This window comes from Phoenix dactylifera, chromosome 4 (genome assembly GCF_009389715.1).
Source record: "Phoenix dactylifera cultivar Barhee BC4 chromosome 4, palm_55x_up_171113_PBpolish2nd_filt_p, whole genome shotgun sequence".
NCBI classification, from domain to species: Eukaryota; Viridiplantae; Streptophyta; class Magnoliopsida; order Arecales; family Arecaceae; genus Phoenix; species Phoenix dactylifera.
The window spans coordinates 17,296,003-17,360,883 of NC_052395.1; the positions used below are offsets into that span (position 1 = coordinate 17,296,003).

The 64,881-nt window shown below is 38.5% G+C and overlaps 2 protein-coding genes across 6 annotated transcripts; both read left to right on the forward strand.

The window, feature by feature from the left end:
- The first annotated feature begins 7,855 nt into the window (after positions 1-7,855).
- LOC103708176 (callose synthase 7-like) lies at positions 7,856-49,446 on the forward strand. 4 transcript variants are annotated; one of them, XM_039125725.1, is made up of 43 exons: positions 7,863-8,186; positions 9,115-9,215; positions 10,814-10,926; positions 11,025-11,112; positions 11,224-11,334; positions 11,448-11,588; positions 11,778-11,867; positions 11,972-12,063; positions 12,160-12,283; positions 13,783-13,917; positions 14,082-14,158; positions 14,234-14,321; positions 14,643-14,765; positions 14,844-14,961; positions 15,146-15,477; positions 15,557-15,609; positions 15,693-15,753; positions 19,079-19,160; positions 19,244-19,293; positions 19,365-19,451; positions 19,621-19,719; positions 19,912-20,006; positions 20,097-20,178; positions 20,285-20,448; positions 20,609-20,732; positions 20,826-20,929; positions 21,008-21,113; positions 21,205-21,356; positions 31,999-32,108; positions 32,206-32,331; positions 32,424-32,492; positions 32,624-32,807; positions 32,881-32,992; positions 34,773-34,895; positions 34,967-35,154; positions 35,319-35,402; positions 45,669-45,781; positions 45,855-46,084; positions 47,350-48,147; positions 48,236-48,286; positions 48,623-48,808; positions 48,913-49,156; positions 49,286-49,446. In XM_039125725.1, the coding sequence occupies exons 1-42, from the start codon at positions 7,982-7,984 to the stop codon at positions 49,153-49,155; spliced, it is 5,814 nt and encodes a 1,937-aa protein (XP_038981653.1). In that variant the 5' UTR covers positions 7,863-7,981; the 3' UTR covers position 49,156; positions 49,286-49,446. The 4 variants fall into 4 exon arrangements, 3 of the variants coding, with proteins under 3 accessions (XP_038981653.1, XP_038981652.1, XP_008791210.1); XR_005511569.1 differs by lacking the exon at positions 49,286-49,446 and having other exon boundaries at positions 7,856-8,186; positions 47,903-48,147; positions 48,913-49,035; XM_039125724.1 differs by having other exon boundaries at positions 48,913-49,446.
- Positions 49,447-49,511: 65 nt separating this feature from the next.
- Positions 49,512-59,351, forward strand: LOC103708175 (E3 ubiquitin-protein ligase APD2-like). Of its 2 annotated transcripts, none has more exons than XM_008792984.3 (10): positions 49,512-50,002; positions 50,098-50,207; positions 50,316-50,441; positions 50,580-50,676; positions 51,622-51,696; positions 51,780-51,862; positions 55,690-55,836; positions 58,399-58,471; positions 58,552-58,888; positions 59,008-59,351. In XM_008792984.3, the coding sequence occupies exons 1-10, from the start codon at positions 49,810-49,812 to the stop codon at positions 59,081-59,083; spliced, it is 1,317 nt and encodes a 438-aa protein (XP_008791206.2). In that variant the 5' UTR covers positions 49,512-49,809; the 3' UTR covers positions 59,084-59,351. The 2 variants fall into 2 exon arrangements, with proteins under 2 accessions (XP_008791206.2, XP_008791207.2); XM_008792985.3 differs by having other exon boundaries at positions 50,101-50,207.
- The last annotated feature ends 5,530 nt before the right edge of the window (positions 59,352-64,881 follow it).

Sequence of the window (64,881 nt, forward strand, 5' to 3'; positions counted from 1 at the left end):
TATTAAGAACCACCAACCATAACTTCGTGTTGCATATTTTCTGAATTTATGTGAATCGATGGCCCACATTGCTGTTGGTTATTACCATCCTAATTCTTCTAAATGAGGGCATAAACCCTAGTCAAAATACCACAAATAGCAGATAATTTTTAAGCTCTTTCCACCTACAGAACTAACTTTTTTTAAAGCATAAAATCCATAGATTTTTGGAGTTTGTGTGCTAATTTTAAGGTAGTTGAGCTCATGTAACTACTTGCATTCATGCTGGATGTCCTTTATATTCTTGATTTGCAAAACCTTTTAAACCAAAGAATGACTAGGTTGGTGTATGATTATACATAAGTGCTCTTGTTTATTGAGATGGATATGCATGGATTGCTTACCCTCTATTGCATCTACTCATATTTCTTTTTTTATGGATATTTGTGACCGTTGTATAATGTGCAACTGGATATAAATGCGGTAGAAGATGTGATTTTTGAGAATCATGATTATATAGATGCACACTTGGCGGTGTGTATTCTATCATAGTATCTTTGTGGGAATCTAATGTATTTGGAGGGTGACCTCCAAAACATGGTTTTTATTGTAGCTCTATCTTTCATCACTTCCATCTATTCTGTCCTTTATCAGTGTTGTTATTTGGGGCAAAACAGTTGTTGGCTGATTTTTGTAGCATGCTGCTTAATACAATCTTTTGATTATATGATTATAAACTCCTGGATGAAAATATGTTAAGAACAATGGTATTCATGAGTTGGTCTCCATGGTATTATTCTTTTGCAATAACAAAATGACAGTATGCGTTTTCCAACTTCTTCAATGGTTGGCAACTTGAATACTTTGTATTTGCGTCCTTCCGTTAGAAGGATTGCTTGCGGGTTGAAGGTGTAAAACGCTTCACTAATTCTAGGGAAGCTTAACTAAAATTTCTAATCCATAACTTTGGGCTAGAAGAAATATACTGCCAATCATATGGATTTTTTCTAGAGAGCAAGCCATGGTGTGCTTCTCTTATAAGCCGATGTTGTAACCGGCAGAGCATGCCTTTGTTTGCTTAAAATCTAGAGTTTCATTTCAACAGAAAGATGCCTACAAGGCAGGTGATACGTGGTTTGTTTCCCTTACACACTAACTGATTACTTGAAAGGATTAATAGCTCGTGGCACAGCTGACTCATGATTTTAGATATGGTCTAATTGTAAAACATGTCGGTGAATGGCTATATTTTCTATCATCTATACTCTTTATATAATGCTGAAGGATTAGAGCATGAAGTGAGCACCTTGATGCTCTTTCAACTTCAACGACATTGGCAGAAGAGTGTTTATCTTTCAGATTTTCTCTGACTTGCGGAATGATGTTTCCGTTTCCAGTGTTTCTGTTTGGTGTATTGCCTGAATTCTGTCTCCGTATGGTTATCAGCTTTGAGAGCATGTTGGTGGGGTCAGCACGGGCCTCATCCTCCTCACCCTCTGCGTCCGCTTCTAGTGGTAGGAAATTGTGCAATTCAAAAACTTTTTCTGGTGCGATGTTGTCTATACCTTTGAAAAGAATAATTAAATTGATATACTCATAAATGTTGGATTTTATATATAATAACAAATTTTAGTCTGATCTATAGCTCAGAAATATCTAGATAAATCAACATTTAGTTTGCATGTTTTAGAATATTTAGAACAACATCAGAGGTATGGAATTGCAAATTAAATAGTTTATGATATGCTTTTACTCATTACATATGCTAACTTTAATTTTTTATTGGTTAAATATGTAAATAAAGGTTTAGGATACAATAAATTTTAATTTCTAGGCATTTTATACATCTTAGAAAATGGCTGGCCATATTGAGTTTTATTTTGAGAGGCCTTTTATTGATTTTTACTACAAAGCATTTCGAACCTAATGTTTTCAGACACATTCTTGCCTCTCCCGCTTTATATATAAAAATAGGAATTTTTAGCAAAGGCTCCCTCTTAAAGGAGTTAAGTGGTATATGTGTGTATACATTAGGTGTAAAATGAACGATTCTACAATATTATGTTTTATCATGATTTAATCATCAAAATTTGGTGAATTTAAATCTGTCCTTATTTTGAAATATATAGATCATGATTCATAAAGTAAATTTTCAATTCATACTTATATCAGGTATTTTTTTATAGTAATGTAATTGATACCTCCATTTTAATACCTGCTTGATGATTGTCATATACATGCCTTATTTTGTGGTGGAGATGATGTTGAATGGTTTGAATCTTGGATTTGCATAACTCATCATCGATTTTAGAGATACTGATTTCTAGGTAAATTCGATCTTCTCTCCTCACACACCCCATGGATATCCAAACCACCTCGTCACCTCTCTGTCAAGTTCGGGCACATTCGGGCTTCAAGCCTATCGAAACTCCTATCAGGTCAACGGGTACTAGAGTTGGACCACACCAATTGGCTCATGAGTCCCCTGTCGCTAAACTTGATAACTTGGGTGCTGGACAACTTGAGATAGTTGAAAGCAGTGGTGTTGGAACCTAAACCCATCGATCTTTTTAAGGATGGTCTCTGGCTTTCAGATTTCCTCATTGACTTTGCAGCACTGATACTTGAAACTAGCCTTTCTAGCTCACCTGAAGGTGCTTTCTGCTCCTTGGTGAATCTCTTGCAGATGTATTCAGCAACAACTCATTTAGTTTATACCTATATAAATCTGATGCAAGAAAAATATAAAGCGGGAGGGATGTCCTAGAATTCCACCTTGTTCTACAATTTTTTCTCCCATGCACAACTGATATATAGTATCAGCATTCCTGGCAGTGCTCAGACGATGGGCAACAACAATGGTGGTCTTCTCTAGCATGATCCTATTCAGTGCTGCTTGAACTTTCCTCGTAATCCATCTGTGCTCTAGTTTCTTCAGGTTGATCCCATCTATAAGCACTTCACCAGCCTGAGGATCATAGAATATTTGATCCCAACAAATATTCTCTGTTGGTTGTTTCATGAACTCAACTTATGAGATGGGTTTGTTCAAGCATGTGAAATTGTATTAGATATTGTGCTTGCTCAAATGAATTACAGGCCACAAAAGAGGACAGGACAAGTGTTTTTTTCTTTTTTCTTTCAAAAAAAAAAATGATACTCCAGATTAGAAGAGGATTGAAAGACGACAGGCTTCTGTCGATTAAGATAGGAACTATATAAAGAGCCTAGATCCTCTCCAGTCCAGAGGTGGGTTTGATAAATCTAGTCATCCAATCGCGGCCTTCCATGATTTGTGTGATGACCATGATTGTAAAACCGGACCTCTTCGGGCCATGCCCGGTTCGGAAAAGAAGATCCTGACTATGCTTGAAACTTTATAATTTTAATAAAAAAAATATGGAGATTTCCTTAGAATTTTTCTCCTAGACTGTTTATTGGAACAATTTTTTTCTTGGTGTAGTTTTGAATAGTTATAATGTACTAGTAAATATTTCAAATATAGGATAAATTTAAAGAAAGGTGTTACGCACTAATATGCCTTACTCATGAATCTCTTTTGAGGACGTGATGTTTTTAATTTGGATAAGTTTTCCTGGATGAAGACTCACTTTGGATTTTGGAGGCAAAGAGACTTATTATTATGTGCAAAATCATGCAGATCTAAGGTTATGAAGACTTTTCTACTTGGATAACTCTTTCTTGGAGTTCAACAATTTTAACATCCTCTTTTATATATAAAAAAAATTGATAGAGAAATCCAATTAGGGTAATCACATGAATCGAAAAAAGTTGAGAAATGTAGCCATGTGTCAGGATTAGAACTAAACTGCAAGAAAATAACTATTATTCATTTCAAGACCTAAAGGATGCTTATATGTGTTAGAGTGTAAATTTATCAATACTACAATATTAAAATTCTGAGATAAATAAAAACAATGCAAAAATAATTTGTATAAAACCACTTACAATGTTTCGAATGTCAATTGAACTTGATAACCGAGTCTTGTGTTTAACACAATTTTCTTAAGACAAATTCGTCTCCCTCTCGGTGCTTAAGGTTTATATAGACGTTTGTCTCCTAAGATAAAACGGTATGAAATCTCTTGAAAATGAAGCACTCCAATCTTTAAACCTTGTTTGAAACTCAATGCTTAGTACTCAAATTATGGGAATGGGCTGGAAGGAATAAAGAAACAAGTGGAGAGAGAGAGAGCGCAAATCTGAAAATCTGTTTGCAACTGTAGAAAAAGATCCTACAAATTTCTAAAGACCTACAGATTGCTGAAGTGAAGGATTATTTTATATTACAACTAAATAGCAGTTATAGGAAGTTAATAGAATGCCTTGAACAGACACAACTGTTGACAAATGACAGTTTTAAAAATTGTTCTGTCACACCCTTTAGACCAACTTTGTGGTATGCAAACTATTCATTAAAATATGTTCTCCTAATGTGGAATTCATATTTTTCCATCAATAATCTATTACCAATTTGATACTTTGAAACCAATTATCTAATTCACTACCTAACGAATTTGAGCCTGTGAATATATGACGTTATTCTACTCAAAGAGTAGAATACATTTCCACTTAGACCCGTTCAATTGAATATGTGGGTCTCACATTTAATTTGGCTTAAACACTTAACTCCTATAATGCTCAATATTCTAACAATATGATCTCACAATTTTGAACTCAAATGGAACGTTTTAATTGACAATTCTGTTCACAAGCATTAAGCTAAAATAGTACAAGGAATCAAATTCTCCCCACCATTAGTCTGGTATTAATGCTTTTATTTGGATGACTCTTTTTAAGAATTTATCGTAGCAATGTTTTAGTCCTCTATCTCTATGGGGTGTGCCCATCGGGGCTTTGCGCGAGTAGTTTATTACACATAATAGCAGTTTATCATACCCAAGATTTCTATTCATACTATGTCTTTTTCCTTATTAACGCTTTGGTGATTTAATTTCTCGAGAAGAATGGAACAACTCACAAATGCTCTCTGTTTATCTAAGTTAATGTTAAATTAGAGACACCCATCACGATTCTCTCGGTAAGCGAATTCGTTTTTGGCCAAACCTCATATTCTAAAAAAACATCATCTCAGCCTCGTCCCCTTTTCGTGAAACAGATCTCTTTCAAGTATTTAATCGAACATATGCTGTGCTCTGCCACTGAATAGGGATCATTGAATTATATCCTATCATCGTGCTCGTCAAAACTAATACCGGAAGACTAGTTAGCACCGCCAAAGATGATCATGGGCCGGGGCTCAGGCCTAAACTTCGGGTCGGGCCTACATAAATTTTGATATTTTCGGTATCCAAGCCCAGCCCATATAAACTTTAATCACCACCAATACTTTTTTGCTCTGTGTCTTTCCTTCTCCAAAGACAAAGGTGAGGGCGGAGGAGGTTGCTGAAGATCTGGTGCTAAGGATAGGACTCAGGTTTCAATAATAACATTATGTCATTGTAAGATGAACGGTTGTTGTTTGCCCATCCATGATTTCATGTTATTTAGTATAGAATAACATGTATTGTAGCCTTTTTTAAAGAACTTTGGTATTAAAATCTGGATGCATGGATGATAAGATATAAATATTATAATGAGATAATAGTCAAACAATGACCGTTATTCAAATATGCACCATGTAATTATTTAATAGATTCCCCCAGAATTGTTAAATAATGGCCTGGCCTAAAGCACAATAACGCCTTGAACTCGGCGTGGTAAGATCTCGGTCGGAGCCCAGCCTACTTTGTAGTATGCAGCTATCCAAGCCCAGAAGATAAGGGCCGATTGATGCGCGCGCGCAGAGAGAGAGAGAGAGAGAGAGAGATATAGAGAGAGAGGAGGTGGTGGGAATGATGATGCTGGAGTTGGGGGGATAGGGGCGGCAATTACTCTGCTCATTGGATACCCGACCGATCCAACCCTAATAGGGCAAGTTTTACCTGACTTGTGGCGGATTTGAGGTGGATATAGGTAATGGTAAAACCTACCAAGAACCTAAGCTAGATATATATAATCCTTTATAAATTTTCTCTCCCAAACAAAAATTATAGCTTTACTTGTTTGATTCGTCTAACTCTATATGCTTTATCATATCATGTTACAAGACTTTACTCGTCCCACCTTGCCTCAGGCTAGTATAGTGCTAGTACAAGTAATAGCCGAACGGGTGAAGAAGACTATATAGGAATTTAAAATAGTAAAAATATTTAAAAAATAAAAACTTTATATTATTAAATATAAATAATAATATAATTATTATTTATGTACTCTATTTTGGATCGAGCTAGATTATATTTTAGCTAGACCGAGGCGGGGATGAAATTTACTCGGATCCGGAGGAGCCCGACACTCTAGCGTGATCGATTTAGTGAAAATATCCGCATACACCTTTGTATCTTGATTTAATTACATGGAGAAACTTTATGTGTATCTCCGCATCTTGGTGTATTATTGGACGGAAACCATATACATACATCTGCATATAAATTTCATGCGCATGTCCGTACATGAGAAAGCAAATCCCAGAGCATACGTCCGCATATAATTTTTTATGTAGACTTATTTCCACATAAGAATTTTATGCAGGTCTCCGCACATGTCGATTATGAAGATTTTTTTGGTAAAAAAGTTCTAGGAAATCTTGCGGAGCCATGTCTCTTCTGAAGTTTCGCGCACCACACGTGCAACCGCATGTGTCCCCTGCCGCCTTCCCTCTCCATCTCTAGCTAGCGCCAGCGAGAGAGAGAGAGAGAGAGAGAGAGAGAGCGAAGTTGGCGGCCACATCGGATCGCCGGGGGGAATCGACACGACAGTCTCCACCCTCTCGTCCGATGGCCAATCCCTATACCCTAAGAGCGCGCGCGCGTGCGAGAGAGAGATAGAGAACAAAGATGGCGTCCACGTCGGATCGCCGAGGGAATCGCTACGGCGGTCTCCACCCTCTCGTCCGACAACCAATCCCTCATCGCAGTATAAGTTATACCCTAAGCCCTAGAATCCAATCTGTAACCCTAAACCTTAAACCTTTTACCAAACCCTAGAATCTACCGGCCAATCTCTAAACCCTAAACCACTCTCAGGCCTAATCCTTCTCTTCTCTAGTGCCAGGAGACCTCAGAAAAGCTCTAGGCATGATCAAGGGCATCCCCGCGGACCTCGAAAAGGAGCAGCAATCCGACAAGGTATCGATTAGTTTCGCTACAAGGCAGTAGATCGTCCTCCCCATCTCGATCCTTCACTTCTTGTTGCTGCATCAGACGAAGGAATTGGAAGCCACGGTCTCGACGCTTCTGAGGAAGTCCGTTGACCGCACCCCCGTCTCAAAGGCGACACGATCGTTAGGGAACTCATATTTATTGGTATTTGATGTACACGGAACATAACTGGATCCGGTTAGGCATGGTTTATCCGTGAGACCAGAATCCAGGTAGAGGAGAATAAGGATCCAACAAAAAACCGAACCCAACAGCGGAAGAAAGGCGGGAGGCCCATAGCGACTGAATAGCGAGTCAAAAAGGGCACCCGCCATCACCTTTATTCTTGTCCCTGAGACGCTGCAAAGAGAGTAGCGATTCCTAGCTTCGGAGTAGAGAAAGAAAAAGAGTACGAAAGAATTGCGCTTCTCTCCTCTTCTTTCTTTGTCTCATTCCTTACTTGCCGGCTGGGGATACCGGAAGCTAATCGCATCGAATTCCAACCCGAAAAGAAGTAAAAAAAAAAGAGAGCAAAAGCAGAGGTCCATCTCTTCACCGAGACAGAAGCAAGTAAAGCAGAGCCAGGCCTCTCTCTTTCTCTTTCTCTCTCTCTTACTTTCTCCTTTCTTCTCTCTTCTTTCTTCTTCTATGCTACATAATGCCCCTTCCCCCCTCCCCAACCCCTTTCACGCACTCATTCTCCTCTTCCCCCCGCGCACGACGACCCCCAACCCGCCGTCTCCTTTGGGGAGGAAGAACAACGAGAAGAGGAGGGGAAATTGATGGCGAGCGGCAGTGGAAGCAAGGTCCTCGACAAGTCGTTGTCGAGGAAGATGACGAGGCAGCCGTCAATGGCGGACTTGCCTGAGGAGGAGGGCCCGCCGCCCCAGGACAGCGAGCTCGTTCCCTCCTCCCTGGCCTCCATCGTCCCCATTCTCCGTGTCGCGAACGAGATCGAACGCGACAACCCTCGCGTCGCCTACCTCTGTAATCAATCCCTTTCTTCCTTTATAACCTCCTCCTGTTACTTCTCGAAGTGTTTCTTTGGCCATTAGCTGCTCTTTTATAGCAATGACAATTTTTAACGTGGAAAAAGTTGGAATTTTATTGCTTATAAAGCTACGAATATTTGATACTTCGACAAAAAGGAAGCCACAGAATGAGTGCTTCAATGACATTTCTAGCCTTAGGTTTTTAAGCTAACAATTTTGATCAGAAGTTGAGCTGGTTGAAGAAAAATCCGGCATGGTAGATAATGCGAAAATTTCACCACAAGGGGCATATATAGATGACATAAATCAGAACACTGGCTTGAGATTTGTCGAAGAAAAACACGTCAATGCAGTAGTCTCAGATCAATGTTAGGCAGGGAAGATTGTGAGATTCTTTATAACACCATTATCATTTTTAGATCTTCAAGTACTGCACCATGCAGTCATTGGACATATTTGATTTAGCTTTTTTGGATAAACATGTTTTCTAAAGCCTGTGGAATATGAAGGAGAGATACATTCATTTTACCTTCATGGTGGTCTTTTGTGAGTTACCATATCTTACTTGCTATCCTCACAAATGGTACTAAGCACTTCTCTTGTTTTAATGCCTGCGATTTTCACTTCTATTCTCCCAAAGAAGGTTTGGTGTCCCTACTGCTAGGCAAGTTCTTCCTGGTGAATAAAATAGTTTATTATTCTTACATGCTATAAACTTATTGATACTGTTATTTAAAAGTATCTCTTATATCATCTACTGACTTTATCATTTGATCTTCCCTGGAAGTCTTAAATTAGAAACTATGCTAAGCTTCACAGTATTCTACTGATTTACAAAACAACTGTTTTGTTTACGTTGACTTTTTATTTCCTCTAAAAAATCTATGCTGAAAACCTTTCATTTCTTATATGTCTTTAATTAGGCCGCTTTCATGCATTTGAGAACGCCCACAATTTGGATCCTACATCAAGCGGTCGTGGTGTCCGCCAATTTAAAACATATCTCTTACATAGGCTTGAAAAGGTATATGTTTCTGTCATTTTGATATTGTTATGAAGAATCATTTTTTGCATCTTTCTATAAGGCTCAAATCTGAATTTTATTTGATTTTTCACTAATCTGTTTTGGTTCATTGCGTTATTTTTAAACTCTATTACATATTTGATCTATATCTATTTAGTAACATCATCTGTATCCCATTGTGGCAACTCAGGCTTAAATATCTATGATCACAGGAAGGACATATTGAGGATTAATAGCCAGCATCCAGAGCTTTTGTTTCTTATGATATGCGGATGTAAATATAGATGTTTCTAAATGCTGCAGTGTATTGGTAGTTGATGTTCTTTTTAGATGCTGTGACTTGATACCTGTTTTGTCAAGAGGGTTACACCCAGCAAACTTGACCAATGTAATTATCTGGGCTGGAACCAAAAAGAAAGAAAGAAAGAAACAAACAAAAAGAAGTTGGTAAATTACAGCTATAAAAAGGTGAGATATTCGATTGGCGCTGGTCTCTGTAGATAACAACTGCAGACATGATTAACTAAATGCTATGTCCTTTGTGAGTCATAAACATTATACTGTAGGATATTAGATTGACATGTCAAGTTCATGGTCATTTTTGGAGCACTCCATGGAAAAAAGATGTTTACCGAATTGCAATACTAGTGCCTTCATCCCCAAATTGATGGCCAGACTGAAGTTACTAGCAGGGGTCTGGAGAACTGGTTGTGATGCATTGTAGGACTAGGAGGTATGTGAATTCATGGGATTTGGCCTTGCCATATGCTGAGTTTGCTTACAACGAATATATCAATTGTAGCAACATGTGTTGGGTCTAGTTCCCTTACTAGCTGATGTTAGGTCAAGTAAGGACATAGAAGCTGATGCTGATTAAGTTTGACAGTCTGCAAGAGGTTTGAAATGCAATCATACCTATTCAAGAGAAATACAAATTTGTCGAAAATGCACTTCAAAGAGCTAAAGAACTTCAGGAAGTTGGTTTGGTGATGGTGCATCTCAGAAAGGAATCTTACCCTCATGGGATTTGTCACAAATTGAAGCCTGAAACAGCTTTGCCCTTTTGCAAGATCCTAAAGAGGTTACATTCTAGTGCTTATCTAGTTGCCTCTTCAGAATAACTCCAACTTTCCCCATCTTCAATATGGCTGATATCTATGATTTTTATGTGCTCGATAATGTTCAAGATTCCAAGTGATTCTTTCAAAAAACAAAGCCAACTTCCCAAGGTATCACCTAATGTGGTTGAGGATATCCTTGAAATGAAGGAGGCAACTATTTTAGCAGTGACAGTCTGTACCATCAATTTTTATGAAGAGGTATTTAGATCCAGAAATGTTTGATTAGTAATTCAAGTTTTCTTGTCAGAGCCAATATTTCTCCCATCAATATTTCTACGAGATGGTCCAAGTGGTCCACAATAGGTCTGATGATCCTCTTGGAACACACATGCATGTACATATAGAGGTACATGCATGCACATTCATCATGCATACATGTGAAAGTACATGGCTGAGGCTGACCATTGTCCAGTGTTAGCCTGGTCCATTGGCATTTCTTATTATTGAAGGCATAGTAACTTTTGTTCATTCTGGCAGGATGAAATGGAGACAAAGCGACAGCTCGCTGGAAACGATCCAGGGGAAATTCAAAAGTTCTATCTGCAGTACTATGAAAATTTTGTTAAGGAAGGACCTGTCAAAAGAAAACCGTAAGACATGACATTAGCTTTTTTTTACCCTTTTTGATACTTTGACAAGCCCTGCCATCTGGGAAAATTTTAAATTATTTTATTGCTTGTCCGCTTAGGGAGGAGATGGTTAAGCACTATCAGACAGCATCGGTATTATATGACGTGCTGCAAACTGTGGTACCCACAGGAAAAGTTGATGCTGAGGTTCATATTGGATAGTGCTACAGTGTGCATATAACATGCTTTCAGCATTTCACCTTTATATTTTATTCTAAATAACATTACATAATATAAGCTAGATACATGTGCTTGCAGATCGATAGGTATGCTAAAGAAGTTGAGAAAAAGAAAGTTCATTTTGTACCCTATAACATTCTTCCTCTTCATGTTTCTGGGCCTGCTCCGGCAGTTATGGAACTTCCAGAGGTCTGCAATGTGTTAATATTTCTTCTTGCCAGCTCTTTCTGCCACACAATTCTTTTATCTTTCTTCAGTAACATATCCTGCCATTGTCCTCTATTATCTTATGGATATTGCAGATTAAAGCAGCAATCAATGAACTAAGCAACATACAAAATCTTCCAATGCCCAGAGTACAGTCAACGTCTTTGATGCCTGGAGATGGGGATAGATCCATTCATGATTTGCTTGACTGGCTTGGTCTAGTTTTCGGCTTTCAGGTGCGGAAGAGTTTCTTTCTTCATGCTAATTTTTTCTTCAAGAGTTATATTTCTGTTATTGTTGTTTCATTCTGCCTAATGCTTTTAAGTTTGCATATTTGTTTATTCTTCTGGTAATCAAACAAATGTGTGGTTGAATAACTCAAGCAATTTGAAATTTCATCACCTCTTTAACTTGTTGGTCTGAAGAAAGGGAATGTGGAGAATCAAAGGGAGCACTTGATTTTGTTACTGGCGAACATTGACATAAGAAAAAGGGAAGAGGAAGAATACACACTGGTAATACAATTTGTTTGCATGTGTGCTTTTACTTCACTATTCTAAAGATGATTCCAATTTCTTTTAGTTGAACAACTATTCTGCAATTCACATGCCATTCGCAGCTAAAAAGTGATACAGTGACTGACTTACTGAATAAAGTTTTCAAGAACTATCATTCATGGTGTGCCTATTTGCATCGTAAGTCAAACATCAAGTAAGTAATGCAATTGTTTGGTTGGAATCCTTTTTATTAAATACAGGGGGTGAAATCTCAAAATGAGCATTCATGAATATTCTGTCTTCTCTGCAGATTTCCAAATAATGCCGAGACAAAACAGTTAGATCTACTTTACATTGGCTTATATTTTCTTATATGGGGAGAAGCTTCAAATGTTCGGTTCATGCCTGAGTGTCTTTGCTATATCTTCCACCGTGTAAGCTACCTACCTCTATGTAGGTTCTCTTTCGGCTTGTGAAGCATCATTGATTGATTGGATTGATTTGCTTCATAGCAAGGTATGCCATACCTTGCCAAACTAGATGGTATGGGCCATACCGTACCATACCGATTAGGTATTGACATGCAGCACAGGGACATATCGATACTCAGTACGACGAACCGGCCTCCGTACTGGGCGTATCAGCATAGCAACAAAGTGCACCGATATGGGGCTTGGTACTGAGACATCGTACCTTATTTCAGAGTATCTACCAATTCCAACCTTGTCTCTTACAATGGCTTTGAAATTTCTGGTGATATCACATCTTGTGATAAAAGGGAAAATATCACTTCAAACATCTGCTGGAGATGTTATACATTTAAGATCCTCCAAATTTTAAGGAAATGTACTGTTACCTAGAAATCTAGTTTTAGTTGCATACATGAATCGTTCTAGCTTTATGGTCGTTGTATTATGTTGTATTGTATTGTACTGTATTGGTTATATAATATCGATACATAATATAACATAGCATAGTGTAATATTATATTATGTTTTGTTAGGTTTTGTTATATATAGTATAATCTCTTCATGCTTTTCTAAAATGAGCAATATTCGGCACATTAACTTGGTACTGTTAAGTATGCAAAAGTCCATTGATATTTGTACAGCAACCGTTTTTACTTAATTCAGTACAGGATTGATATTCTTGGATTTTTCAGGCTCGATCTGCCAAATATTGAGATGTATTGAGGCCCTATGAGACCCGTTATACCAAGATTTTTTTTGTACAAGTGTAGCAAGTATTTTATATCTTGATCGTATAGTTAAATGTGTACATGAAGATTTGTCGTACCGATCTTACCGTATTGATAATGTATCACTACAGTACTGATGTTTGGCTTGGTATATGAGTCGAACCAGTCTATACTGATCTGACCCAAGTGAAATCACATGGTACTACCCAAAATCAGGATGTGTACTGTATTGTACCCACCCATACTATTCGGCAAGGTTTGTCATCTCGGTACTAGACCTGTACCGGTGCCATACTAGCATAGTGTTGGTATAGTACGGTACGAAATTTTTTTAGCGTACCGAGTGTTGGTAAGCCAACCGTACCGGTAAAATATGGTACGCCCCGTACTATCTGGTTTGGGCCGGTACGGCGTACTATGCTGCCCTATTTTGGGCAATATGGTGATAAAAAGTAAAAAGAAAGAGATCGGGAGTTGTCTCAGTACGATGTGAGTACCGTATCATACCGTATCGAATCGGTAACATGTCGATAAAGTACCTGGTACTGAGATTTTGGATCTTGGTATACATAGTATTAAATGTGCTCAAAAGTTTTGCACCCCTATGTACATGGTACTTAGGCTTTAACATGAAGAGATTTCCTCCGTTATGTAATGCTACTTTCAAAATTTTCATATGCTTCTGTACCTGCAAAGGCAACCAAAGTAATATTCTTCTTTGTGTACATATTTAAGATGGCGGAAGAGCTAGATAGAATTATATCAGGTCAAGGACATGTGGTTAGTGGAGGATATTTTGACACAGCATACCACGGCGAGGAATCATTTTTGCAAAAAGTTGTGACTCCTATCTATCAGGTTATGCACAAGGTATATGTTAGTACTGTGGTTAGAATTAACTAATACTTCACAAAGCACAAAAAGTATTGATGTTAATTGTGTTCATATGACTTTTAAATGAATAATTTATTTCCTTACCGGAATTTCTCTCTCTCTCTCTCTCTATATATATATATATATACTTGATGCAAAAGGAAGTTCAGAGAAGCAAAGCTGGTACTGTTAGCCATTCAAGATGGAGAAACTACGATGATTTAAATGAATATTTTTGGTAATTGTTCTTATCCTTCCTAAAACTTGTATTTCTCATGGTATTTGTCTGTGAGAAATATCTTCTCTTTTTCAGGTCAAATAAATGCTTTAAATTAGATTGGCCGATGAAGCTTGATGCAGACTTTTTGGCCTCTTCAGAGGATATACATCCTAAAACTGAGGTTAATTTTGATGCCTATCAATGCATCAGAAAATATTTTTGTTCAGCATGCAGAAAAGTTTTACCTGATTAATTGTTAATTTCTTTCACATCAAACATTTTTATCAATAACTGAGTATGCTTGAAATTGATTTCCATGCCAGAGATTTAGATTAGTCACCTAAATATATGTTAAAGTGCATGGTGTGGAATGGCAATATTAAAGTCAAGTATAAAGTGATGAAATTATGTAATTCACTATGTCATATTCAGCAATATCTGGGGAATAAAGTGGGATATTTGATAATTTTTTGCTATTTAGTAAAACAGTAATTTTTTACAGCACCGTGACCAAGTTGTTCGTGGACGGAGGAAGCCTAAAACAAATTTTGTTGAAGTCCGTACATTTTGGCAACTATTTAGAAGTTTTGATCGTATGTGGATATTCTTCATATTGGCTTTCCAGGTGCCCTCTCTTTTGACCTTCTAGTAGTTGATACCAGATTTCGAAATTGTAATCATAATGTTTTTATTTTTCTTTCAGGCCATGTTGATAATTGCATGGAGTCCATCAGGATCCCTTGCTGCATTCTTTGACCCAGATGTTTTTAGAAGTGTTTTGAGTATCTTCATAACTGCTGCATTACTTAATTTCCTGCAAGGTATAATAATTAGATTAGATTTCTGATCTTATGAGCTTCGTTATAGCAATCAATTCTGGCATCAGTTGGATTTCGAGCACAACCTTTTTGAAATTAAGAATATAACTGTTTTAGCACTGTGATTTTGAAAATTAGTATTTGGTGCTGGTATTTTTCCCTTATAACAACATCTTGAACTTTGCAGCTGCTTTGGATATAATTCTTAGCTGGAAGGCATGGGGAAACATGGAATACACTCAAATAATTCGGTACCTATTAAAATTTGCAGTAGCAACTGCATGGATAATAATTCTCCCAATAGGCTACTCTAGCTCCGTGCAGAATCCTACTGGACTTACTAAATTCTTTAGCAATTGGATTGGCAATTGGCGCAATCAATCACTGTACAGTGTTGCTGTTGTCATATATATGATACCCAATATTTTGGCTGCATTATTATTCATGCTTCCACCAGTTCAGAGAGCCATGGAGCGCTCCAATTCGCATATAGTCATTTTTCTTATGTGGTGGGCACAGGCAAGAATTTTGAGCTTCTAACTAACTAATGTACTTTTGCTTTTACAATTGACTACTTATATATTATTCTGCATCTCAGCCTAAACTATATGTGGGAAGAGGTATGCATGAGGACATGTTCACACTTCTCAAGTAAGATTATATGATATGCTTGATTTTCAATTTGTAATCTATTATTTCTTGATGACAATGCTCTTATGCTGTTGACTGAACAGGTACACTCTTTTCTGGATTTTGTTGCTCATTAGCAAGCTTGCATTTAGTTACTATGTTGAGGTAATATACTTCTTACTATACTTTTGTTTTGTAGCTTGCTTGAAAGAGCTTATTACTTTTGCTAGATTGAAAGTGTATGACATTTAATTGCATCATTGACAAAGCTAGTTTTCAAGTTGAGCAAAGATAAGGCAAAGTTTTATATAAACCATGTTTTTTCTTAGAGAGGTTCGTACCGTAAGATGAAACAAAGCATTTTTTTTTTCTTTTATATAAAACCTAAAGCAGGTCATTTTCTCTAATGTTGTGGGTGACTTCCTCTGCACCCTTGTACCATTTTAGTTATAGCACTGCCATTCCTCCTTGAAAGAATCCTATCCCATGGCTCTTTCCCTGCATCTCCTGCTCATAGCTAACTATGCTGTGGTCTCTCATTATCCCTCGAGTGTTCTCATTTGTCTTCGCAACTTGTAGAAAAAATGATTTCATATTATTTGATTTTATTGCAGATTATCTCAATGTCCATAGATGTATGTTAATGTTGCTTCTAAATAGTTGTGCTTTTATTTATGTTTGCTATCTATATTGTGCAATGACATCTTAGTGATGGTAAGCAAAGTATTTGAATGGACACGATTGCATAGCTGCTATAAAAAGAAGAAAAATGATTACAATAAAAATCTACTATCCAAACTTTTTGAAGGTGCATGCTTCACTATCCAATTAATGCCACTAACCCTGCATCAGCACATGCCATTTGCTGAACTTGAGTCAAAGCTGGATTCTCTGAAAGTAGTACCTGGTGTATGTACCATACCGGTACCTAACCGATACCCCATATGTACCGAGTCTTAGTATGCTGAACTGACCCCTGTACTGGGCATACCAACGACGTGCCGGCATGGTACTGATATAGGGTCTAGTACCGAGACAGTGAACTTTGGTAGCTCCTCCACCGTTTAATTATTTTGACAACAGGAATAGTTCGACACGTAAAACACGTGAGCTTGCAAATTAGACATCGTCAAGTTAGGAGTCAACTGGCTATCTATTGTTGTCCTAGCCCTATTGATGGCAGGTTTTCACCATCAGGACTTTAGAACACTTTAAATACCCATGTACTTCCTAGTTTTCATCACAAGGCAATATTTTTTTTTTGGTCGAGTTCTTCTAGCTTCTCTTGTGCGGTGACTAGTGAGACACTGCACGAGATCTTGTGGTGGGGTGTGATGGTTTGGGAGGATTTTCTGGTGCGGATACCATGATTCTTCAGCAAAGTCTTTGTAAGATCTTAGGTATGATACTAATGGTTCAACAGGAAGAGAGGTGTGATGCCTTCAATCATCTTTTGGTTATTTTTAGAACTCTCTAATATCTTTTTATTTTGTTATCACTTTCACATCTATCAATAAATTTGCTTTTTTGTTTAATTTTTGCTCTACTTCTGACGCATGCATGTGGGACAAAAGATTATAGCATACTTGCATCAGAACATTAGAGAGGGAAGTTTCCCTAGAATCAATAGTTGTGCCTTCTTGACACTTGTTGCAAATGTTCTGAAGCACAACAAACACTGACTTGCTTTGGTTGCTAGGTCTTGGGTTGATGGTTCAAACAGTTGACCTGTTTACCTATTTCAGACCCTAACATACCCCTTCTGATATATTCTCATATACCATGTGCAAGTTATGAAGGCAAGGGATTGGGGATGCAGATGGAGGCGTGGGTGATGTTGGTGGCTAATGATGGAGGGCACAGAGCTCTCACCTGGCTTGTCTACTTCACCAATGGTGGCTAGGGTTGCAACATTAGCTGTAGATTCAGATGATGGCCCATCTTTCCTAATTCGGGCCGTCAGAATCGTCTCTTGATAGGGCAATCAACAAGCTTCAATCTTCTTGATTACGATGACAGCAAGTTTCTTTTCATGGTTTGATGAAATAGAGAAAAGGAGAGGTGGAGAGCAAGAGATCTTCCTCGTGATGATATCTTCCTTCCCCTGAGCAGAGGCATCTTCCTTAACCCAAGTGATTGTGAAGAGAAAGCACAGAAAAGAACACAAAGAAAGAAAAGAAGAAAGAACAACATTAGTGACTGAGAAAGGAGAGTAGGATGAGGTTTCTTTTTTCGAAAAAATGCTTTCTTACCAATTTAAGGATGCCAAATAAATATTTGACTTGGGCAGTTTTTAAATGGTTGAGCACTTGGTTTAGCAGTTCAATGGAGGTTCAAGATTGCATAATGATGCATCATAGAGTCGTGGGATTGGAATTGCTCTATTGTTATATCTTAGTTGTCAATTTTCTTTATTTTCTTATATGTCTAATTATCTCTAGTAGGTTATCTTAAATCAAGGACTGAGACTAAGAGATATATCTGATTTGACAAGTTGGTAGACTTGATTTCTATAGATGGTATTGTTCATAGAATTGTTTATGCAGTGCCATCCATGCTATAGTGACCATGATCAGTAACCACACCTTACGGGCAAAGAATGCTGAATCGGCCCGTACCGAACCGATTCGATCTCTGACCAGTCCGGTTTGGCGTTAAAAAATGGTATCGGCCCGTACCGGCTAGGCCAACTTTTTTTGGGCTTTTGGATGCATGAACCAGGCCGAACCGGTCCGAACCGGTCCGGTGGCTGATTGTTACGCCTACCGGTACCGGTTTGGCGATCCTTGCTTACGAGGTTAGTTTTGGGATTATAGAAAATTGTTGGGGTTTCTTTTGTGAGAAATAGGGGCTGTCGGGTTTTACATAATAAGGTTGGATGATTAATTAGTGAACAATGATGATTTTCATGATGCCTTCTTCTCAACCTCTAGGGCTTATTCGTGGATCTTGGAACGAGTTCAATATTATCTTTTCTCTTCCTATCTTCTTCCTCCCTATACTACTCTCTTTATTTGTCTTTTTCACCCCCCTCCCCTCCTAATTATCCTCTGCAGCCAACTACGCCTAATCAAATCTGATTAGATCTAGTGAACTATTAGATTTTCAATATAAAACTCACTAGTTTCTCAAAGCAGAGAAAAGGAAAAAGAAAAAGAGTATAAACTCACTCATTATGTGTGGTTATTATGGATTCAATACCTTGCATGGTAGATCATAGGAAGTTTAATGTTATGAGTGTGGTATCTACTTCTCTTATTCTTAAAGTTTGTTTGTGTATAATGCAGCAGAGGTCTTGAGCATGAATTACTTTTACAGCAGGTTAATGATAATGTTTTAACTTTTAATAGTAAAGCATGCTTTTTTTTTTGTTAAATTTCTTTACCTTATTATCATTTCTTACTGTCTGCTAAAACAAACCATGTGCATATTTGTATTAAATGTTCTTAGTTCTCATTTTTTATGTTTTTTTTTTCTTTTATGTTTATAGATATACCCATTAGTGGAACCGACCAAGATAATCATGAATTTGCGAGTTGGGAACTACGAATGGCATGAATTTTTTCCTAATTGTAAGATTCTAGTTACATTTGGAATCTGTGGTTGCTGTGTCATAATTTAAGCTGCCTCTATTAAGTCACTTGTCAACTTGCAGTACAACATAATATTGGGGTCATCATAACCATATGGGCACCGATTGTCCTGGTATGGAGGAATCCTTCTCATACTGTTTATTTTATAATCTTAAAGTGATTGTTTTAAGTTTTCATGTGTAGGTATATTTCATGGATGCACAAATATGGTACGCCATTTTCTCCACTATATTTGGAGGTATTCATGGAGCATTCAGCCACCTGGGTGAGGTAAGTGTTTTGTAATAGTGCATTCACAAAATTTTCATTACAAACCTTTTAGTGGCAATTTCTAGTGCATATTTTCCTAAAACTAAGAAAAACCTGTTTTTGAAAGGCTTCCCAAAACGGATATAAATCTTGTATTATGTGTTCTCTTAAACGTTTTGGCTTTCCATAGATACGGACACTGGGGATGCTAAGGTCCAGATTTGAGTCGGTGCCAGCATATTTTAGTGAACGCCTTGTTCCAGTTTCTGAGGAATCAATAAGAAGTGAGGTTGTATGCTAAGCCAGTTTGCAAAGTAGTTTATCATCCTGCATATTATATATTTCAAGTTTCTATGCACACTGCAACTTCAAGTACTATGTTATATATTGAAAACAAGTTACATGGATATTATGATTTAAGAAATAGCTATAGGCTATAGCCATTTCCTCTTTTCTACTGATTTTATGAGCCTCAAGTTAGCAGGACGAGAAGGATAGGAGGAACATAGCAAAATTCTCTCACGTTTGGAATGCATTCATCTCCTCTTTACGGGAAGAGGACTTGCTTAACAATTGGTTGAGACTATTACTACTATCATCATTGAAATTAGTATGATGACAATATGTCATGCCATGAAGTTTCTTAATTTTCTTTTCATTGTTCAGGGAGTTGTCTCTGTTGCTTGTGCCATATTCTTCAGATGACATATCTGTTGTGCAATGGCCTCCTTTTCTTCTTGCTAGCAGGGTACATATATGGAATATCCCTTATGTTGCTCATCTAATTTGGAAATGCCCATGCTCAGTTATCATTTCCTTTCAAACTATTAATTATCTTTTGCTGACATTAATAGATACCAATTGCACTTGACATGGCCAAGGATTTCAAAGGGAAGGATGATGCAGAACTAATAAAGAAGATCGAGAATGATACCTACATGTATGCGGCAGTCATAGAATGTTACGAGTCATTAAAAGATTTACTTTATAACTTTTTGATTGATGAGGGGGATCAACGGTATGTATAGTATATTCTGTTAATATGATGTCCTGTTAATTCTTGAACTAGAAAAATTTATTAATAGTTGAATGTTAGTTTCACTGGCAAAACACTGGTATTCTCTTATTTTAACGGTATTCATTTCCCCATTGATCTAACATTTTATCCTTACTTGCAGAGTTGTTGACAAGATATGTCATAGTGTGGAGACCAGCATACGGGGACATAATTTTTTAAATAATTTCCGGATGAGTGAGCTGCCCCAGCTAAGCAATAAATTAGAGAAACTGCTAAACCTTTTGGTATCTCTTCATTGCTCTAATTTTACGTTTTGTGTTTCAAGTTCCAGACCTCATTTGTGTTGATCATCCCTGAGTAATCTTTTATTTCTGCAGAAAATTGTTCATGAAGACATCGAAGCCAATAGGACTCAGATCGTCAATGTACTGCAGGATATAATGGAGATCATTACACAGGACGTGATGATTAAGAAACAAGAGTAAGATATGGCTGAATTGTTCTTCTTATTACATGAACAACTGATTCACATGGAGTCTTCATCACCTTGTTTTTACAGAGAAAAACTTCCAGGGGAAATTAGTGAAAATGAGACTGATAAAACAAAGCCAAAGTTTGCACATATAAAACTAGAACTAATGGACGACGACTTGTGGAGGCAAAAGGTGCTCCAATCTTCATAATATTCTTTTAATTAACTTATCTGAACAAGTATGTGTTAGTTTCTCTAATTTGTTTCAACTATTTATTTGTCAGGTTCTTAGGCTTCATTTGCTATTAACTGTCAAGGAATCTGCAATAAATGTGCCAATGAATTTGGATGCTCGACGTCGCATTACTTTCTTTGCAAATTCCTTATTCATGAACATGCCATATGCTCCAAAAATTCGTAAAATGCTCTCTTTCAGGTAAACTATATTGCCATTTTTTATTTATCGACAGCGATACATGAATTCTTCTTTAGTTAGGTTTATGATGATAGGGTAAACAATTTTAAATTTTGAACATTCTCAAAATTAACATTATCATCGACTAGCATACATCAGTATGGAGCTTGACATGGCCTCTGAATCTTGCTGGTAAGTTATGGATGTCATTTACTGGTTTGAACTCTTATTCTCTATATGCTGCAAGTTGCCAAGAATTAGCTGTCTTTAATTTCCCATTCAAGCCTTAGCTTTAAACTTTTAGATGTGTCGTATGCTGCATTCATTTCTTCAAAGTAGTTGTATGGTATGAACGTATGAATTGGCCTTCAGAAAGTGCTGTATAGTTAACTTCATCGTGCAAGAGAATAAAAACTAAGGGACAGCCCATAAAAAAGTATTAATATTAGAAAATAATGAAAATCTAATTTTGAACTAAGACCACTACACTGAATTTGCTATTTGTTTTTGCTCTTTTTAATTTACCAAGGAATTATTCTCGAGTCATCGCTACCTTTTTCAGATTGATTCATCACACTAAGGTTGGAATTGGTTTCCATGTACATAGCGATGCATGACACTCTATGGAAGAGGATCATTTAGGGTTTAAGATAGGAGCACTTCTATGAAGGGTTGCTGAAATTTTTGGTTTAATTTTAAATTAAACAAACCAGAAAAGTATTGTTCTTGCAGAAAAAGTTGTGGGTAGTTGTTAATCAATCTATGCTTTAGGATGTAAGACCTAAATTGGGTTTCTATGTGTCTACATAATTGAAAAACAAAATCAAGAATTGGCTGGAATTTGCAGGAAAAGATCTGATATTTATATGATATGAAAAGGAGCAATTTGAGATCAAAACAAGGAAAAAGATGGGAAAAACAGAATCATACATAAAAGAAAATAGAGAATAACACAGCACAAAAATCGATGAAACAAATAAAGGGGAAGACAAAAGATGATTTGGACTCGCATTCAAGCAAGGTCCGCTGAACCAGTACCGGGATCCGTACCGGTTGGCGGCCGGTACTGGTCGGTATCAGTTCGGTATCGTACCGTGTGTTGGTACAAATAGGGCATGCTGGTACCATACTTACACACCCCTTTTTTTTAGAGTTGTCAAGAATTTTTAATTGGTAATCACTCTTTTTTTAACTTATTCAATGATTTTAAGTCTAATTTGATGTTTTTTGATGTTCTTGATGTTTTTAAATATTTTTTGATGTTTCTATAATTTCAGTTTAATCTAAATGATGCATCTTATTGTTTTAAAATGATACAAATTATAAAATAATTAGTAAGATGTTGCTTGCTATAAGGAACAACATAAAATATCCTCAAATCAAGTAGTGATGTGAAAATTATAAAATAATACACTCAATTATATACATTTAAAGTACCACATACATATCGATATCTAAAATTAGGTCGAGCAGCGATGCCTTTCGTAGATATCCGGATCATTAGCATAGTCAGAAAGCACATCAACCCATCCCTCTAATCAAGCGGCATTGTAGTCTTGTATGTTCATCCCATAAGAAACGCACGCCGGATTATAAGCACTCTTGGATCTCTCGCTGAAGCTCTAGCTCTGAGAAGTGTCACTGGCTGATAATACGGTTGTGGAGGGGTCCATTCGAATTGCTGGCAACAAAATCGGATCCGTAAGATGCTCCAGGCTGTGTAGGACAGTAGCCACTGGAAGATGCCTCAGATGCACTATATCCATATCCGTATTCGTATGGGTCATAGGCTGCCTATGGTTGCAAGTAATAGAATTCAGTATACAACTCGAAACCTAATATGTCTATGGATTCTACTCCATGTGCGAGGTCATCTACAGCTGCATCGTGTTCGGAATGACCTCGAGGAGCCCGTCTTATATATGCAATCGATCCTTGCGGACTCTACTAGATCGTTTACCGTGGTCCCTATCCTATGTTTTATGCATAAACTGGGACTTACCGGTGAATTGAAGACCACCCTGTGACCGTGTCTCATAAATGGTGTGCTGGACAACTGCATTCTTACCCTTCGTACCACTCTCTACCTAGCTATGCTGGGAGGATGTTGTCCGCCTTCTGGCTGAGTTGACCGAATAGCATAGTGGCCTCGTCTAAGCATCTCTCGATCATATCTCTGAGAGGATTCTTGGACAAGGAGTCATATGGTGACCGGCTTTTCTGTGGCTGTGGTTGATTAGCCGAAATGATGCGTGGAATATTGCTCTCCCTCAGCAATTGCCCTTCATTGATCCCAATCTTGTTGGCTACGAAACTGGCCGGTCGTGGAGACGATCCTCGCTTATTAAGCTCCGATTCTTGTTGTTGGCTCACAAGCCATTTGATCATAAGATCATTCTTATCATCAACGAAAGCACTATAGATCGGATCTATATACATGAGCTCCACTTTTTTCTGAATGCACTTCAGCCTCAATCTCAGATTGTATTGAACATATACAAGGTCGTTGAAAAAAATTAAAACATATTTTTAATCCAAAAATATATTTTTAATTTTTAAAAATTATATATAGTTCAAAAGTTAAAATTTTTTATGTCATCATGTAGATCCTTCATAGATATACAATATATAATAAAATCAAGCCAAAATTGAAAATTTTTGCATGATCTCTTTTTATGTTGCAATTAATGAGCTATATTTCCAAGCTCCTTCAAAAAAATGAGGGAATGAGATAGGGGAGAGAAAACACACCTTATTTAGGCTTGGATCTTCCATCTGAACTCTTGAATAGGTGTGATTTTTGAGTTGTTGAGAAGGGAGAGCGGCGGAAACCTCTCCGCCACTTTCAATTGTTGTTATGGGCCTTTCCAATAACAAATAATGCCCCAGACAAGTCAAAATAGGAGGCCTGGTTCAGAACCAGGTCGAATTAGTGCGAATCGGCCGATTCACACCGAGTTTGAATGGAACCGGCCGGTTCTGATTCTTTCTGGCCGATTACGGTTGGTTCGGAACCGGTTCCGGCTAGTTCAGAGCTGAAATTGAAAAAAATAGCGAATTGACCCGGTGCCGATTGGAGCCGGTTTTGGCCGGTTCGGTATCGGATCCAGCCGATCAGGGTCGGAATCAGAAAAAAATTGCGAACCGACTTGATTTTGCACCGTGTCGGCTTGGCATTGCCCGAATTGGGTGTTTCGGCCCGGTTCGGCAAACCACGCTCCCAAGCCGAATCACACATAGGGTTGCAAGCCTCACACTAGTCTTATGGTATCATACGATGGGAGGAAGAGTGAAGTTTCATTCATGTCGTGCATCCCAACCTGAATATGTAACTCAAAAATAAAATAATTCCAAAATCTTGGCCCTTAATTCCAAAATAATTCACTAAAACTAAAATAAGCAGAAATAAAATGAAATACAGAAAATTGGCAAATATAATTAAATGTGGGAAAATCCTAAGTCCTGCAGTCTTTTGATGCATCAGGACCCGATCTTGGATCCCCATCACATAAGATTTTTTTGACATAGATGCAAATAGTTTAGATTTGAGTGAGGATATCTTGACCTAGACTCGACATGATTTTTTCTTCAAACTTTTTGTATTTGTTAGGGGTTTGAGTTGCAAGTTTTGCACATGTAATTTGAAAACATTGGACCTTTTCTGAGGTTAAGTTCAGATGGCAATCCGATCAATAGGGCTAGAATTGGGCATGTCTGATGCAAGTGACTGATTTTATGGATGTGCTTCCATTACATGCTGTGTTTTGATTTCAAAGGGACAATGTCATCATATCTTTTAATCCTTGAATAGCTGTGTTTCTTTCACATGCAATGCATTAGGTACTTCAATTTAGCCTTATCCGTGAACGTTTGGTACACCAAAAGGCAGTCTTACTAATCCAATCCAAAATATAATTTTTATAGAATTAGAAAAAAAAGGAAAACTAAGGTAAAAATTGGAAGAGGAAAACAGAGAGTACACTCCTTAGATTGGAGCTGATGAGTCAGGGAATTGTGCTACAGTCTTGTATAGCCGTACTAGAAAGGCTTTTTGTTTTAAATCTCAGGAAGACCCTAACTAATTGTTAGTGATGCCATGTTTTGTTGATTGAGATCTGAAATTGCGGTTTAGGGCCTGATTTACATTGAAATTTACTTCTGAGTTACTTTGGTAATAACTCACAACAACACTTGTCCAAACTCCAAACTAAGGGGGAGAAGAAAGAGGAGAGGGGAGAAGAAGTATTTAGAGAATAACAGAAATCTAGAAGGAAAGGGGGCATAAAATAGAAGACTCAAGGAAGAAATAGGAAGAAGAAGATTATTCTTTGTTCTGAAAGATCCAATCCTTCAAAATTTCAGATGTTATTGAACAGGACTTGATTAATAATAAATACCAAAGCAAGTATAAATTCTTAGGCTACCCCAAATAGATGGTTGGCCTTTGGTTTATTGGGAAAGGAGAGATGAAATGGATGGAGATGGGTGTACAGTATCCCAAATGAGATCAGATGTTTGTTCATGCTTCCCACTCCCCCTGGCCCGACAGCCTATTAAAGGGTTGCATGATTTAGACAGATGGATTTCAATTTTAAGTTAACACACCAAATCATACTCTTTTCTGAGCCTTCCAAACTAGAGATTATATAACTTAATTCCAGTCACAAAACTAAAATGGATTCTAAAACCAAAATAGAAACCTAAAAATCTGACAGTGTAGAATATGCCACATAGCTAGAGGTTCACATATACTACATCAACAATTCGAACAAGGCCTTCTGAGCCACCTGGCTATAGCACATGTAATTTAGAATTATGTCTTCACGTTCAAATTTAATATAAAATTCACAATGTCATTAAAAACTCGGATGAAGATTTAGAAACGTAGAAAAAGTTCTAATAGATATAGAATTTCAACTTTCAAGCATAAACAAATGCATACAAGTTCAGAAATATCATTCTGAAAACTCATGATTTTGGATTTTCTAGTGGAAACCGAAACCATGGTGTCATCTACTAAATTTTCAAGGAAGAATTGGGTTTTAAGTAATTGTAGATTTCTGATCCTTGAATAGGTTTTGCAACTAACTGCCAATTTCTGCATTTGGAAGGACTTTTTGAATCTGAATCCAATTGTGGGGACCAAAATTTTAGAAGAAATCCTAGGTTTGGAAATTTTTCTGAGATTTAAACCCTTAAAATAACATTTAGGCTTCAAACTGATACAATATCATAATCCATAAATAAACCCTCTGACTACGGTGTTTAGACTTCAAAGTTTCAAAACAATACCTAGGTTTGGAATTAATTACATATTTCAAAACAAAATTTAGGAGCAAGATTTGCAATACTGGTTTCAATATCCTTATCAATCAAGATCTGTCGTACTGGTGGCGTACTGGTGGCAGCCCGGATCGGTACGGTACCGGTCTGATACCGGTTTCGAATTTTACGCTGATCCCATACCGGTCCCGTACCGGTTCCATATCGGTATGTTCCGGTTCTCCAACAATAAGCTACCGGTACCGGATTCCATAATGATCTGATGCTGGTCCCAGGCCGAACCGGTACGGCAGACCATGGTATCAATCAAGGTCCGCCGTACCGGTCCGGGTCGGCGTACCGGTGGCCGGCCGGACCGGTACCGTACCGACCGGTACCACGAGCCAGACATTTTTTTTTTAAAAATGTTGTCTCTGTTGGATCTTAAATTAAGTGAAAATTGATGTTTTTTTATTGCTTTTTTCATGATTTTTGATGTTTTTATATTTAAATTTAGGGTTGAAATTTGAAACATATATGATGCATGATTGCATGTTATGTTTTCCTCCCATTCTAAATGATAAAATCATACACATAAAATATCTTCAAATTAAGATACAATCATTTACATACATTTAAAGTACTCTAGGATATCTAAAATCGGGACGAGTGCCGATGGCTCTCGTAGATATCTGGATCATAAGTATAATCAGGAGGAGGCAAATTAACCCAATCAGAAGGAACACGCACCAGGTTATAAGAACTGTCGGATCTCTCGCTCACGCTCTGTCTCTGAGAGGTGTCCTCTGATTGTGTAGGGGCCCATCCAAATATGGCGGAAGCAAAATCCAATGCACCATATCCATATTCGTCAGGCTGAGGCTGTGGATAATAGAATCCGTATCCGTATATTGTCGGATCTGCAGTCGTATCCTGTCTTCCTGAACGACCTCGAGGAGCCCGTCTTCTATATCCAATGATATCCTCACGAAATCTATCAGGTGGTCGACCGTGGTCCGTATCCTGTGTAGCACCCATAAATTGGGACTCACCGGTGAAATAAAGACCACCCTTCGGCTGTGTCTCATGAGTATCATACTGTCCTCCGCTCCCTCCATGGCTAGAAGATCCATCACCACCAGAACCTTCATCGCTGCTAGTCCAAGTCTCTTCCTCGACACTCTCCATTGGGATTCCTTGTTTTCCTTTCCTGGCCCTCTCAGTCTGGCTCCCCTGTGCCTGCGGCTGATCAGCTCTGGGAGTGCGTGGAATATTGTGCTCAGCCCATTGCTCTGGATCGACCCCAACTTCGGTGGCTATGAAGGTAGCTGGTCGTGGAGGCGATCCTGGCTCGTCAAGCTCGGGCTCCTGCTGCTGTCCTACAAGTCAGCCGAGTAGTGGATCATCGTCATCAGCGGTGAAGGATCCGTAAATCGGATCTGTATACTTGAGCTCCACTTCCTCCTGGATGCACTTTAGCCTCAACCGCAAATTGTAATGCACATAAACAAGGTCGTTGAGGCGCTTTTGCGTCAAACGGTTTCTTTGTTTGCTGTGGATAAGGGCGAAGGTGGACCAAATGCGCTCACATCCACTAGAGGAGACTGTTTGGGAGAGGATCTGGATAGCTATCCGCTTTAGATTTCTCGCGGATCCGCCAAAATGCACCCACCATTCAGCTGCAAAAATATTTATGAAAATTACATATATGATAGTTCCATAATAGTAACTAAGTAACACCAGGTGAATGTTTTCCTGATGTGTCACGTACCTGGATTCATATTGTATTTGCTGACGACAGTCGCTCGTTGGCCAAAACTGTAGCTGCCCTCTCTAAATAATTTGCTCTGTGAAAAATAAGCATAAGAAAACCATGTTAATAATTGAAGATGCCGATATACTTACACATGCTGGTAATTACTAAATCATAATTATCTCTTCAAGACATAGGGCCGCTTTTTCTAGATCTGCCTCCATCTTGTAAATCACATTATGCAAAGCATCCAGAAGTGTTTCATCCATACCAATTCCATCTATGTTGTACTGAAATCGGGGGTTTAGGTAGTATGCTGCACATATACGAGACTATCTTAGCATAATTATTTAATTATATCCATCACTATAATTGTCCCTATAATTATATCTTAGCTTACCTGCTAGATGTAATTCCGTATCCATTTGCGCTCCCCACCATTGCTCAATGATGTTGATGTATGACCGGCCATGTGCTGGATCTGCCTCCATAATCTGATCCTTTGCCTTGACCATCATGTGATACAAAAATCCCATCTGGGGGTAGATCTCGCTATCTACGGCCCGCAGCACTTCATATAATGGTTTGATAGCTTTGACTATTGTAGTAGCCCGCTGCTAGAATGGCTGTCTCGTCATCAAGTCTTCTATCTTGCTCCCTTCAGTGTCGGCATAAGAATATCTACTATCATACCACTCGGAACTGGCAAACATCTGACGTAGGGCTCCTCTCTTCTCGAGTATGCTATCAAGTGCGATGAAGTTGGTAGCAAACCATGTGACTCCTGGTCTCAGAATCTCTCCCCCTGCATACTTTCTCATCAGTGAAAGGACCCAGTTATGGTTATAAATATACCTGGTAATGTGTTGGGCTGTCTCCACCGTTTGTTGCACCCTACGGATCTTTCCAATGTCCATCAACATAAGATCGATATAATGTGCAGCACATGGGGTCCAGAAAATATGTGGCCGCTGCTCCATCAAGACCTGCCCGGCAGCCTTATATTGCGGCCCATTATCAGTGACGACCTGCACGACATTCTCCTCTCCTACCAGATCAATCACATCTTCCATAAGTTTCAGCATGTATGAGGTGTTGTGCACATAAGCCGAAGCATCAATCGACTTGTGGAAGAATGTCTTAGCATCACAGTATGTCAGGAAGTTGATGATGCTCCACCTGGTCGGACCGGTCCAACCATCGCACATGATGGTTAGTCCATATATGGGCCACTTGCTCTTGTAGGAGTCAATCCAATTCTCCAGCTCCTCCTTATTGTTATCAAGAAGCTCACCGTATATGTCCTTCGGGCCTAGAGGAGCTACACCGGGACCGACAGCTTGTATGGCGGCAATGGCAGACCTGTAATATGTATTGTCTGCCACATTCGCTGGGATGTGGCTGAAGTGAAACCAGGATCCAATAGCTCGCCACATAGTTTTCTTCTTATCCTTCATCCACATTGTGTCTACCCTCTGCTGCCTTGAATCTCTACTGGGGAGAGCATGCGGATCTACATCATGAATTGTTGCTCCTTGTGGAATTCCTCTAGATGACTTCTTTCGGCTACCAAAACTACCCAGCATAGATGAAATCCGGCCACGTTCTTTGCCGACGCCCTCCCTGACTGAAGTTGTCCTCAAGAACTCTGGATCTTTTCTAGTGCTCCCAGAACCGCCGCCCGACTCGTATGCAGAGGGCCCAAATCGAGCCCTGTGCCTGGCCACCTCCTCCTGCTGCCACTGATCATCCAGACTTGCATGCATGACCGCCTGAATATCTGCCTCCTCCTCATCTAGATCCTCGACCTCCTCTGGCTTCCTAGAGTGATAAGAAGGTGGCTTTGCCGCTTGGCAATCGCCCTCCGCCCTCTTCTTGGAAGCCATCTCCTTCGCTTCTTTGGCCTCAGCGAGATTCTGCCTTATTAGCACACGAATCTCGCTAGGACAATTTGGGCACGTAGCAACCTCACCGAAATTTCCGGCTAAGTGTTGCTTCAACCTGGTTACCCCTCCTCCCTTGAAAACCTTGTCGCAAAACTTGCATTGAAACTGGTGTCGTTGCCCCTCACTTCCAAGTCTTCGCCCATAAGACCAGCCAATATCACGCTTTGCAGGGTTCGTTTTTCTTGATGGCTCCATTTCTATCATAAAAGGATAACTTATCAAAAAATTAAGCTAATAAAGTAAATTTTTGCATTATCTTATTATTTAAGTAATTTATAAACTATTTTTTTAAATAAATTATTAACAAAATTAATGAAATAACATAGGACAAAAAAATCGCACCTTAAATAGTTTCCGCTGGATTTTTTGGGCAGGACCTCCTCCTCAATTTGTGGGCTATCTCTCAAATCTTTCCGTCTCTGATTACTCTTCAGAGGCTCATTCCTGGATTTTAGTTATTCTGGAGTTATTAACAGAGCCTCTCGTTCGGTTTTTATAACCGAATGAGCGAGGTTTCATACTGTCAATTCAAAAAAAGAAGTGGCCGAGAGCCACTTCTTTTTTTAAAACAAAAGTGTCAGAAAAGAAGGCCACTTCTTTGTTTTTTTGATGGGAAGGAGTGGCCGGAGGCCACTTCTTTTTTTGAATTGACAGTACGAATTCTTCCTTAAAACCACGCGCGGGCGCTGTGGTTCCAAAAAAAAAAAAACCCGGCTTTTTTTTTTTTATTTGAAAGAAGTGGCCCGTGGGCCACTTCTTCCTTAAAACCACGCGCGGGCGCGTGGCGCTGTGGTTCCCCCCCAAAAAAAAAACCGATTTTTTTTTTTTGAAAGAAGTGGCCCGTGGGCCACTTCTTACTTAAAACCACGCGCGGCGCGTGGTTTTTGAAACCACGCGCCGCGGTGGTTTTTGAAACCACAGCGCGAGGTGCTGTGGTTCCCCCCCCAAAAAAAAAACCGTACCGGTGCGAACCGGTACGAGGCCGGTACCAAGCGGTACCGGCCGGTACGGGCTCCGTACCGGCCGGTTTGCAGATGAAAACCGGAAAATACCGGTTTTCATCTGTTTCCGGTACCAGTTAAGGACCGGACCGGTACGTACCGGCCCGTACGGGCCGGTACGGCTTTCCATGGTATCAATACTATATTAATATGGTGTTGGTATGAGTCAGTTTGGTGTATCAACTCTCGGTATGCTCACCATACTAAGTATTAGTTCAGCACTGGTATGCTACGGCCCCCCTGGTACAAGGCAATACATACCGATACTGCAAACTTTGCCTATGAGTAATATGATAATTTAACTTCCTATACATTTAATATTCCAGCTTTTGGGGCTGTCCACAAAAGAAAAAAGAAGGAAATATGGTTGATGTTTGTTACTCTTCTTTTACAAAGTAGAATTAAAAAAGGTGTCCCGGTGCATGAGGTTCCTACCATTGTGGGGTGTAGGGGGGGGTTAGATATATGCAGCCTTACCCAATATGTGGGGAGGCTCTTTCAATATTTTAAACTCGTGACACCCAAGTTGTTGGAGCAACCTTAGTACCTTACAGTTGGGCCAAGGCCTGCAACAGATTAATTAATAGAATTAAATACTAACTAAATCAAAACATATTTCTGCCTACTGCATTTGACATCTCACTAATCCTAGTCCCTTCATGATTTATAGTTCTAATGTGCAATTTATTTCTCTGATTCAGTGTCTTGACTCCATATTATAAAGAAGACGTACTCTATTCTGAAGAGGAACTCAATAAAGAGAATGAGGATGGTATATCAATTTTGTTTTATCTTCGGAAGATATATCCAGGTAGCTGTTGAGTCCTGATACTATCTGTTTGCAGAAAGAATTAACTTATCAGTCAGTATAAACTGTCATGCTGTATTCTCTTATCACTGCAATTTAGATGAATGGAAGAATTTCTTGGAGCGCATAAACTTGCCTTCTCCAATGAGTGAAGATTTACTCAAGGAAAAAATGGATGGCATTCGTCACTGGGTATCATACAGAGGCCAGACACTTTCCAGGACAGGTATGCAAAATATTAATTGGATAACTCTAGCTTATCCCAAGATACTGCCTTCTTTTTTTCGAATAACATCTGGTATCATCTGCATTTTTCAGTGAGAGGGATGATGTACTATAGGAAGGCCCTTGTGCTACAGTCCTTCCTAGACATGGTAGATGATGAGGGTTAGTTACTACTTATATTGCTCTTCTCTGATGTGCCTTCTATTTTTTTTATAATCTTCCAGTGTTTTTTTTTCCTGCCGATGTCATTTTTAAAGGAAACTGATTTCAGTTTTTTGAATGCTACTCTGCAGCTATACTGGGTGGCACCAAAACAATTACACCACAAAAACCACGCAAGAACTCTCATGATCAAGAGGCTATTGTGGATATAAAGTTCACTTATGTTGTTTCTTGTCAGGTCTATGGAATGCAGAAAAAGTCCACGGATGCTCGAGATAGAAGTTGCTACCAAAACATTCTTAACCTCATGTTAACGTAAGCAACTAAATGTTTGCATGTGTAGGATTTAACTACAATATTAATTCAACTTTCCATTTGAACTGTACAGGTACCCATCACTACGTGTTGCATATATAGATGAGAGAGAGGAAACAGTGAATGGAAAATTAGAGAAGTGCTATTATTCTGTTCTTGTTAAAGGTGGCAATAAGTTGGATGAGGTATTGCATCTCCAAACTTGTGAAAGCAAATGATTTAAGATATAAAGTCATTTGATTTAATACAGTTTTTAATTTTTATGAACAGTTTAATTTATGATGATCCTGTTGCATTTGTAATAGCTTAACTGGAGATGCAAAATCCAGGATGGAGCTTGGAAAGGAAATATTGTTACATAATACCTTATTGTTGTAGCTAGTTGTAAACTATACATATTACATACATATGTTTGTGTATGAGTGTGTTTTTTTTCTGAAATATTTTGCATCAAGACATTGCTATATAAATTTTATGTTTACCTCAGCCATGATTTATGCTGTAGTTTTGAGTTATGACATTCTTCTCTGCAGGTTTCCATGTTTCCATGTCAGTATCACTTATTACACTAGTGTCGCAAGTTTTTAATTAATAGCGGACGCTTTAAGTGTGCAAGACCTTTTATGTATTTCTAAACATGGAGTATAATTTAGTACAAGTTGGGGTGTCGGAGTGTAAAATTGTTGATCGGACGTGAATTTTGAGAACACAGTAGTTTGTGAATTGTTGACCAGACGTGGGAGTATGATAGTTCTGATCATGTTACTTTTTGCATATATAAAATTGGCCTGACATTTCTAATCAAGGTCTATCTTTTCTTATATCATGATTAATCCCGAATGACTGTGAAAGTTTTCTTCAATCAGATTAAGGACTTGCAAGTTAGAAAGCATGCAAACATCTTTAGGTAAAAACAAGAACAGGTAGTTTATTTGGAAGTTACCTCCGTTTAGTTTCCAGTTAGTTACTGTAATGCTAGTCTTATCACCTTTATTCAAGGTTTGGAAAGCCGAGTATAGCAGCCCTGTTCTGGCTTGAGAGGAATAAGGCAACACTGCGGATCTTCTGGTTAAAAAACTACCTGTACCTGCCTCAAGAATGATCACTTTATTGTATTTGCATGTTTAAGTAACTTTCTCTCAGACTTGAGAACATAAAGAACGATAAAAGACGGAAAAGGATTTTGCAGTTTAATATAATTACTTTATGCAACAGAATGAAGTTTATTATCTTTCAGAGAATAAATAAGCAGGCTATAATAAAAATAATGCCTACCTGTTAGACACCTTGTATATGCTCTTAAGTCTTAACCCTTTCAAACACCATCCTTCTATATTTTGATATTTTTTTCAACCTCATGATTTTACAAAGGTGACTCCAAATATTTATGGTTATGGTGTTCGATAGTAGCCAAAAAGAAATTATTGATCTCTTAATGTTTGGTAGGGGTTCTCATTTTTCTGTTCATGCATGGAGTTATTTTTCTACTTTTATGTACAAAAAGTCTTGGCATAAAAAGCTGATAACAGGTAGAGAAAAGAAAGAAAACAATATCATGACTTTGTCAAACTACTCCAGTTTTCTTGCATGCACTACTGTTAAACATTTTTTGGGGTAGGTCATGAAATATTTCAAATGTCATATGCAAATGCCATCCTATTCTGTGTGCTGATACTTTTCGCTCTCAAATTGAAATTATGTAACTTTTCTTTCTTCTTTCCTAAGTTTCATTTGGCTATATTTTTGCAAAATCTAGTAATGGTTTTGTTGGTCCCTCCTTTTGTCAAAGAACAGATCATAATTTTAAAGATAACTTCTACTATTTAGTATGTATATGAATTTAGATCATACACATAAAATCATATATTGCTTCACTTTAATAAGACTATATGTTTAAGCGTTTTTAATAGTTTGAACATGCCACTCTTCCATGGTGTTATTTATGGATTTTGTCCTGGTTATCAGGAGATTTACCGCATCAAACTACCTGGAAATCCTACGGCTATTGGTGAAGGAAAACCTGAAAATCAGAATCATGCCATAATTTTCACCAGAGGGGAAGCACTTCAAACTATTGATATGAACCAGGTATAGTTTTTAACCATCAGTTAAACAAACAATATGTCTATTGTTTATTTATTTTTTTTTTGTTTTTCTAGGATAATTACCTTGAAGAAGCTTTCAAAATGAGAAATGTTTTGGAGGAGTTGGATAGTCAAGATGGTCAGGAAATACAGCCCGATCAAGTGAGGCAAATTCGACCTAGACAAATTCGACCTAGACAAAGTCGACCTAGGAAAAGTCGACCTACAATATTGGGTCTTCGGGAGCATATTTTCACTGGAAGGTTAGTTACTGCTAATAACATGAATTTCTATTTCAAATTGCTTAATAGTTTAGGGAATTGGATTTTCTAGAATTTTCTAAGTTACTTGCGTACAACACATATTATTCTTGATTTATATTAAATATTTTAGTTTTTTAATTATTTTCTCCTTTTCTCTATTTCAGTGTTTCTTCTCTTGCGTGGTTCATGTCCAACCAAGAGACCAGTTTTGTGACAATTGGGCAACGAATTTTGGCAAACCCTCTCAAGTACAACACCCTTCTTTGCATAATTACACCTTGTTAAATCTTTACAATATATTGCTCTCATTCATTTTTCATATGCACAAAATACATATGTATGATGCATTCTATTGTGAATACATATATATGCACGTATGCGTACGCAAACATACATGTCACCAAGGAAGGCCGAACCGGACCGAACCGCCCGGTTCGGCCTGTACCGAGCCCGGTGGGAAACTGAGTCGGTTTGGCCATTGGAGTCAATTCTGGTCCCGAACCGGCCGACGCTAGTTCCGAACCGACCAGAACCGGCCGGAAAAGGTCCGAACTAGACCTTGTTTTAATGGGTACAATGGCTGCTTGCACAGATCTTGCGTGAGTACAGCCAACAGAGTCTAGGGAGAGAAGATGGCGTAGAGGTGGAGCAGTTATATGACATGTCCAGAGGACCTCTTCCGAGTGTTGGGCGGCAAAGGAGGTGACCCAGTTTGTGGCCTTGTTCGCCTCTTGGTAGATATGCACGGCCTGAAAGGTGCTGCACTCTCTCACCAACCAATGAATGTCGCACAACAGTGGGTGTCCATCCCCCCTCCGCCCCTCATCCTGTATCCACTCGATCATCGTGGCTCTTCAAAGAGGATGCTCTCACCCCCCAAAATCCATCTCGCATAGGTGATACCCTCCCATGCTGCCCTGAGCTCCACCCCTGAGGATGACATCTCGATGGTGCATCGCCTCCCAGCAACAACCAACCTGGAGTCATAATCCCTGATCACAAAGCCTATGCCTCCTCTGTCTCTATCTGCGAATAGGCTAAGATCGAAGTTTACCTTGAGATGGCTGGGAGGTGGGGGCTCCTAAGAGATAAGGACAATCCTGCGCATTGTAACAGCAGAGTGGGGCTCTTAGATGTCTCTAGCCATCCCAGATGAGGTCGTCATGGCAGCTTTGGTAATCTCAATCACCTAAAGGAGAGCTTTATCCACCACAGTCCTTGGGGGTGTCCTCTGTCCTCAAAGACTCGAGCATTTCTGTCCGGCCATATGTAATAGTCCAAATAAGCACAGGTCATACCCCACTCAGCAATGCTCGCCTGCTCGGTCTCCGCATGGATTTCCTTAGATGGCAAAGCAGATCCTCTGTCGACTCGATAGACCACGACAGAGGAAATGAGGCACTCCAAATTTGAGCTGTCTGCAGGCATCCGAAAAGAGCATGGCCGATGAACTTCTCCGTGTCTGGGCAACCTTTGCACGTCGGAGTAATCTTAACATCCCTCCTAGCCAACACACTCCTAGTTAGTAGACAGCCCCAAGCCACCTTCCAGATGAACAAGGCTACTCGGAGGTGGACACGCATCCGCCAAATCCATCCTCCGTCAATCTGCTGGGTGGACTCTTCTTCCATCACCGCTTGCAGGTCTAAAGCACGTACCTTAGCCCTCCCTATGGTAGCTTAGACTAGTCCGTTGTCTCCCAAATAGGTAACGAAATTGCTAGGATCCTCAGCCAACTGCACCCCGAATGCGTCCCTAATCAGCGTCTCATTCCACCTGCCCTCTCTCGGGGTGATTAGATCACTGACTTTGCATTCTGCCAGCCTAGCCGAATCAACTATCATCGGCACCCGACAGAGTGGCTGCTTGGACACCCAGCTATCCTCCAAAATATCAATAGACCGTCTATCACCTATAGCCCATCTGATTGCAGCGAACACCGTCGGTGCATGGGAACAGATCTTTCGCCAAATGGAGCAGTGATGCCCTGCCTGAAAATCAGCCACCGCCATGTGATCTTCGTACTTGGCCCTCAATAGGGCGCTCCACAGGTTATCAGATTTTAGGATATACCTGGCAGCGTGTCTCACCTCCAACACCTCCTGCCTCGCCATCCGAACTGGACCTTACTGGCTGAAAAAGGTCCGAACCGGACCGTACTGGCTGGTTCCGTTTGAATTCAGTGCAAACCATCCAGTTTGCAGCAAGTCGACCCGGTTCTGAACCGCACCCTCTCCCCTTTTCTTTGTTTGCTAATAAAATGATGTTTAAGAAGGCCTTCCCAACATTATTTCTAAGTTGCGAAGAGATTTTCTCCTTTTTTTTTCTCTCACGGCAAAAATCACACCGATTCGACACTTCAGAAGGAAGATCCAAGCCTAAATAAGGTATGCTTTTTCTCTCCTATCTCATTCTCTCATTTTTTTAGGGGGGCTTGAAAAAATAGCTCGAAAATTGTAAAATAAGGAAGGATCGTGCCGAAATTTTTAATTTGGACTTGATTTTATTATATGTTGTAGATCTATGGATGATCTACACGATGACATAAAAAATTTTAATTTTTGGATTATATATAGTTTTTAAAAATTAAAAATATATTTTGGATTAAAAAATAAAAAGGCAGCTGCCTAGCACACCAAAAAAGAAAAATAAAAGGCACTTGTAGTCCCAATGGGCAGTGTCGAGGATGAATCAGTTCACTTATATTTAGAGACAAGGAGCAGCAGTTCTAGTGGTCATGGATCTGTTGGCTAGAAAATGAATGACATGAGACCACTGTTTATAAAACACAGCCGCAGGTGGTCTTCGATTCATCGGTGAGTCCCAGTTTATGCATGCTACACAGAATAGGAACCATGGTGTACAATCTGGTGGAGCCCACCAGGATTTGATTGCATATAGAAGACGGATTTCTTGAGATCATTCAGTAGGATACGATGCAGCTGCAGATGACCTCATATGTGAAGTAGGATCTATAAATGTATCAGGTTCCGAGTCGTATACTGGATCTTATTATCCGCAGCCACAAACAACCTATGATCCATACGGATACGGATATGGATATGGTGTTTTTAAGGCATCTTTCGGTTGCTACTATCGTACGCAGCCTGGAGCATCTTATAGGTCGGATTTTATTGTCGGCTTATTCGGACAGGCCCTTTCATACTTGTTTTATTAACTAGTTTATCAGCTAGAGGACATCTCTCAGAGCAGAGCTTTAGTGAGAGATCCGAAAGTGCTTATAATTTGGAGCGTGTTCTTTATGAAATGAACATATAAGACTACAATGCCGCTTGGTTAGAGGGATGGGATAATATGCTTTCTGACTATACTGATGATCCAGATATCTACGAGAGGCATCGCCACTCGGCGAGATTTTAGATATCAATATATATGGCATACTTTAAATATATAATTGATTGTATTATTTCATATTTTTTACTTTACTACTTGATTTAAGGATATTTTATGTTGCTTCTTGTAGCATGCAACATTGCATTAATCATTTTATGATTTGTATCATTTTAAAATAATAAGATCTATCATTTAGGTTAAATCGGGATGATAAAAACATCAAAAAACATAAAAATATCAAATTAGACTTAAAATCATTGAAAAAGTTCAAAAGGATTGATTACCAATTAAATTAACTTGAAAAACTCTAAAAAAAGGGCTGATTCCGAGAACCGGCATGCCGTACCGTACCAACCTGTCCACCTACTGGCATGGGTCTCGGTACTAGTTCGGCGGACCTTGCATGTCACAATATGCCCCTTTTCGCTTGAATTTGCCTTGACCAGCAAGTTACCATCAATTTTAGAGGGTTGATGTCAGGCTAAGAGCTTGCATAAAACCTGCAAATCCCTCCTTGGAACCTTCTCAACTTTGGTTTTTCCTCAACAAACAACCCCATATTTGAAATGAAACACAATATCCTATGATTTTCAATTTTTCATATTGGTTTATGTTAAAGCATGCAATATTGGTTATTTTTCTCATAATTGCTTCGCTTAAATGATATGTCTTCCTTGTCTAAGATCCAGTACTTGTTAGAAGATTTTGGATTAAACTTTTTCTCATGAGACCCTCTCTTTACCTTCCCCTATTTATCTGTCTGAATCTTCAATTCTTTCTTGCTCTAATTAGTGGTGTCAAAATTTGCCATTTAAGCACACAGGCAATCACTTAAATAGCAATAAGGTGCTTGATGGTTGGAATTATGCATGATCTTGGCTGATTCAATTAGGGTTGCAACTTGGATTGGGCTCAACATGAACCCGTCCATCCAACCCACTAATTGGGTAGTGTTGGGTTGAGGTTTTATAAACTTCGGTTGAGCGTAGCTCAAAAATCCCAACCCGACCACAAGTAGGGCTTGCATTGGTGTTGACCTTCAATCCTACCCGAACCCAACGCTAACCCAACCTGAGCGCGACCTAACCCAACTTACCTTGAACCAAACCGATATAAAAAAAAATAAATAATTCACATTTATGTTTCATATAGGTTACTTATATATTTATATAATTGTATTTTTTTTGAGGTAAAAGATATTTATTTATATAACTGTATCTTGATCTTATTGAATTATGTTTAAGTGTATAATTGAAATTTATGAATTATTGAAGCCTCAATTCAATAAATATTAATTCAATAAAAATATTCCAGACCTTTTTCCTATCTTAAAATTTTTATTTTGCCCGACTTGACCCCCTTAACATGGCATGGTCCAATTCAACCTAACTAACCTGAGTTAATTCGACTAACCTGATCCAACCTGAATTTACTTTATAATAGGGTTGGTTTGGATTACAGTTTACCCTTTACCTGACCCAACACATCTAAATTGCAGTCCTAGACAATGAAATTTATTATTATTAATTAGTATTGAAGTTATGATTGGTTTGGCTGAATTAATGGGAATTGATTCGATGTGGACAATTTAGCGAATAAAGAAACAAAAGAAGAGCTCTCATGAATTAGTAGTGACCTGACTTCCTATTTCCAGTAAACTTCAAGCCAAGGTATGCTGAACCGGCTGGTTCAGCATGTACTGTACCGTTCTGGTCCTTGATCGGTACAGTTCTGCACCGAGCGGTACGGAGCCCGTATCGGCCGTTATCGGCTGGTACAAGAGCGAATCGGACGGAACCGGTTCCATTCGGTTCGGCCAGTGCGAACCGGCACCGGCATTTAAATGCCACTGGCTGTGGCATCTAAATGCCACGGCCAATGCCACTCCGTGGCATTTAAGGCCACAACGGGATGCCATAGCCCGTCGTGGCATTGTGGCCGCGCGCGCACTGCGTGCCATTGGCCGGTTCGGAATCGGTACTATACCGGTCTGGTAGGTGACCGGTATGCCTACCGGTACCGGTATGGTAAACCTTGCTTCAAGCTATATGGCCCACTTGGCAATTATTCATCTCTTCTTCATTACCTTAATGCTCTTCTATTGTTAAATTCTTGCTCAAGTTCTACAATGGATGGTATATGGATTTCTTGAAGGTTGAAGAGCATGACAAAGCCCTACTTAGGCAGACCTAATGTTTAATTCTAGCTTTTTAGCTAGAGCTGGTTCAAGAATACTAAATATACAAGGTAATTCTATGGTAAAATAAGGACATGGGTAAATAATAGAAGTACAAATGTAATTATTGATTTCAAGGATTCTTATATTTTTGAAAAGACAAGGCTTTGAGCAAGGGTCGAAGTAATGCATTCTGCAACAGTTCTGGTTGTGGTGTAACATGGTATCATACTGTAGTACCATGCCAGGCCATGTTCAGCCACATCAGGACTCATGGTATGAAGGGCATGTTGATTTTCTTTGAATAATAAAAAATTCTGAAATGATTATTTAGCACATGATTACCTTGGTTTTAGAGGAAGCCAGAGAGGATTTCATGGGACCATCTTTCTGTGCGCTTTTGTTTGCAAAACTAGTTCTGAGCTTTTGGCTTTGATGCTTAAGATTCTTCATTTCTTCTTAGCTTCTTGGTCCTTCCCAGGCCGCTTTAATTTAAAATAAGAGGGTAAGGAAGATATTCTCCTTGTGCATGAGTTTGCAAGGAAAATGGAGGGAAAGAAGGAAAGGGAAGGTTCTGCTTGAAGGTTTATATGGAAAAAGTGTAAAAGAGAGAAAATAGGGCTTTCATTAAGGAGACATTGAGAATGATGGATTTTCCTGAGAGGTGGACTAGATGGTTTGTTGAATGTACTCGTGTTCCTACCTTTTCTACTCTCAAGTTGAGCCTGGACCTTGTCATGAATATTCCATGTCCATTTACCTCTTCACGTGGCCAAGGAGGGTCCATGGACGAACTACTGTTGCTGGAGACTTTAGATTGCAGAGGTGGAGTTCAACCATGGTATGCTGAACCCACCTATACCGACCGGTTCAGCCCGTATCGGACCGGTCCGATTTGGCTGTGGAAAACGTATGAGGTTGGAACCGAGCGGTTTTGCTTGCACACCAGTGCGAACCGGATCGGTTTTGGCTGCGTATCGGTGCACCGGCTCGCGCACAAGGCAATGCGCCTGCATGCCTGCGTGGTTCCCCGCGCTGGGAACACGGGAAGCCCAGAGACCTCATTTGGCATTGTGCGGCTTCCTTAATTGCACTAGCGCACTCAGGTGAGCAGCAAGCCGTTGGTTGAACCAATAGGGGCTCTGGCAGAAGGTACCACCAGACACCCAATCCCAGCAGAAGACATGTTAGTAGGACGAATCGGCTCTCTTTGACGTCGTGCATGTGCGCTGCCCTGCGCGGGAGGATTTTTAATGCCATATAGTGGCATTTAACGTGGGAGGCGCGCACGCTTTTACCTCTCTTCCAGTTCGATAGCGGTTTAAACGGTCCGAACCGGAACCGTATCGGTCCGGTAGGCGATGGTCTTGTAGGTGACGAGTACGCCTACCGGTACCGGTACGGCGTACCCTGAGTTCAACTACTTATAGATTACATGTTGGTCTTTGAAATGGGGTAGTAGAACCTTGGGCAACCTTAAAGAATTGGCTAAATTGAACTTAGGAGGAGAGGAAACATAAGGTTTCCAGAAGGGATCAATGGTTGGATAATAGCCTATTTGGTAATGATTTTATTGCATGAAAGTCTTTACAAACACGAGATGGTTACACTGAGAGTGGAGAGGATCAATAAATTGCTCTGCTTTGTCTAAGAATTGCTGAATTCTGTGCGAACTTATTGTGGTCTGTTTTAATTCCTAAAGTGCAAAGACTAGGAGATTACATGCGTAGAAAGCTTTTCATAGGCTACCACGAGGTCCGCCGTACCGATACCGGTCGGCGTACCGGTGGCGGCCCGGACCGGTGGCGAACCGGTCCGTACCGGTTCCGGTCCGGTCCGTACCGGTTCCGGTCCGGTCCGGTCCGTATCGGTTCCGGTCCCGTTCCGGTTCTTCAACAATAAACTACCGGTACCGAATTCCACGCTGATCTGGTACCAGCCCTAGGCCGGACCGGTATGTACCGGCCCGTAACAGCCGGTACGGACCGGTACGGCAGACCATAGGCTACCAATAGTAGTAGAACGAACACTGCCCTGGTAAGTTGAAGCTGATTTGCAAGTCAAGATCAGATGCAGAGCTAGATGTTAAAAATAGGAAAGAGATTAAAATTCACTGTTCATATTAGAGATATCTGGACTTTAGATAGTGACTGAACTTTTAGGCTTTGATGTTTCAAAAGAGTAGGGGAGAAAATTTTTTTAACAACAACAGCAAGAGCAAGCCCTCGATTTTATTTGGGGAAAATCATCGCCAGCCTTAGAAGCATAGCGGTCATAATGACCTCATGCAGAATAGGAATGGCTCTGGGATCGTGCTATGGGTGGTCCAGTGGCTCGACTTTGGGCTGAGTGTAGGCTCTGCAGGCGATGAAATTCAATGACAATTAAAGGGATGTTCACCAAAGTGGTTAGAATTGTGGGTACCCGTGCGGGCGTGTGTTTAGTCCCACATCGGTTATTCGCTGGGTAGATCTTAGGTACTTATACAGGATCAAGAAACCCAAATAATACCTTCCGGTTAGCCATTTTGGGTGAGGTCCTGGATTGTTACAAATGGTATCAGAATGAACCCAGCCCATAACCTATGTGGATTAGGAGACACTGCAGCACGGATCCATTGGAGCTGACTACGAGCCGATCGTGGTGCTTGTAATTATATTTGAATGGATTTGAAGTTTTGAACCCTTAGCCTGACGAGGACGTCAGGGCTTAAACGGAAGAAGTATGTGAGGACCCGTACGGGCATGTTTAGTCCCACATCGGTTATTCGCTGGATAGATCTTGGGTACTTATACAGAATTAAGAAACCCAAATAATACCTTTCGGCTAGCCATTTTGGGTGAGGTCTTGGGTTGTTACAAGAATTATCTCTAACAGTCACTACAACCAGCCCAGTCCAGCTACAGCATAATGGAGGCATTTTGGAGGATTATCAAGGACAGACTGTTATTTCTTGTGCAAGAGACAAGCTTTAATTGAAGCTTGAATGTAATAGTCAATACTCCAGTAAAACAACATGGAGGAATTTGGTTGGAAAAAAGGGTTCCAGAAGAGATATTTATGAAGTCTGAATTGGCAGCAGCCAACCCAAGCATCATATGGCTCCAAGGAGAGTTATTCTGGAAAGTGGCTAACCCATGTTATGCTACATTTTGGTGACTTCCTATTGTGCTCTTTGCTTGACTGAGGAAGCTCTATGTAGCAGTTATAATTTAAATGGTTTTGTTTCAGATGGTTATGTCCAGTACTAGATTTGCAGAGGTCTTTGGAGGGAATGGTTGTATAGATGTTCGGAAGTTCAGGGCAAGTGGTTTAACCTCCCAGCCTCAAGACCCATCTTGGTCCAAGGTTGGGTTGAGACACCATTGGGATGGTCTAGTCTTGAGTCTTGACAGTTGACACTCTTGAATGGTTTGGCATCCTGATGAAACGCTGGTCCCTTTTTTTTGTTTTCTTAATTCTTTTGTTGCTTTTTATGAATCTTTAGTGTTTCTTTGGAGTTGTCTTCAAAATTTTTAGGTTTTTAAGCCAATGGTACGGTTTATGGTACTGATAATAGTACCAGCATCAGTTGATTAAAAACTTGAAAAAACAATAAGATATTTAACTAAAAGTCTAAAACACTATTGTCAATCATGCCATAAACAAAAAATCATGAATTTAAATAAAACAACAAAAAATCCTCTAAAGAACCATTTAAAACAAGAAATAAAACAGCAAAAATAAAAACAAAATAAATAAAAAATTTCTGTCTTAGTTAATTACTTGGAAGCTAGGATATCCCTAATGTCGAGACACATCGGTATAGATTGGGAAATGCCAATCTAGAGAGAGACCTGGTGTCCCGCGCTGATGAGAGGACCTGAGGACCTGGTCTCTCTCCAGTTTGATTGAGAATGGATGAGATGGACCTCAGACAGGGCTTCAGCCCTTGGTTCAAAGAATTGTGCACTTGGCGCACGGAAGAATTTCAATTACTCTACAATACACAAGAATCAGGGTCACAAACTTATCAAAGACCAGCTTGTAGTTGTTTTAAGATATAAAGCAAGGTTTAGAGGTGGATCGGATAAGGCAAATTTCATGGGAAAACTAACTGACAGCCTTTGGATCGACTGCCATTTATTAGTTAGGTTCTATTGACTAGGCATTTTGTATCCTGTAGTTGGTCTACATTGCCATTATACTTGGTCCCTGGCAATCTAAATGTGAACAAAACTGGCATAGCTGCAGTCATAACTCATAACCGTGTAAAAACAAGGCCTAACTGTGTGTTGGGGACTATATATTAAATGAAACTTGTCTATGGACTAATTGCAAGCGCCGGTCCATACAAGGGTTGAGCATCAGTTTGTGCAATTTTATCTTGTACTAATAGTCTAGAATGGGAGTATAAGCGATGAAATGTAAAGGTCACTTGTGATAATAAATGATTGTGTTTTGTAAATTTCTTTTTCTTGTAGTTTGCTACTTATTGTTTATCGTACCTTGTTTTAATTATGGGAGTTTGAATCTTTTGAAAGAAAGAAATTTAAAAATTAATGTCTAGATTATTAATACTTATTTCAGGTTGTAGTTTGGATTTGCTTTTTTATGTAAATTACATCATTTGAAATGAATGTTATTTTCTCCTAGTAGCCAAGGTAGTTATGACTGATTTGGGGATGTGCGCAGTTATTGCATTGTTATATATAATTATCAAAATTAGAATTTATCCTATGATCTTGGCAAGGAAAAAAAGAGTAGATTTCAATATATCCATTGATTTATCATCCATTTCCTAATGAGAGTCCAACCATTTGTATGGATTCCTAATCTCATGATTATAATTAATTTAATTCATATATGATACTTCTTTGCTGTACAAATATAACACAGCATACATAACATCTTTATGTGTGGAACTGGGTATAGTGTACTATGTATGCATATATAAAATTTTCATTATTCAAATCTTTCTATTTTTGATTAAATGGTTTTGCAGGGTTCGTTTCCATTATGGTCATCCTGATATTTTTGATAGAATCTTTCACCTCACGAGAGGTGGCATAAGTAAAGCTTCAAAGATCATCAATCTGAGTGAGGACATATTTGCAGGTAAGCTTATGCATGTTTATGGTCCATTTATTATTGTATACTTTGCTACAATTAATCATGTGACTATTCTTAGGCTTCAATTCAACTCTACGTGGGGGAAATGTTACACATCGTGAATATATGCAAGTGGGTAAGGGACGTGATGTGGGAATGAATCAAATTTCTCTTTTTGAGGCAAAAGTGGCGAATGGAAATGGAGAACAAACATTGAGTCGTGATGTTTATCGTTTGGGCCGAAGATTTGACTTCTACAGGATGTTGTCTTTCTACTTCACCACTGTGGGCTTCTACTTTAGTAGCATGGTAAGAATATTAAAACATTGAATTGTGTTATCTATGTTACCACCACAAGTCCTCTCTAAGTTAAATTGCATTTATTGATATTGCATTGTGTCATTATAAAAATCATATTTAGAGTTCAGGGCATGGTTTGTTGTACCGCCCTGTACTGTTTGGTAGGGAATGTACCATACCGTATTGAAAAGAAATGGTATGAAACTTATATCGAGTTGTACTGCCCCATACCATAGCGTACTAACCTGTATCGAGGCGTACCGAGATAAAAATTGAGAAAAATAGTAAGAGAGCTACTTCAGTACATGATACATACCATATTGTACTGATTGTATTTACCGAACGGTAACGTACCGATTCAATACCTAGTACCTAAATTGTGAACCTTGGTTCAGGGTTTATAGTAGTATCGAGATGTGGTCTCTTGACTAGTTATCTTGTAAACTATTTCTTAGAAATCAAAAAAGAATTCTGACCTTTGGAGTTCATCTTTTCATGTAATTCTGAAATTATTGTGGACATGGAACTCGCTTAGTTTTGGCAAGGATAAGGGAGCATGTTGGTGGATTAAAGCAACTCAAGCTAATATACCAGTCTTAGGTTTGTTATGCCTTTCTAAAGCCATAAGATATGGCCATAAAGTTTGCCAACTGGTACAGGAAGGTCCCAAGAAGAAGCATACATGTTAGAAATAAAATATGATGCATGCTTGGGAATGATACATACTGAAAAACCATAATTGTGCCAAGACAATGATAAGATAGCTTTAGAAAATATAGAATTTGCTCAAAGAATCATTTGCATTGTGTCAAGCATCGAAAGAGGCCTCTATCACTCCTTGAATCACTTGAAAGCCAGTCAAAGCCAAAAATTTGACACATTTCGAGCCGCATCCTACTGATATACTCTGTCTGTCAAAGTAACTGTTAGTATCATCAGCTACCTAGACCGTTCAAAGCTTGAGTTTCAGATTTGACTGCAGGTTTCTTTTTATATGTCTAGGTAGGATACTTTTCTCATCAGAGCACACAATCTCAAAAGCTTGTCAGCATGGCAAGAAGCATGTCTATACTAAGTTGACAGGATCAGATCCATGCTTGTGAAACTTAGCGGATAAACTATTAATGAAAAGTAAAAATTAGTACTGTAATGTGACAGACGTATGAATTGCATGTAATTGCATATTTTTGCTTAAAGCCAGAGCTTTTCCTTTTGTTTTCCATATCTTCCTTTCAAGGATAAATTTGGTCACTTCAGCAATCTCTGTCTGTCAGGTTACAGTACTTACTGTGTATGTCTTCTTATATGGGCGCCTGTATTTAGTCATGAGCGGTCTGGAAAGGTCGATTCTGGAGGATCCAAGTGTTCAGAATAGCAAGTCGCTTGAAAGTGCACTTGCTTCCCAATCTGTTTTCCAACTTGGCTTGTTGCTGGTTCTGCCTATGGTAATGGAAATCGGCTTAGAGAAGGGATTTCGCCGAGCCCTGGGTGAATTTATAATCATGCAGCTGCAACTGGCCTCTGTTTTCTTTACCTTTCAGCTTGGAACCAAGGCTCACTATTATGGGAGAACAATACTGCATGGAGGTGCTAAATATAGACCAACAGGCCGTGGGTTTGTGGTGTTCCATGCAAAATTTGCTGATAATTATCGGATGTATTCCCGCAGTCATTTTGTTAAGGGGTTAGAGCTCATGATATTGTTGGTGGTATATGAAGTCTATGGGCGATCATACCGAAGTTCAACTTTATACTTGTTTGTCACAGTTTCCATGTGGTTCTTGGTTGCCTCATGGTTGTTTGCGCCTTTTGTGTTCAATCCCTCAGGATTTGAGTGGCAGAAGACGGTCGACGACTGGACAGACTGGAAAAGGTGGATGGGAAACCGTGGTGGAATTGGCATTCCAGTTGAGAGGAGTTGGGAATCTTGGTGGCAGAGTGAACAAGAACACCTAAAATACACAAGCATCCGTGGCCGAGTGCTTGAAATCATCCTGGCCCTTCGCTTTTTGATATACCAGTATGGAATTGTTTACCACCTGAACATAGCCCATCACAGCAGGAGTGTGCTGGTATTTCTTTTTTCCCCTTCCATTACATGCGAAGCTTTGGTTTTTTTGAACTGCACATCTAATCTTATGCTCTACTGTCATCTCTTAGGTATACGCATTATCATGGCTTGTTATGTTGACCGTTCTTATAGTTCTAAAGGTATGCATTTAATGCTTGCTGTTAGGTGATAGCTTTTATCTCATCGCATGATATAGATGTAATTTAACAGTGTGTGGAGTCAGTTCTACCTGCTCCATTAGAAGCACTCACAGATGCAACAATCTCCAACCATTGGCATGCCACATGCCACATCACTCGGAGAGCAGATAAAAAGGAACCTACATGTTCATGTAGTTTCTTTGCTAATTCTATTTATCAAACGACATGAAGGAAGCCATTCTTTATCCTTGCTAGTAGAAGCATACTAGTCATTTAGAACATCTGTTTTTCCTTCATCAATTTCAATAGCATTAACCTATATTCTTTTTCTTTCAGATGGTTTCGATGGGAAGGCAAAGATTTGGTATGGATTTTCAGCTTATGTTCCGAATCCTCAAAGGCCTTCTCTTCCTCGGATTTGTATCTGTGATGACCGTCTTATTTGTGGTCTGTGGCCTCACAATATCTGACGTGTTTGCTGGGATTCTTGGCTTCGTGCCGACTGGCTGGTCTATTCTTCTGGTGAGAGCTTCCATCTCATTGTTGCATCCTCAAAATTATGACCTGTTGTATCAAATTAATCTACCGCCGTCTGCTAATTCGATCCTATGCACATCGCTCATCAGATAGGGCAAGCATGCAAAAACCTCGTGAGGAGGATGGGATTCTGGGACTCGATCCAGGAGCTGGCAAGAGCGTATGAATATACAATGGGAATCGTACTCTTCATGCCCATCGTTGTGTTATCATGGTTCCCCTTTGTTTCAGAATTTCAGACGCGGTTGCTCTTCAATCAAGCGTTCAGTCGCGGTCTGCAGATCTCCAGGATCCTTGCAGGGAGGAAGGAAAGCGATACCAACCTCAGCTAAGGTTCCATGGCCTGTTCACAGAAACTTCTCTCTACTTGAGCATATGAATCATATTATTCTCCCAAGTGTAACTGATAGTCCTTTTTTTTTTTTTGCGCGCGCGCGCGCCTGTGTGTGTGTTTGCTCCTAGGACATAGATCACGACATAACAGCAGCTATAAAGTGGAACAGCTAAATGCTTTGTTAAAGCCACCTCTCGTTCAAAGGTGGCAGTCGAGCATGTATCCGTTGAAAGCTAGAATTCATTCCTCGATTGATGGCATGAATGATAAATATTATGTTATGTTAGCCTCTTGATTCTAGCTTGTTGCATGCTACGCTGTGATTGAGCTTTCTTCTGTCCCAACCGTCCGATGCCACGTCCACGAATGCTCCCAAACTCGGGCACGGCTCTTGACGCATAGATCTCGAAGCGGATATTGCAGGATCTAACGGTGATTCGTGCGAAGGAAGGTGAATCTTCTTTCGCGCGAAAGATCTCTCTTATAACCTACCGTTCTCTCTCCTTACGGAGGAGGGAGAAGGGAAGTTGGGACTTGACCGGCAGCTGGGACGCGCAGGACTCACCGAACAAATTACCAGGCCGTTTTCCCTTTCCGGCATGTCCATCCAAAGCAGACATTGGAGTAGTCTAAGCTTCGTTTATCTGGCAGCATGGAGGCATGGAACGGCGACGGCACTCCGTCTACTACCCCAATTCTCCCCCGCCAGCCTTCCTCCTCGTCTCCTCCTCCTCCTCATTCCCCGGATCGGCCGCAGCCGACCTCCGGCGCCAGTGGTGCTGCTCTCGAGGCCAGAGACGATGCCTGGTCGTGCGTTGTCATCCTCCTCACCTTCTGGTTCTTTGGTCTCTCCCTCTCTCCGTCCCCTTCGTCGCTCCTCTTGTTTCTCTCCATTTCTTTTCGTTGATCGATTCTTAACAGAGAGAATGTTTTGCGCCAGCAGCGTCCATGACGTTGATCCTCGGGTTCTACGGTTCGGTCGACCTCCTACTTGGCCCCAATTGCTCCCGGCTCCTTCAAGCCAACTCCTTTTTCGTGCAGGATATCAAGGCTTGTGCCGCCACTCTCCACTACTTCTTCCGTGCACCAAAATCCCATCGGACATAAATCTTGGCTTGCTGAGAGATTTCCTTTGGTTTTGTTGTCTTCTATTTACAGGTGAAAGCAGATGCAGAGTCGGAGAATGGACCCTTGCTTCACGGGTTTCGTCAGCCTCCGCCTCTCGATGTCTCGGCTACATGGTCAGAGACCCACAATGTATCCGTACCCGCCAACTTCCACAAGGCAAGAATTGGCTACTTTCTTTTCATCCCTCGAAGCCTGCTTGTTCTAGTAATTGTTGTTATTTTACCTTGCTGATTGCTGAAGGAAATAATGAATGGAATACCATCAATTTTTGGATTAATTGACTATAATGAGCAGGAATGGATATATTATCTGAACAAGGGAGGTCAAGTCGATATCTCTTACAGCGTGAAATCCGAAGGGTCTTACCCGCTAACCCTCGTCATTGCCCAAGGTAAACAACAGCAGACCTCTTACTGGATCTTAGTTTTATATGATTTGTTGTAAATATTCAACTCTCGCCATTGCCCCTAAACAAAATCTTTGTTTCACTGGGCATCGTAAATCTATATTCTTTTTCATTTTGGCGCCTCACGAAAAATGATGATTCCAATTTCGTTTGAAGAGCCATGATCAAGATCAGCGAGAGGGTAAAGGGAAGAGGGAGTGCATATATTGGTCCTGCCCACAAGGTTTAGACTTATTGTCTATGATCTTGGTTTAGGATTAGCTAATATTGCTTCCAAGGATTGTTGTACCGGACTGAAAAATGAACTCGTAAAACCCTATGTTCCACCCAAAACTAAATAAAGAAAGCTTAAATCTTGAAAACAAAAAATAAAAATATATTTTGGTACCATACCGGTGAACTACTGGTATATAATTTGGTATTGAGATCGCCAACCCTGATTGCTTTTATGTGGGATGAAGCTCCTAGGAACTAACAGCTGCCTATTACTAAGTCTCTTTTATAACCTTTGAAGGGCTATCATGCCAAAAGTATTTGCTTTATAGTTTAAGGATCAAGAAATTAACTAAAATTTACAGATTATTGTAGATTTAGCTAAATACAACATCGAGCTTTGCTGCATATTTAAAATTTTTTGTCTCCTAGACTGTAGACATATAAAAGTTTAATTGAATAGAATTTTCAATGGCAGCATAGTGTTGCATGAATCCCATTGACTTATGTTTCATCTGAGCCACTATTATCATGCAATATTGGAGAAGCTACCGAATTAAGCATCATATATTGCATCTTGCTGTTATTTGAATTTCTGCAGAAGAAAGATATGTTGTTGCAGTTCCTTTTTTCTTTCCTTCTTCTGACTGAAGTAAGTAAATACTTCGGTGAAGAATCCAACGTGCCTTTGTTTATTAACAAGGCTGGATTTTTTAGGCAAAGAAAACCTTCTTCAATGGATTGAGGATCCATCATATCCTAATACCACCCTATCGTGGACTTTGATACATGGTAAGTTCTATAAGTATTCTTGAAATTAATGATTTTGTGGACTCATCCAAAGTAATTTTGGTGCTAAAGCTATTGAATTGCAGGAAATGGCATGATTGAGCAGATAATTGAAAAGCCTGCTGATTACTATGTTGCTGTGGGTAATTTAAACCATGTAGAAATAGAGGTAACGTTACAGTGCTAGTCCCATCCTTTAATTTTGTGACATTTAGCATTTTCTTCTTCATACTTCTATCAAATGCAAACCATCCATTTTCAAATGAAACATGTCTGACTGTTGGTGTTTTCTTTTTGACTCAATACATGTTAGTAGCATCCACTATAGGACCTCAATAGTGTTGTTGGTTGCAGATTTTACAGGTCAATGTGTTTGAATTTTTGTTCAACCCGTTAATTTAATTTCTGGAATTTCTGCTTCAGCCTGTTCCGTGGGTTACAGCAGATTATTATCACCCATTTGCTTTGTGAAATTTTAGACCCTCGGCTTATCCCTAACCTGAAAATGTCTTTATGTATAGCATTTTTTGTCTCCAGAAAGTATTGGAAATGCCATGCAGCTACTAATGGAGGAGGATAGTAATGATACTGAGCGGAGATGGATACACATAACTTTATTGTGAAAGAGTTTATAGTTGTTTACCCAGGCTGATTAGGTCAAGAGAAGTAGCCTGACAAGCTATCATTGTAGAAGCAGTTTTCACCTCTAGATTATTCTTGTATTCCGACGTTGTGCTCAAGATATTTCAAATCCAGGTACTGGGCGAGTGATGTTGCCAGTACCATGATGTGCCAAACCATCTTGCAGTGAACAAGAAGCAGATAGCAATGAGGTTTGGTCGGGATATTATCATAGGTTGTGAGCACTAGGGTGCTGATTCGGCATCTTCACACTACTACCACATTGGAAGAGGAAGACTGATGCAGCACTACTTGTGATGGCCAACTTATTCATATGTGAACCTGAGGAGCTAGCAAAATTTGGTAATATGTCAACTTACTGTCTTGCTGTCTTATCACAGAAAACAGGGGAGAAAGGGAGTGTTTCAAAGTGTCAACAACCCAAAGGCCTTTTAAACCTGTAAATTAATTTTAGAAATCTTATAAGAATGTTAGGAGACTAATTCTTAAGGCTACAGAGGGTTCTACAATGATGCATAAGCAAATCTCAGGTTAGCTTGAGAAAAGTGAAGATCTAAAAGAGACGAAAAAGAGATAATATCAGTAGAAATAAGAGATACAAGAGAATGAGAGAGACCATGAGGAAAGAATGAGATAAGAAAAAGAGTGGAAGAGCAGAAGAAAGAAGGCATTAGAAGGTTTGGGGTTTTGGGGTGGGGAGGGGGCATTGGAGTAAAGAGGAGACAAGAGAAAGGGGTAGGACGTAGGAGGACACTTGCTATACTGATCTTTTTAAGGGTAAGTGTATGGTTTGGGTACATGGTAGGAAAATATGAATAATGTGTGATTAGAGCACGGACATGGTCATGAATCTTGCTTTTTAATGACCATGTAGAAAAAAATGAATATTGAATAGAAAATATTTTTCTTTACCAAATCCACTTTTGGTAGGGGGTATATTTTCAAAATTGTTAATACTGCAGCTGTAAATGTAATATATAAAGTTGTACAAGAATTCATTTTGAAGATAAAATTTTGTCCCGATGCATAAAAGTTTGCAGACTTGAGGACTGAATAATGAAGGCTACACTTACCCAATGGTGCTTATGTGTGGTTGATGTTAAGCATGAAGTTGTGTGATTATGTATTTATGGATGTGGCATGCATCATTCACAGGCAGCCCTTGGTTGTGTAAACACAGTCATTCAATTGGCAAGAAAAACACTTGCATTAATGATTTTAGAAGGCTAATATTGCATTCTTAATTAACCAATTGTGTGACAAGGAATGATGGAGATCAATATTATTTCAATGGTAGAATAGATGCATCAAAAACAAATTGCATAAATGCATCCATCAGATCATAAACCCTCCATGATTCTTTTCTTGGTTATGTGCATTCCATTTGGAGCTTTTGGGTTTGATTGAGCTAAGAAATTTTATTTTGGTTAGATTCGCCTAAAAATTATGATAATAGATTGTTCTCCCATTTTCTCATGGTATCAGGTGCTAGGCCCTGACAATTCTGCTTTTCTCTATGTCAATCATTTCTTGTCTGTGCTGCACACTGAACCCTAGCCATGTCACAGGACTCTTCTTCCCCATGAATCCTTCGTCAGGTATGGCCGTGACCACGGCCCAGTCAATCAGTGCTACAAACTCAATGTCTTTTCCCATGCTGTTATCTCTACATCTGCAGCACAATCTCTGTCATCATCTGGTGTTGATCCATCGATCGTTGGCCTGTACTCTGTGTCCTTTTTGGTTTTACTGCACTCATCTTCATCAATTTCCAGTACAGTTCCTTCTGTTGCTCCTCTTTCATTGTCTTCTTCTGTTGTTTCTTCTTTTCGCCCCACTGTCTTCCTCGACATCTCATTCCTTCCATGCCTTCTCAACCATTTTACATCACTTCCACCACATTCCCAAGTTTGGTCCTCTTACTAACACTCGTTATCTCTCATCTGGTCCTCATTTCAATCCAATGTATTCCCCTCCTACAACAATGATTTCTTCATCTCCACTCTCTTATGATACCATGGGAATATGGGAGAATGAGACTGCCCAACCCTAGGGTTGGCATCAGACTTTATATATAAGAACTCACCATAGCGTACAATGTTGTGCTTCAACAATCTTACCCTTAGTCTAAGGGCTGAGATCGAGCAATTATAATACAACATATGTTGGTCTAATACCCTTCAAAGAGCTTTGCCTTAGGATTTTATTTAATAGAGAAAAAAACTGCATGAGTACGATTTTTTCTTGTGGAATTTTTTTTTGGCTTCACACAACTTTCAACAGAAGGTCATTCATTTCAGGTTTTCTGTCTAGCTCATCATTTGGAATCATTAACAGCTTGGATGTAACTTTGAATTTAACTAGGTTTGATTTCAATGTTGTGCATGTACAAGGAAAATTTTGAAGTTTTTATATGTGTGGTCAATTACTTGGTTGGCCATGAAATTCAATAACCATGCTGTCACATGGGTGAGCTAATTTCTTATAGTAAGTTTTAGGCATTTCAAGTGATATTTGAGTTGTATTGAGTTCTTAAGGTTTACAGTTAAAATCTTAGGAAATCTCTCATAAAAAATTAACATCTTGTTGGATTAATTGTCAGTGGTAAACAACATGAGATTTAGGGGCTGCATTAGATTGTAGGCTGTATGATAGCTTGAGAAATTAAATTATTTAATAGATACTAATGCTCAAACTTATATAATTGTTGTTTGTTCTGCTCTTTTTTTTTCATTTCTTTTTCTTTTTCTTTTTCTTTTCAGTGTATGTGTATGTGTTTGTGTGTCTGGGTGTTGGGCACGGTTGTTTGGTGTATTGTCGTTGTTCCATGACCCTGTGATCCCTACTAATGACTTGGTGACTATTTACAGCTTAGGACAGCTCTTCTATTGATCCAACAATTTTGGCATAACAATTTCTTCCACTGACTATTTGCAGGGTGTAGAGATAATTTAGAAATCTTAAAAAAACTATTTCTTGCTTAAAGCATTTGATCTGCATACTAGTGGTTGAGTGCTTTATGCTACCTAATAATGTAGACTATGTTCGCGAGTTGTCAGTTGTCTCCTTCTCTGTCCATGGATGCGTGCCTATTTGGTTCCTAAACTTTCAGGTGTGAAGTGATTGATATATTATTTGGACATTTCTTAATAAACAAATCATATTTGGTATCATGGGTGATATGGAGGTTTTAAATGGTTGCAAAAAGCCAAGATAACATTGTGGTAAACTGAGTAAATGCATCATCTTCCAATTAATTTTTAGCTCTTGTCTCCATGTTTTGCTTAAGCTTATGTAATCAGTTGGATTTTTTTTTTTTTTTGGCCATTCTCATATATAGGTCTTTTCATGCAGGTTCAGCTAAACTTCACAATTCGGACTCTTTTATACAATACAACTGGGGCTTACTACAAATGCTCTCTGAATCACAAGCTGTGTGTTTTGGAGCTGTTCTTATTGAGGGCAAATGTTGCAATCCTAACAACACCTGGCCCAAAATCGGTAAAAAAGCTCAAGGCTTTATTTGCTGCATCTTCGTATTCTATTTTTCTCTATCAGTTTTGTTTATAGCTGTTTTTGGTTTCTACCTCTCTACATTATTGTAAACAAGAAACATGTTCGATAGTTGCAATTGCTTAGCATTTATAAAAATAAGAAATAAATGTGTTTGGAAATCAATAGTGGCTAATAATTATCATTCTAACAGCCATTAATTTATTCTAAAAATTCAGCCAGAGGATGGACAAGTGTTCAAATCTATCAAATTTGACTGAGACATGACATGATTCTAACCCAACCTTAACCTAAAGTTGAGATCGATGGGATGGTAGGGGTCCCAAACTCTGACCCAGGCTATAACCATATTAGTCATGGATTTTGTAATATTGGTCCCAATTCAATTGAGGCCAATAAAAAGTAGTTCAATTCTAGATTTAACCCTTTGAATGCAGACCCAACTTGATCCTGGCCCAAAACGAGATCCAAGTCTATCCCGAAACATGAATTGTTCGGATCCAAGTCTATGAAGCCCACGAGAATACTACTTTATTGTAATAATATGTTATAACATTTTACAAACTGTAGATTATTAACTAAAACAAATAAAACCATCTCTAGAATTATAGTACAAACTCCTGTGCCCCAACTCCACATCCATCATTGCCTTTTGGAATACTCTTTTGGTGTAATAAATACAACCTACAGGGTTGGCATTCCACACCCTCCCACCCTCCGCTGCATTTTAGAGGGAGAGCAACACAGGAGAAGCAAGAGTATGAGTGTATTTATCTGCATACATTTTAATAAAATAGTTCTTCAATCATAATTTTTTCAACCAATCATCTTCTCTTGTGCACATGAGATCATAGTCATCCAGCAGATACACACTTAGAAACTATCTTGTCCTTTATGCAGCACATTTCCTACTTAATCATGTTCTCTCGTCCTCTCCTTGCTTATCCCTACCCCTGTGGCTCCCCGCCCTCCTTCCTCGCATCCAAGATCTCTTGTCACCTTGGACCCCTATTGCAATCATAATACCTTGTCCAATCCCACCACATTGTTGTTCGGGCCCCTTCCCGCCACCCTGCTTGCTCACCACTGCTACCACGTCCTTGAAACCCGCCAACTGCAACCTCTTCCTCCTCCCCTTCCTGCTCTACTTCTCCAAATGATACTGGTTTTTTTTTTTTCTTTTTGTTTTTCAGATAACATCCAACCTATGCCTTTTATTTTCAGTTCAGTGTTCTGAGAATTTTGAGAACCTATTCTTAAAATAAAAAAAAATGAAATCAATTCTTTTTTACTGCAATCATATTAGATATGTTTACTTGCATGTTGTATTTTTTTTAAATAAAAAAAAAAACAAAAAGAATGCTGGAGAAAAAAATGAAAAACAGAACGAATGCTATAGACGCTCTCAGCTATTTGACTTAGATTCGGCTTGTCTGGCATATATAGAAGTTTCTGTATGAGAACAGTCAACATCATGTATCAGCGATTATTTGTGGAAGAAAATAAATTTATTTTTTTCTGAAAGGAAAATAAATTCAAAGTTGAATAATGTACATTGAGCCTCAGAAATCATGCAAAAAAATGTCATCAAAGTTGCATAGTCCAGGTACAAAGATACTTTCAGAATGTCTTTACGGTACTAGAATCTTACCTCATATATTCAGATCAAAGGATAATTATGCCTACTAGAGCTTTAAATTTGTATTTCAGGTACCACAAGAACAATGTTTGGTTTTATGTTTCTTCAACTTAGCACTAGCAAGTATGGACATGTATAAATCAAGTCAAAAAATGTTGGCCTAGTAACTAGATTGCAGGTTATTTAGCATTCTAAAAAAGTTTATTTTCCATATCGAAAGATTATTATACCTTTCTAATCTTAGAGTTATTTAGGTCGTACTATTAAATTATGTTGTTCCTATGCATTAAATAGCAAATATGCAACATAGCATGAAGTTGTTATCCTTTGATTCTTAATTTTCCTTGGGATCCCACATATTAACTTTGCTGCACAGTCTGTGTAAACCAATTAACTTTTATTTAGAAATACACAAAGTTCTCTTCTAACAAGTCATTTTCAAAATGCAGCTATAAAATTATTCAGGGCAGTTGCTCCACATTTTATATGTGTAACAATGTTGCATATTCATTGCAGTTTTTGTCACCCCGTAATGATTAACACTCACTGGTCAAGAGTGATTTCTGGCCATACACATTCCTTTATGCTGCAATCTGGAATCCAGAAACTGAATTAGATCACCTCTTCCTCGCAGACAATGTTTCAGCTCCATGGGGCTTTTGAACATGCTAGTGTAGAAATTGAAATGCATCAAAATAACTAGTTTGAAAATAAAGTGCTATTGCAGGGTATTCCTTTTAGTGCATAACATACTAGTTTTGCTAATTTAGAAATCGAAATGCATCAACATACCTTGTTTTAAAATGATTGGAAGAGCAAACAACTTTTAGTCCCTGAAATATGCATCACCTATCTGAAATTTCTCTTTGAATTATACCCATGGATGTAACTTGTTTTTCTTTTTATTCCAGGCTCAGGAGACTGATGAATGGTTTGTCAAGTTGTCTTATGGGCCACGTTGGATCACTTATTTTGTCGGATCAGGTAATTGTGTGCGTCTCTGTGCCTGTTAGCCTATCCATTTCCTACTTAACTATTTTCTTTCAAATTTTCTCTGAATGTAGGTGTGATGACTGCAGTCATTCTATTGGCCTTCAATATATTTACCAATTTACAATTCAGCTCTGGAGATGGTGCTAGTCATCAAAATGCAGATGGTAGCACTGCGAGAAGCCCCCTGCTTCCTAACAAAGACGATGACAACTTGAGCTTGGGATCATCCTATGATTCTGTTTCGCATGATGATGAAGATTTGGAAGAATGGCTTGGGACAACACCATTGTTGCCTGAAGGAGAAGCTAATAACACCCGTCACCTTTGTACAATCTGCTGTGATGCTCAGAGGGATTGCTTCTTTCTTCCTTGTGGACACTGCACAACATGTTTTACATGTGGGACAAGGTGATCTCATTGCGAAATCTATCCAAGCAGAGATGCTTCTACCTGAATATCTTTGTAGTCAAGCATTTTTGGTTACTAATAGCAGGCACATTAATGTTGAGTTTACTTTGAACATGCAGGATTTTGGATGAGGCTGGAACCTGTCCTGTTTGCAGGAGAAAGACGAAGAAAGTGAGAAAAATCTTCAACGTTTGATGCGTCTATATATATTTTTAATGTGCCTACCCTTCTGAGCTGACAGTAAAGAAGGAAAAATCCACACTAGAATGTGTGGATGCATAGAACTAGTAGCCGCTGATGATTTTGAGCCCAACACTCAGTAGAAGGTCACTTTATGTCACAAACTTGAGATGGTTGAGTTCTGTATCAACTTGCACAGATTTATATGAAAGAAAAAATATATGCAGAGGCCTAGTAGCATTTTTGCCTGCAACATTCTTATGGATGGTGATTGATTTGAACCTATCCTGTGGTGCATCTCTTCTGATCAGTGCATGGATGAATTTCCTTGTAATGTGACTCATCATGATTCTTATAAGGGATTTGCTTCGATACCTCTTGGAGGATATGTCAGTTTGGCCCTCAACTTTGTTCCGGTTTCACACATCTCCTTGACTACAAATTTTTTTTACTAAGATCCTTCAAATTACTTAAGTGATCCAATATAATCTTATCATCCATCTCTCCTATGCCATTGTTGACAACAATGGTTCTGCTATTTTCAAGAAAAGATCTCAATTATCTATTCTCTTCGCTCTTTCTCCGCCGAGCCCTGCCCCCGTGGTCAAGGTAGCCTCAGGATCCAGCCCGGAACAACCCCCTAGTTAAATTTAAATTTTCAGGTGGATGTCCATGCTGGAGAATTGGAACCATGGACAGATCGGAGGCAATGAGATCACGCTGCCGAAGATCCAAAAGGCAGATGCAGCAGCTCCGGCATTGAAGTGGGATCGTTTCTTGCCTCCTCCTGTGAGGCTCAGGCTTATTAAGTCAGCTTGTTGGCCCGAAGGGCCGTCCAAACTAAAAATAGGACAGAGCCCTGGTTGAACACGGCGAAAGAGAATAAGTCCTCCTCCAACACGGATTCTACTAGAGGCTAGGATAACCTAGCATCCACTTCTATTTAAGCCATCGACCCCCCTAGATCTCACCAGAAGATTGTCATACCTACCGTCATTCTTTTTCTCTTCCTCCCTGATTGCTGGCGGCTTAAGCTCTTTGTGCTCACCGAAAAACGTAACCAATCCTTCGTCGGAATCTGATAAGTGCATGAAAATGTACCTTTAATACTACCACTTTAGGCTAAATTGTTAATACTTAAGCATAATTTGGGCATTTTTATGATATCTTTCTAATCTGAACTTTACTTCATAAAGAGTTCAAGTCTTAATTGATTTTGATGATTTTATTGTAGAAATGGAGTTAAGAAGATTGAATGTCCCATTGCAGTCCGAATGAAATGAAACTTGGTGGAGATGACATGTTGCGGTTTCATATGCATTAAGAATCAGGTCAATTGGAGCTCCGCAGAGAAAGTTATGAGGTTGCAAAATTAGATTTTCCTAAACCGCCAGCCTGGCCATGACAGATTGGACCTTTATGTAGTATTTTGATGATTTTGGGAGCTACAGAAGTCCAATTGAGCTGATTCAAATTTTGTTAGAAATTAGACTTTCAGGGCTTTCCAATATTATAAGAACGTGAAATTTGGAGATTGGATGCGATCTGGGGAGCCTTCCGAATGTTATGCTATTGGTGTTCGAGGGTAAAGTCGGAAAAATGCATGCAAGCGTGTCTAAGCCATGTTTCCTAGGGTTTTAAGTCCCTAAACCCTGTATATACTTGGGGGAGCTCGCCGTTTTGAGGGAAAAAAAGCGTCATTGCAAAGAAATCATGAAAAGGAGCTATAAATTTATGGAGAGCTAATTCTTTGGTGAAGCTAGGGATGAACTCGTTTAGATGATGGTAGTTTCAGTTATATTTGATCTATATAATAGATTCTTATATTGATACAATTCTTGTTTATCATCTCTCATCAATAGATCTTTTCTTGTGTTAGGATAATCTTGAACTGATTCCTTTCATAGATTCAGCCATGTCTTTTTCTATAGAATTGTTGAGGTGCTTGATTATGTCTAGATTTGCTTGTTTATCTAGTTAGTGTGATTCTCTGCTAAAATATTACCATTGGGTATATTTTTATCATTAAATCTGAGTCTAATAGGATAATAATCTTTGGTTTTAAAAGAGGAGAATGATTTTCTAGAATTATCGCCAAATATTTTGATTGTAATACTATATCTTCTGATTAGAGAATCTGGTACTATGATCTCTAATTGAGTAATCTAATGGATCAAATATGAATGGAATTACCTGATTCAAGTGAAGGATTCCTGATGCTTTGTTGCCGTTAATTCTGGTTACATCTTTTCACTACTATAATCTGATTTTTAATTTACTTTTAATCATTCACATCATGTTTTACTGCTTTGATATTTCTCCTTAGTTTTGTAGTTTCTTTTAGTGTTTCTACCTTCTCCCTGTGGAATTGACACCCTAATCTATACTGCGATAGCCGCGTTATTCTTTAGGCATAATTAGAATCATAGGTAAGAGCCTTGATCTTCTTTTCCTCCATTTCTTCGTTCATAAGTCTTATTGCCGGCCGAGTTTTTGTTGAAAAAATTTATGAAGAAAAGGCCATATTTATCCTCGGGCCTTAGATCCGAAAATCCCTATTATTCTTCCTTTTCCGGCCTCCTTCACTGTCGCCGCTTGTCACCAAAGATGGGGATTTGTCCCCTATGCCACTTTAAGACATCGTCGGAGCCCCACCATCGAATATCTTAAAAGAAAAGGGGATAACTGAAACCCCTGCTTTCAGCCATTTCTTCCCTTTTTCCGTTGTCGGTTACCACCATCGACTATTCTCCATTACTGCCATCCTACTGGCTACCGCCTGCTGGACCACCATGGCCGGTCACCGTCCACTCCCTTCCTCCCCTATTTACCAAGAAAGAAAGAAAGAAAGAAGAAAAGAAGAAAAGGAGGAGAGAGAGAGAGCCCATCCCTCTTTTTTCTCTTATTTTCTCTCTCTTTCCCATCCTTTCTCTCTTTATCTGGACTTTCTCTATCTAGAGTTGATTGGACGCCGTAAGTACCACTTTTAGTGATTTCTGAATCGACGTAGATGAAAGATCCTGATCTAGGGTCGTCGGGCAGCATGCCAACCCCCACCCTGATTTTTGCCAAACATTGTAAGATTTAATCATCCCTGATCTCTATTGAACCATTTATGCTCTAGTCCGAGCATGATTTATTGAAATCCTCTTGATTGGACCGACCAAAAAGTCGGATACTTTCCTTTAGTCAACCCTGCGAAGGTATCCAAACCTAGAATTTTTATTCTTAAATTAATCATGATTAAATTTTAATAAAATGATAATATAATTTCAGATATTAGATTCTAAAGGAAGATTTTAGAATTAATTGAATTGTCTGCTCATTGTTCGTGCAAAACAAGTAATGATCTGTCTTTTCTAGACTTTTTATTTATATAATATTATTTTTATATCAAAAAAGTCTTAATCGATTTATATGCAATTTATGAATTTTACGAGATGGTATTTCGAATGAAAAATAGATATATAATTTGAAGTAATATTTTTTGAACTATTGCTATATTGATTGGATTATGATATATATGTTATTTTGTAAAAAAAACTTTGATATGTACTAAATTTGAACTCTCATCCTGATTATGTTCTAAATCCTGCTAATTAAGAATTATGCATTAGTACGCTAACTATTATTGAGCTCATTGATTTTGCTTCTGGCCACCATAGGGTATAAATGCGGTATTCTTGCCCATTCTGTAGGATAGAAGTGCGGTATTCTGGTGCATTCCGTAGGGTATAAGTGCAGTTGTGTTTCTGGCCTAGCCATAGGGTATAAGTGTGACCATAGTTAAAGGTTGTTAAGTTAAACGTAATTTATTTCGAATCAGATTTATGATTAGTATACGAATATTTAAAAGATATGGATTTTAATGGAACTGTGTTTTGAAACGGAATTAATCATGCATTTATATTAATTCATTGTAATTTGTATTTATATTTTATGTTATTACATGAATTATCTAGTTACTTACTGAGTTGTCTGGCTTATTATATAATTTCTTACTATTTTATAAATTTGAAGAACTAGCATGACCGTGGTTCAATATGGGAAAGCGACTAGCAAAACTTTGACACAAATTATCTTAGATTAGAATTTATTTAAATTTATGCATTACCTTAGAATATTGTTAGAATTGTGAGATATTTAAATTTTAAGTTAGTTATTCTAATAAAGCTACATATGCCTTAGCAAAAATAAATAAATAAATAAAGCTGCATATTATCATTTAAGATTGTTCTGCTGTATATATATATGATATTGTAATGAGATGCCTTGCATATTTATAGAAAGAGTTTTCTAAGTATGCGGCAGTTGCGCAACCCTGAGCTCGCAATCTAGAATCGGGGGCATGATCCCTCCTATTTTTTTATAAGAAAATCTCCTTGGAGACCATTTTTTCAACCCAAGCTTCTTTCTCCCTTCTAATTAAAAATTTACTTGGGATTACCAGGGAACTCATTTTTCTTGTATTAAAAATTTGGATATCGGTGGAGACCTTTTTCTTCATTTTTATTGTTTTAGGAAAATGTTTTAGAAAGAGAGGGAAAACATATAATGAGCATGAAACGGAGGAATTGGCTGGTCGGATGGGCGCCAACCGTATAATTTGTTTGTAAAATGATATATTCATGGGATAATGAAAAGATTATGCTAAGATTTAAATACAAGGAAAAAAAAAATATTATAACTGTGTATCTCAGTTAAAATTAGTATTCACATACAAGCATTGCATTGTTCGAAGAAATAATATACAATTTTATATTATAATTATATAAATTATAAAAAATAATTACATGCTTTATATGATTACAGATTTTTTGAATACTTTTGTACATTTATTTGCTTTAACAAATCTTATAAATATTTCCTTATCCATATATTATAGGTATTTTTTTATTTCTAATTTGTTGCTTTCGTAAGTTTTGGATTATGGTATTTGTCTATTTGTTTGGAACATCATTTTGAATATTTTATTTTTATGTTTTTATTCTCATGAAATACGATAAAGAGAATATCAAGAAAAATAATTTTTTAATGTAATCTCACAAAGGAGAAAATATTTTATTTTATTTTTAATGTATTTATATTCTGTATTTTCAATTTTCCCGCTCTCTATTTTATCATAATCTATTTTTTTTATAACCGATATTCTTTAGTTTTTCTTTATTTCTTAAAAGCAAATATTTTTAACTTTTTATTTATCTATTGCTAATCTAATTAAGTTAATTTTTAATATCTAAAATTAGAATTTTAATTTTGTTTCTTTATTTTTATATAGCAAGAATTGTATAGATAGTTTAGAAAAATTGAAATGGTTAGCTCAAAAAAAAAGTACTTTCTAGTTAGTAGAGATATATGAGATACCAACTAGTTGGTCAATTCGATCTTAGCCTTCCAAACATTTTACAAATGGCAAAATAAAAGAAAAAGCACCAAAGCAAATTCACTCTTAGAGTCTGTTGGCTTGAATCTATAACAATGCTTACAAACAACATGGGGTTAAACAGAAACAGCACAGCAGGAAGAAAATTAGATCAAAGCCCCATTATATGAATATGAAAAATTCATCCTCCCAACATTACTAATTTGTTAACTCCATAACTAACTTACTTTATATATTTAGCAATAAATTATGTTAATTATACCAAATCTTTTTTTTTAATTACTCCATTATATATATAGGGTTTTTTTACATGAATATCCTTCTAAAAATTCAAATTTGCATCAATATTCTCTTAAAATTATATTTATTTCTGTACTCTTATAAAATATTGTTTTTGCACAAATACTTCTAATATAACGGTTCTATTAAC

Bases quoted from the DNA above. Each gene is read 5' to 3' on its own strand.
- LOC103708176 (XM_039125724.1), top strand. From the start codon at position 7,982: ATGGCGAGCGGCAGTGGAAGCAAGGTCCTCGACAAGTCGTTGTCGAGG. The intron at 14,962-15,145 runs GTATAATAATTA...TGAACTTTGCAG, and splicing joins ATTACTTAATTTCCTGCAAG to CTGCTTTGGATATAATTCTT. The intron at 15,754-19,078 runs GTAATATACTTC...TTATGTTTATAG, and splicing joins CATTTAGTTACTATGTTGAG to ATATACCCATTAGTGGAACC.
- LOC103708175 (XM_008792984.3), top strand. From the start codon at position 49,810: ATGGAGGCATGGAACGGCGACGGCACTCCGTCTACTACCCCAATTCTC. The intron at 50,208-50,315 runs GCTTGTGCCGCC...TTCTATTTACAG, and splicing joins TTTTCGTGCAGGATATCAAG to GTGAAAGCAGATGCAGAGTC. The intron at 55,837-58,398 runs GTAAAAAAGCTC...TTTTTATTCCAG, and splicing joins CAACACCTGGCCCAAAATCG to GCTCAGGAGACTGATGAATG.